The following is a 72089-nucleotide window of genomic DNA, read 5'->3' as shown; positions in this document are numbered from 1 at the left end:
AACACTGGCATCGTTACTGGCGGTGAATTTTAATGCCTGTTTCTGACATTAAAATATCGTGTCAGAATACAATGGCTTCCATAAGGAAAGTGATTGCAAGTAGCCTGCACAAGAAATGATCTCTTGAAGCTTCCAGGTGCCACTTCGAGATCTTCTTTCAAAAGAAGACTGAGGAAGTTTTGACAGATGTCCTTAGCAATATTCATGTTCATTTTCTGCACAGGCTGGAGTGCAGCACTGGGCTCATTCTGCTGACTTATCATCTCTTTTTGGCTGCGGAGTAAGACGTAATGGTTCTTTTACTTTCAGTCTTTCATGTCACTGACCACGAGTTGCTGCTGAAAAACCTGAGAATGAAACTGAGTGGCACAATGCATCATCTTTGGTAAATGCCCCGATCACTGTGTGATAACCATGGTTGCTCACTTTTCCCTTTGTTATGACCTTACACAAGCACAGGTAGCTGTTTCATCCCTGGCTGTTTACTGTGCAAGACACTGCCCAAAAGGCATTAGCTGAAAGCATTAATTCACAGTTAACAGGAAATGCACAGCTCTCTGCCCATATACTTACCAAAATTTGGGTGAATTCAGCAATAGGTGCTTGCCAAGCCTGAGCTTTGTAGATCCTCGATGCACGTGCATAAACGAATATAATTCCCTTTTTTTTTTTTTTTTTCCTTAGCAGATGGCCACTGTGTACAAGTCTCAGAGAAATGATTCACATCAAAAGCTTTCCCTGGAACCCGTGCTATGCAGCAGGCTGGTTTATGACAGCGAAGTACAGTGAAAGTTTACATAGAGAGACTTCATGTGTGTGATATGTGTCTTGTATTTCCATCCTGTTCCTAACAGGTCACCTTTTGATCTGCTCATTATTCTCCTTCATGCTGAAAGGTTTTAGCTTTCCTATACAGAAGCTGATAGAATGAGAGATTTTATTGTCTCAGCGTGTTTGATTTCCAGACTCTCACAAAGAGGATGGAGGAAGCGGACCAGATGCTCATTCAGATATGACAGCTTCGGCATCTCCGTGCTTCCAATATAGATCTCTTCTGGGGGTGAATATTCAAACTCCATGCACAGCTATCCACTTCATAGCTTTTCCCATCTTGCAGTCTGATTTTCTCTGTGATCATGCAGTGTTGCAAAATATATTTTCTCCAGGGCCAGCATGTCACATGATTGCCACAAGTCTAATGATAGTGCTAGAGTAGAAACTGGCTAGCAATTCACAGTGCCCAGACCTCAGCTTCTGTTGCTTGCTCTGTGGCAAAGAACTTTTTTCTATTACAGCTTATGTTTTTAAATAGGCTGAATATACTCTCTTGCCTCCAAATCATTACGCTTCTTCCCTATCTTGCAAGGAGTTCTTACTCTTACTGTGAAGATACTACAGTGGTTAGCTTGGTCAGAGGGTTATTCTTTCTCCTTTGGAAAATGGGAGAAGATAGAAAATTTCCTGTCAAAATCTGACAAAATATAATTTCTTTTTCTTTCTATAGTTCACATTGATCCTGCTATAAATATAATTGCTTGCTTCTTCATTCTCTCCCTGACTTCACATGTTTAAATAACAAGAATTTTTGACTAAAGCTTTGAAAACTGAACAATTTTAGAAAGAAGTTGATATATTTAATGGAAAATTTTCTGATGACTCTATTTATACAGCTATGCTTGGTATTTAAAGTTATAGTTAGCTAATATTTCATGTTTTTTAAAATAAGAATCCATTTTTTCTCCTTTCCCAAGAAGACAGGGCTTCATTTATGCAAGAATTGTCTAAAAATAATCACTTTTGCTTTGCAATCACATTGTCAAACCTTTCATCAAAAGCAGATACATTTTCTTACTTTGATAGAGTAAGACTGGAAGTTTATATCACATCTTCATTCCATCAACCTCCTGAACCGAGATTATCAACAAAGAGGTTTTGTGAATATTTCTTTTTTTGGCATTCACTAACCTAATATATAGAGCTGGAAATCAGTTAGGGCAAGACACTGATCTTATGAAGAATTGATCTGCCAAATCTCTGTAGAGCAGAAGAAATATCAGGAAAATTTAGACCGTTGAAAGCAATTTACTCGACTAAAAGGACTTTAAAACTGTGAATGAAAAGGATCAATAGTAATATGCAGGAAAACAAAACAAAAAAACTTTTGTTTATATGAGCACCCTCTATCCAATAGTAGATTTTCTTAAGTGAAATGAAATGGCATGAGTCCAAGCAAACTGTGAAAGGATTAAAGCGTTTCTCAATATGTGAGTGCACTACTTTTCAGGCAGACTGCTTTTTCCTGAACTGCTCAGGCTCTGATTTTTTTCTCTCACATGCAGGGACTGATTCAAACCACCTCCCTGCCAGTGGAAAAATCTTTATTAGCTTCAGACTTACAGGATCTGGTAAGGGAGAGAACACTATTGTTTGAAAAAGTCGCTCTATTTTGAGACTTGGTCCGTGCATTCACATTGGATAGACGGTATCTCTTGCTTAGCTTAAATCTCCTTAAAAGCACTTAAAAGCAACCTTATTTCAGGCTGTCTGCAAATTATACCCTTCTTTGGCATAACAGATCAGGAAATGCCCTGGGTTGTCTTTTCTACTTGATGCTGGCCAGGTGATGCTCCTGTCTCACAGTTGGTAGGGCCATGCCTCACCCTACACTTGATGTAGGCTTTGCTGATGTAAGGTTTCACCATGGCATCCTTCTCCTTGTGCTGGGTTGCTTAGCAGGATTAAAGCATCTATGCTGCTCCATTAACTATGCAGCTGGGCAAATAATTAATTTCTGGCTGGTAACAGAACGAGGGAAAATCTCAAGAACTGAGTTAAAACAAAATGAAAGGTTTCCTTCTTTTCAGTGAAAATTTTAAAAATTTTTATTTTGGGGCTACCCTCTTGAGTTGTTTCTTCTAACATTAAATAGTTTAACATGCAGTAAATCTCCTTAGCCATTTTTGAATTCACAGTAAAACAGACTCTAATTCAAGAATATCAGAACCAAATATGCTGGACTTTTGCAAAACAATAAATCTAGGCTGGGGAAATGCTAAAATGACTGTTTTTTTAAACTCTGATGTCTCATTTTTGACAGGGAATCCTGCATTTTTGGGCATTAAAAATTGTTATTATATGTTGATTATTATATTATTAATATTTTTTTTTCCTCGTCCCATTGCCATGGAAGGCAATGTTGGACTGGATCAAAGGAAAGAATTAACACAGAATTGTAATATGTTTACAAATCATATTTCCTCCCTCCCTTCCTGTAAATGGCTGAAACCCACAATTAAATGTAAAGCTTTTGTGAAGTAAAAGCTTATTTTAGTTGCTGATGAGGCAAAAAGTTCATCAGGATGGCAGGACGAACATGATATCAGCAGCAGTTCTTGACAGAGTTGCAGAACAGCATTGCTATTTCTGGGTTTTCATTCAGAAGTATGAATGATTGATTGCATTCTACATTGCTTTCCATTTTCATAAATTATTGTGAAATTATATATTAAAAGAGTGAGATCTTTAAATGCAGAGGAAAGGGGAAAATGCAGTCTGTTTGGAAATTTAGATTCAGAAAGTCTTTCACGATCTGAATTTCCACAGGCCGCTGCTGCCAGTGACTGTTTTTGTGGCTGACCCGTGTTCACCCCATTTGTTGCATCAGTCATCTCTGTGTAGATCAATGCAGCTGTTTGTCTCATTATTACCTTGATGAGATTAATTATCTTTGATTATGTTAGACTTCTAAAATATGAATTCTACCAGTATTGTATAACAGAGGAAGTTAGAATTGTTACCCTTTGAAAACAACCTTGCAGCCTGTTGACAGATACTAATTTTTTAAAGATAACATTCAAAGGATGAAAAATGGTATTTTTTCTATTTGAAGAACATTTTTTTCCCCTCAACTAAGTATTGTGATGGAAAATATGTTCAAAACATGATTAATCTTGAAAACCTCCTTATAAATAGCAAACAGGCGATAGGTGACATTTTGGATCGTTAGGAATCTGAACACCTAAGCTCTCCTCCCAGAAATCTATTTTTTGTACTGCAGCTGTGGCAGGGGTCATGAGCCAGAAGAGCTCTGTAGCTCGACCACCAAGGCAGCCTGAAGGCCCCCATTTTGCACTGTACATTAGGCCCATGTCAACCATGCTGTACCACATTAGCTAGCAAACAGTAAATCAAGTGAACCTACAATTGTGTCTAAAGGGTGTTTTGTAAAATTAACAGCAGTGATTCACATCTCTTACCTTACTCAGAGAGTCATTGCAGGACTGCATGTCAAAGATGTGTCCTGTCAGGGAGACTGCATCATCCTGATCTTTGACAGTTGAACAGTGTTGTTATGGAGATCCTAACCTGAGTTCATACAAATTGTGAAGAATGTGCCACTTGGTGAGGTGCCCTGTGCACTAAGATGGCACAAGGAACTTCTGCTCTTCTTGTCCTTCTCTTGCACTTTAAAAAAAAGTAGCAGTGCAGGTGCCCCAAACCTGGAGATCTCCACAAAGAAGGACCTCATTGCATCCATGACCCTCCACTCAAAATGGGGCCCAAAACCCAGCACTGGGCAGATGTACTTCACTGTTTTCATCCCGTGGGTTTAAACAGCTTCCTTTAGCTGGCTTTTTCTGTCTGCATGGGACTTTCTCCCCATCTTCTGTCAGCCTTCTTGATGTAGTTCTGCAGATGTTCACATTGTCCTACAATGGCACCAGGTTACCTTTGCTGAAGCTGCTAGGCTGTGGTCTTCTCCAGGCAAGCAAGAAGCCAGCTAGCAGCAGGAGAGCTTTTAAATAACCTTTCAAACACTTTCTTGCAGTTCTGGGCCTCTCTCTTTAGAAATGGCTCAAGCCACTCACTGCTTGGGTCCAACCCTAGATTTCACATCCCCTGTCACCACTGGATGACAGTGGCATTGCACCTTCACACTTACAGACATCAAAGAGCTGATTCAAAGGAAACAAGAGGAGGAAAAGAGGCAGAGAAAGAGTCAGAGAACAGGTCTTGTGTGTCCTGATCACCAGGGCCCTCCATGTGAGTGGACTTCAAGGTGCCTCAAATCTTCAAGAAATGGTGGAGCAATGTCTAAGACGAGGTAAAGTGTTTATCAGCAAGATGCAGTTTTCCCAAGGTAGCCCATCTTCTCCTGTTCTCTGTGAGCAGAGGCAGAGGACAAGGCCTCTGCTCATCAAGCTCATGGGTTATGGTGTTGTCTTCAGCATTGCCTTCAAAAATCTAAAGCACTGTTTTACACGGGTTACCTTATTGCAGAGTGAAATTGCCTTCTTTCTTATCTGGAGGGACACAGTGCCTGGAGAAACTGTGCTGGGAAATGTGTTGGAGCTGTAAGTTTCTCTGAAGGGATAGATCCTTGTGTCCAAAAGACCCCACTGTTTTTGTAGATTTCCCAACCAGGAAAGCTAGCCATTACTCCAGTTTTCCTTTGCTCATCTGAGGAAGGGCCAAGAAAGCAACTCTCTTCATCTTTTCTTTCACCGGAGAAACCATTCTGTTTATGTTTTCATCTTACATTCATGAGCGCAGTAGATGGTACAGTGAGCTAATGCTTTGGCATTCCAGTTTCAACAGCCTTCACTTCATGAAAAAGAATCTGCCAGCCACAGCCGGCAGATCCAGTCCTGCTCCTTTGGGTGTCAGGGTGTCAGTTTTGTGAGGAGCAGATATTTCACTGGGAAATCTCCCCCGTGCCCTTACATATATAATTCCCGATACCGAAAGAGACAAAGATGTTTTGTGAAGCTCATCCAAATCTTTTGACAAATGAGAGGCAGCCACCTCTGGGATGGGAGAAAAGCACAGGGAAAACTAGTCTGTGGATATATGAAAAAGAATACAATTACTCAAACTGGAATTCAAGTCAAAACACTGTGCCTGGGCATTAGCTGAGTACAACTCACTGGGAAAGGTGCCATCTGATGAATCACCAAAATGTCTTTGTGATGCTGTCCTCTGCGGTGGTTGGAAATCACATTCCCAGCTCCCACTTGCCAAAAACAAAGGCTCAGGTCTGGATCTGCATGCTTGTCAACAGGCAGCCTCACAGGTTCGCGCTTGGCGACATCGACACATCTGCCTTCGTACATTTTGACAACCAATGCGTAAAGTGCAAATCCCTCCACTTCTGAATCACAAAGGCAAGAAGCCAAATCAATTCTTGTCGTAACCCACCCTGAACCACACAAGTGTGGGTCCCGCTGGCTTGCTGGAGGTTACCACCTCCATCATGGGAGCAGCAGTTTGCCTCTTGTGCAAGCGCAGGATGCTGAAACATCTGGGGCGTACTTGGGTGTTGGCAAAATGCTTTCCTACCATGTACTTTACTGACTGCATTAACCAGAAGCTTCTTAAAGAGCTTTCCAGATGGATAACAAAGTTACTGGAGGCTGAACTATGAAGCCTTGAAAATCAAGGTCACGATTGCACAGAAGCATCAACTGAAGAGGAGTACATAAACTGCTCAACAAAGAACTTGAATCCTGCATATTTAAATATTCACAGCACCTACAAGTTTTGCTGCTACTCTGTGAAATACAGCTTCATTTGCCAGTGAATCAGGCTTATAAAAATGGTAATTGTGAAGTGCAGTTGCTAACTGTATCAAGAGAAAAGGGATTTTACGTGTAATGGAGATTCTTTTTAATGATAAATTACCTAGCTCCTGGCTACCATGTATGAGCTCTATTAACTGCCAATAAATTGTTCATCGTTAAATCTAGTTCACTCTTCTTAATTAGGCCAAGATTTTTTTTCCCTTTAAATCTTTTCCTTACTTTAATATGGAAAGATATTTGAAATCCCAATGATCCTAACAGCTGCACCAGACACTACTGTAGAGTCACTTAAGGACTGGTGTTACACAACTGAAATCTGGAAAGATCTGAAAACCTATGCATTATACAAATCAGAGTTTGAAACACAGAGTTAATAGAAGTGCCTGGTTTTAGCTGCAGCAAATTCTGAGCACACCCCTATTATTCAATTTAAGAAAACCAAAGAACACACGACGAGCTTGTTGGTTCTAGAAAAGATGCATACCGTTACCTGGTTACTTGAAAAGGATTAAAAGACATGCTGTACAAAAAAATAAGTAAGGGAAATACTAAGCCTATGAACTGCTGGTTAGGGAGCTCCTGGTGACTACTGTGTAGGAACCAAATGCAGACTCTTTTTGAGAAATAGAGAGAAATTCATAGAAAGGCAGATGTTACCTTTCTGAAACCTACTGCATGATCTGTTCCTAAAGGTGAAATAGATTTCACCCAAACTGCAACACCAACTTTTCATTCTCATTGTTAACTTCCATTTGTCAATGCATCACTACACAATGAGTGACTACATTTAGTCTTAGCTTAGTCCAGCAGATCTCCACAGTGTGTCACCAGCACAACTGTATTATTGGGTGTACTAAACAAGGATCTAAGTAGGATGTTGTCTAGAAAAGGTAATTAAGATTTGGAGGCACTGGCTCTCCATTGCTGGAAACCTGTGTTTCCATTTTACCTTTAGTTGTCCGTCTGAAATAATAGGGTAAATGAATGCACATGCATTTGATGTATGCGTTATCACTCACTTTGCATTGCTAACCGGCTCTCTGGATACCATTTAAAGTTTGGACTTAATCAGTCAGCAATTTTCATACTTCTCCTGCAAGATGTGAATCTTTTCTGCAGGGCAGACAGAGCACTGGACTTGAGCGACAGCAATTGTGACTGCAGGGAATCCCAGTTGTCAGAGCTGGAGTTGAGTCAAACTCATGTGACTTTTCCCATGGGATATAGTTAGCAAATCTCCCTGACAGAGGCTAGAGGCAAGAAGAGATCAGATGTGCTAGAGCTAAAATGTGTTTGTGTGCACTGGAAGATAGCTCCGCTCTATCTGCTGAGCAATTAGTAGCAGTTTAGACAATTGTACTCCTGTGTTATGCCTCTCCTGCGAGTGCTCTTTTCTGCAATGTAGCCTACTCCGGCATGCTTCACACCGGTGGGAATATCAGGGCATTAAACATGCACTGTCCAGAGTGAGCAGGGAAGAGACATTTAAAAAAAGAGAAAAGGAAAAAGAAAAAAAAAAAAAAGCTGTAGATTTTAATTATTATTAAACACATCAGCTCCATGGAAACAAAATTCTAGGGCAGAACAAATGCTTATTTTCATCTGAATGGGTTTTGAAAATTTCTAAAAGGTACATCAAAACACTCCATTTTAACTATTTGCTTCGGTATCAGCACTTTATGTCATTTTATATAAACATACCTCTTTCCAGAATAACATATATTGCATATAAAGAAAAAATAATTTCTACTTTTTCCCAACTTTAGGGGGCATGAGGAGGGATATATGAATTTGGGCTGATCAAAACAAGAAGTATTTTCTCCATCAAGCTTCTTATTAAGTGTTATTTGGAGTGTGATATTGTAGTGTAGTTTATCTGGTCCAGTAGATATTTATAGAAGCTCATCCTTCAGATATAATGAAATTCTTTCAAATTTTTTATATTTACTGTACCAGTTGCAACACATTCACTTTCTCTGAGCATTAGAGATGTTTATTCTTGCTTTCCACCTTCCCTACTCTCCCCAAAGCTCTTTCACACTTCCTTCCAAAAAAGCACATTCCAAACATTGCTTTTAAGTGGTCAATTTAAATCAGATAGCAGCAGAATGCCTGCTTTTCCTTCTTTCCCTGCACAAGCCAGGTGCCCTCCAGCTCTTATTGTTTCCCAGCAGTGTTTTGTCTCAGTGGGTTACAGCATTACAGCAGACTTAATAATCAATAGCTAGCCTTCTCACTTCAGAAATATTCTCAGCTTTATTAGATTGGATGTCTTTGATGGAATATTAGGCATATTGGAAAAGTGCCTACAAATCAGAGAGCAACCGGCTTGGAGGACAAACGCAGATTCATTCTTTTCTCTTACCCAATTTACATGATATTTATATTCCTAGTTTCTTACTACTCACAATGTATTTCGATTTAATAATCAAAATATCACTAGTGGCTTGTCAGTGATTGTTTAATTGACGTTTAAGTTCAGAATTAAATATCAGCACTTAAACCACATGCAAATCAATGCTAGTCAACTAAACAAGGCAAAGCTAGCTGTGAATCAGAAGGCATACAGGTGTCCTAAACCTTATCAATAGATTTACTACTTCTCTCACCTCCCTCCAAGGTTTCGATAGGGAATGATCACTTGCCTGTTGCAAATTATGATCACAATAAAGGGTCTGTTTTTTCCCCCCACATCTTTAATAGCTAAGAACACAGTAAAACATGGACTTAAAATCAGAATTTTGAGTCACCCTTGAACTCCTCTTTTCAGCAAATCATATATGCAGCCAAACAGCTGATTAAAGGGAAACAGTTGTGGGTTCAATGTAAAACTTTTGCCACCTCAGGTTGAAAAAAAATAATGATTTAGTATATTTTTGGAGTATGATCTTTCAGTGTGGTAAACAACTTCAAGTCCTGTCCAATCCAATAAATCCTTAGTACATTCTGTTTTACTCAGAATGCACTCAGCATCTTTCAGATTAGTTCCTTGAATTGTAACATAATTGTGTTTATTTTGCTTCTGTTTCCTTTCTTACTGCAGCAAAGGTTTGCTTTTCCCAAATATTTGTTATAGAGCTTATAAATAATTGAACCTCTACTTTTCAAGGATAAAATAATAAAAGAAGGATACAGTTTTAGATTTCCTGTTCATAAAATCAGCCTTTCATCTTTTAATTTAAAGGTATCTAAGTGATGTCTCAGGTCCTTTATGAATAATTAGTGCACAATATTAACTGACAAAGAAATCATACTGAAACTATGCCTTGCTGCAATTAAATACTGCTGCATTAAATAGGTTCCAACCGTTGTTTTTTTTCCCCCTCCACACAAAGCAATTTTAAACAGAAACAAAAATCAGAAAGGAGATTGAGCCTTTCTCTCATTCTGCTCTCTGGTCTGGAGAGGGGACCACATGCAGGATAACACCTCTAGCCCAACAAGTAACCTGCCATTCAATTTTGCTAATTCCCTGTCTCCGCCTAGCCTCTTCCTCTGAAAAGCAGAGCTGTCTCAGCTCACTGAAATGGGGGAAATAAAAAATAAATAAAAAAAAGAGGGCATTGCATCTAGAAACTGGTCTGCATCTAGCAGCGTCCGTGGGTTCATCCGTGAAAGCTGAGACCGAAATCTGAGACATCCTTACCTCCGTGTCTGCTCTGTGCAGGATGGCGGTGGTGCTTGGCTCTTGCCTTTCCAGCAAAGCCTGTAAGCCCACATTTTGCTGTCTTAACCAGAGCATTTCTCAGGAAGGTTTTTTTCCTTTGCTGACATTTCTTGTCTAATTGCAGTGACAGGATTCAGTGTTACTGAAACTCTGGGTTCACCCAGGATTGATGAGTATCAGCACTTGAACAGAGAGGGATGAACAAGCTGCTGAGTATTTACTTGGACATCTTACAAGTCTACTCCATCACCTCTGCCTGCGGGGTAGTGCTTAATATTAAAACAGAGACCTACAGAACAAAACCCGTTCTTGTGCATCAAAGCAGGAGAAACTGACTGTCATTTGGCAGAACCTGGGTCTGAAATTAAGGTGCTGCAGACATGCAGTTAGTCCTCTGTGGAGGCAGGTTGTTGGGAAGGCAGGCTTAAAAATATGTAAGAACAAAAAGTTTTCTTCTAGGTCTTATGAAAAAAATAAGGCACATAGTCATGGGTGTGTGTGTGGAAAAAAAGTCGTGTAAAAGTTATTTTTCACACTAGCTCTGTCTAGCCCTGTATAATGTCTTACCCATAAAATAATCTCAGTAAGTGTGGAAACTATTGACAGGTCTGCATTATAGAGCTGTGAATGCAGGAGAGCAGATGCCTATTAACTCCTGCCAGTCTGGAGGGAAAGAGAAGAAAGGAAATACAAAAGAAAAATAACAAGATGATTGGCCTGTAGACTACCCGGGACCACAGCCTCCCCTCACCCAACTCTTCCCCTGCTCTCCTGAATGAACTGTGAAAAGACCTGGAGCTATTATAGAGCTACAAAGAAATAAGGAACTGGTACCAGATGGGACCTCTTGTCTCCATCTCTCTCCAGCCCAAACAATCTGCTGCAGAATTTAGAAGAGAAGGGTGGAGAATCTAATAGTGTCTCAGAGTCGGAAAGATGCCTCTGGCTCGAGCACTGCCAGCCTGTTCTGGAGGAGGATTATTATTATTCTGTGTGCCAAAGGATATGGCTATTTTTCTCTCTCGCTCGCTCTTTGCAACAAACATTTGGCTACTATTAGCCAGCTGGCAAATATAAATGAAACATCACGTACCACTTAGTACAGAGAGTGCCATCCGCGTTTTGCCAGTCGTGCAGCGGTCTGACTGCCAGTGCACATCGCAGCATGTGCCACACGTCTACTCCTTTATCTGAAAGCACGTATGAGAGCGGCAGGGAAATCTGTTAGGGAGAGAGAAAGTCCGTGGCACAGTTACAAGACATCTTAGAGGAGAATCAGGCCAAGATCTGTCTAGTAAAAGATGGTGGACTGGCTATACGCTCCTAAAAATTCATTCCACATTGCTTGTTTGTAGCAGACTCACTCCTCCACAGTTACATAGAAGAAAATGCAGAAGTTGCATGTGGAGAGAATGATGTTTATACCTGATGTGAAAATAGATCTTTGGGAGTTGGTATAAACAAGCAGCAGACCGGGAAGCACATTCTGCTCTCAGTTACACCCATGCCGTTTCAGCTTGCAATGCTGCCTGCGTGTAACTGAGAGCAGGATCTGGCCCTGTGCCATTGTTCTCTTCCTCCGGCTCTCCAGCTTGCTATTCTCGCTGCCTGTCTTTTTGTCTCTCCTTTTTCCCCCTTTTTTTTCCTGATTTTTATAAATGTTTATTTTATCTTTCTTTTCCTGGTCACGTCAAAGATACATCAATTATTATTTTTCTTTTACAGCTGACCTTTCCCTCTTACTTCTCAAATAATTTTCAAGTATAGAGTATGAGACACATTTATTTCATTGGCAGGTAATATCCCAATGACCTATATTTAGTTGTACGGTAGCCTGGCAATCTGAGTATTTCGATACTTCTAATTGTCTTCTATCAGAGTTAACATTCAAGACTTGAATATTTGCTCTTGGAACAAACAATGCCGTGTGGTATCATAAAATTGTTCCCAAAGATTTTACAGCAAAACTAAGTAGCTATTTACTTTAAATATGCCAATTAAGCATTACTAATGTACAGTAGTACATTTCTAGGCTAAGGATGATTGATAGTAGCATGCAGTGAAATGTTCTAAAACTGCAGTTGGAAAATGTAAATGTACAAAATGAAAAAAAAAAAAAAATCCTCACCAACTGACAGCATTATTTACACATTTCAAAACAACACTTACAAATTGTCCTTGTGTTGTTTTATTGTTCTTTAAAATTTTTTCTGCTCTGTTCTTCAACAAGGTGGTAGCCAATGCAGTAGTATCAAAAGTTTTTTTAAGGCTAGAATATTGTTTACTATGTAGTTCTAAAATACCTTATTCTAGTTTCCTTTACTTAATGGCAATGTCATTGGTTTGGGTATAGAGTGATGGGGCTTAAGAGAGAAGAAGAAGAATTACATTGCACAAAAATGTCAAGGTTTCCAAGTGTGGTTTTTCTTTTATTTTATTTTGTATGAGAACAAAGCAAATAATTTCAATGAGAGAGAAAGACAATGACTGGAAACACTTCACAGCTCCAGAATGGCCCAGCAGACCTGAGAACCACTGTAAGGACATTTTTTCCAGAGTCAATATATTTTTTTAAGTTTCAAAATTGATGTATTTTGTGATGTTGTGATTTACTTCTCTGACTCTTGTGGGGAAAATGGTCTGCTTTGGTTGATCCTGAGCACAGTGACTACTGAAACAATAAAAACCACCAAAGACATACTCCGTGGCCTGGTTATGGTAGTATGGTACAGTTCCACATGGTTATGGTAGTATGGGACCATTCCAGGTGCAGAGGAAGCTTTTGGGCTGTCTCCTGCCATGAGATGTATCTTATATTTTTGAGCAAGGTCTTTGTCTCTAGTTTTGCTTCCTTTAATCTAGGAGGAATCCAACATGTACATTGTTTGCCAAGAAGCACAGTTATTCTCTCCCAAGCTAGAACAGTCTGCAAGTCCCTGAATTTTTGACTAACTGCAGTTATGAAAAAGTATAACTATTTATTTTTTTTCCTCAGAAAAGGATTAATCAAAAAGATGCTGACCATTTCCAGTGGAGGTTTGTCTTAAAAGCAAAAAATAATCAATCACCTGCCTCTTGCCGTATATTAGGTTGGTGATTGAAAAGATTAATTAGTATAATTTGCTTTACTGCTGTCGGGACCTGATCGTATATGCACTTGATGCCCTCCATTTTTATTGGCTCTTGGGGTTAGATGGAAATCGAGGGGTGCATTTCTGTTCTGCTGATTTTAATGAGCTTTGGATCATGTTGCAAAAAATAGAGAAATAACAGGCAGTGAAAGTCCTATCAGCAAAGAATTCACTTAGCTGGGTGCCCATTTTACCTGATGTATTTATACTGAGTAATTTGACAGCAGTGGAGTATGTGCAGTTGAACCATACACTGTCATTTCTTACTAACAACATTCACTGGCTTTGTGAGACAGTGTTAATAAGCACATTTCAGTTTCAAAGGCATCACATATATTATTCTTTTGGATTCCAACAGGTACAGCAAATAGACACTTGTTTGTGAAGGAAAGGTCTTGACTCAATAAATCATTAATGCAAAAGTAACTTATTTGTAGAAAGGCACTTTGAGACTTCTTTGGAGTATCAATGTCCCGTAACCAGATTTATAGAAAAAAGATAAGGTTTTGAACTCAGTGGAGAGCTTTCAAGACACATACTTGTAATTTTCACACTTAAGATTGTCTTTGTTATTTTTAAGTAATGCATTTCAACCTTTTCTTATGCTCTCTTGGACTAAACTCTGTAGTACTTGCCAACTTTCACGGCAGTTGACAAAGCAAAGTTGCTCAAATATGTCCTTTCTGGGTCTTGTCTTCCAATAGCATTTATTAATTTTTGGGCAGGGAAGTAAGATTTCCAGCTGAAAGCATCATGGTCAAGAAATCTGGTATTTATGCAAAGGGGACTTCCCACCAGCACAATCCATTAGCTGTCACCTGTACCAGCAGCTGAGAAAAATTGTCAAGCCATCTAGCAGCCAGGATTATTTCCATTGACAAAGAATAATCAGCAACACATAAATGTCAAAGAACATTGAGTCTTTTGTGTGTTAAACAGCTTTTAATTTCAGGAATAGCACTTTAGCTCTTGCAGCGAAGAGCACAAATGGTTATGCAGGACACCTGAATCTTCTGGTCTGAAATATTTGTGGTCCATAGCTGCTAGCAGCCTGGCACACCTGGAGTACACTGGTCCCTCTTTCTTTAATTTCCTACCTCCCTATCAGGTCAGTTTTTATGTTACTTTATTAAAAATGCATTGTCTTTATAAACTTCTGAGTTGAAAATTCTCCCTAACCTTAGAGCGCAAAAGTAGCAGCTTGGGTAGTAAGTTGATGCTGACGCCGATGTGTGCTAGAGGATGAGGAGTTTCTCATGGACCCTCCACCACCCATAAGAGCTCTCTACCCACCCCTTTGAGAAGAGTTTGTGCTTGATTTGGTTGTTCCAGTGCCTGTGCTCTGAATCAGGTCTGATCTGACTGAAAAAAAACCCCATTTTTTTTTTTTCTGGCCTCATAGAACCTCTTAGAACATGACACGACCAGTAATTGAATCTTTTTTACTGAGGTACACTAGAATCATATTTTACTAGAGCTTAACCCTAGCAGGAAAGAGGGATGGAGGAAATGCCCAGTTTCTGAGACTAGACTTACTGACAAAAGGGATCACACTGTAGAAAAAAAGCCTGTGTTTTTGTTTCCTCCCTCTTCCCCGAGCTGTTATACTATTTCGTGTCTTTTTGTAGTGAGTAGTTGGCTTAAGACAATTTTTGCTTTCTCTGCTATTTTTACACTTCCACAAAACATTTGTCATTCTTCTCTCTACATTGTACTACAGTTGTAATTGTTAAAGGACAGCTACAAAGACTGTTAAATGACAAACTAATGGATCAGCCCAAACATTACATTTTCTTTTGGTTTTAAATACAGGTGTAATTGCTGAAGTAATTTTTTATTTAAGTACCTACAATGAAAATTAAATATGTCTTGTATAGCCTCTTTTCCTTGGTGCTTCTGTGTAAGTTTTTGGGGAGTGGAAGATACTCCGGGCTCAGCAGGGGTGAGGAAGATGCAAAAGAGCTCTGCTAAAGATGCTCTTCAAGAGCGTCACCTCTCTTCATAACCTGGATAGAGAGGGAAGCTCGCTTGGCATCTCATGATAGATGGGGGATATACAGCTTGTGTAAATATGTCCTCAGCCTGTTAGAGAAACAGGGAGGCAGAGTAGTGACATGAAAGGAAATGGATCCATGCTTAACCTTTTGTTTCTTAAAAATGAGAGGTGTATTATTTCCCTCTTTGATACTGTAGTAGAGTCCGCAAAATTCAATGCCAGGTACAATCCAGGGCTCAGTAGCTGCAAGGAACTAAAATTACATTAGGAGTCTTACTTTTTGGGAGCTGAGCTCAAGACACTTGCTTTCTCAGACAAGGAGTTGCTCACCTTTGACTGCCTCAAGTTGGGCATCTGAAACCTGGAGCCCTTGAGACGATTAGTAAGTATAGAAAAGTTTGGCTCTGGTTCATACATATGCTTCCAGAGAGCAACCATCAGGCAGAGGTAGTGCACCAAAGAGCATGTGTTTTCAGACATTCACCCATATGGGATATCTTTCAGCCTATCTGAAAGGGTTTTAATTGTTCTCCCAATTACTTAGTTGAATACCGGAATTCAACTAAGTGTGTGGAGGGTAATTTAAAAGAGAATAGAAAGAGGTAGGGACTTGACATCACATGCCAAGATTGCATTCCTCATTAATGTTGCTACAGGGAGAGGAATTTGTCTTGCTGGCCAAAAGGTGCTAGACAAAATAATTCTATATTTGGAAATTTCTGGTGAACAGAATGATTGACAATTAGGAGAGAAGGAAAAAGAAATGTTGTCTTGGCTCTATGTTTTACATCTTTTGCTTGGGTCACACAGTTCAGAGTTCAAAAATTTGCCTTTTGGGAACTCTGTGTTCAATTTTGAGCCCTGGAAAATGAAAAAGAATATTTCAATGATACACGGTTAATCTTCAGCAGTAGTGGGAATCCTGGGGTAGTGCAAAGGCCTAAATCTTGGTCTACTTTTATTAGTGCTATGGGAAATCTCTGATTATCCAAATACAAAAATTCTTAAACAACTATTTTATTGTTATTCAAACATATTTATAAAAATACATCAATGTTGTAAGACCTATAAAAAAACAAGTCCATGCTTTTGCAGTGATACCCAATTTTGTAATGCTACTCTCACAGTTTCAGTAATGTAGTCACAGGTTCTGGTATGAAAGTACTGCAAATCTGATGCACTGAAGTATCTTCTCTTGGCAAACAGAAGCAGTTAAACAACAGTGTCCATGTTAACTTTAGCTCTGTTTGAAACTGAAGGAGAAATTGAAAAAAACCCCACCCAAATGTACACCCCCCCCCCCAACAAATCCCCAAAACCCCAAACCCATACCAGCATTCTTCAGATTGAAATGTGGCAAAAGTCATGGGCTTGAAATCCTAAATGATCCTATGAGCAAAAGATGACTGGGAATGCATTGTCTGTGGGACCACCTTTACTCTAGACAGGAATAAGTTCAATGAAAAGGCAAGAGTTACCTCCAAAAACATTGCCCATGTGGTTTTGCTGTTTACCTCCAGCCTTCTTAGAGAGACAGTGGCTATTCTGAACTGTGGCACTCAAAACATTTGCTGACAAAATCCTGGCAGCCAAGCTGCATCAGCTCTCTGCAAAATTTGGAAGAACTAAATTGTCACCAGATTTCTTAGTGTGATTACTACAAATGCAGGAAAAGTATTATCATTGCAAAGTTTCAGTTATCACCTAGTAGCTGTCTGTCATCTCCATGTCACTCTCAAGTATTCACTCCATTTTCCAGAGCCCTATTCCTCATCTGTGCTCCTCGATCCTAAGGTGGACAGACTGAGCTCTTCTATGAAATGCAACCAGCTGTCCCGAGATAGGCTGACAACCCCTCTTCCTCCGTCATTTCAGAGAGGCCAGCTTGGCCTCTTGTAACTGCAGAACTGTCCCTCCTAATGTGTTCTGTGATTAGTGTGTCCGGATGTATGTACCTACCAAGTTATGGTGGGGAAGAAGCTTTTTGCTTTGGGATTGTTTAAATTTTAAATTCTCCTGGGCTGAGACATGATGAGGATGACTGGAAAGACCCATAAGGTCTGGGTGCAGGCCCCACCATCTCAGCAAGTGCTGAGCACATAGAAGTGTACATCTTTTATTTGAAACACCATAATTTCTTTCATGGAAGTTCAGGCAAGGAGAATGAAATTCAGCCTCTTCTTTGCACTGGAGAGGTTAAATTCATGAATGAAATGCTGCAGGTATGGATCTGAAAAAAGAACAGTCTTGAAACAAGAGGAGTAAATTCAGAGATGCCAGGGATGATTTAACGCAAAAGCAGCTGCTTGTCATACAGCAGAGCTTCATCTTGCTATAGGTGAATGACATCATCATTTGTTTTAACAAAACAAATGTGCAAACATATGTGCAAAATGTGAGCAAACCTTTTCCGTGTGATGAAGCAGTTTAGTGTAATACACGTTTTCTGGAGTGAACTTTGTGAACTCTTGCTTAGAAACAAAGTTTTTCTTTATCCCCCCTAAATATCAATTATTGCAGACATTATAGTCATAATATTTGTTACCTTCACCGTCAGCCCAATGGTGGTTTACATATGTGTGGTTATGGTTTAGACTCAAAGATGAGTTCAGATGGTCACAGTGGATGATTTTTACTTCAAAAAAACGTATGATCGTGGCCCCAGTTACCAGGCTTAAGATGTCTCGGTACTTTAATAGGGGAAAATAGTCACTCCACTGCTGCTTTTTGTGCAAAAAATTAGATTTCCTAACCACCATATTTCCTTATTCCTATATATCTGTGAAAGAAGAGTAAGCATATTACTACCACTACTTAGTGTGTCTGTTGGAGTGCTCAAAATCAGAAGAGTTATTCATAACTCATTCTTTCAAATACTATTACTTTGAATAAAATACTGTTTTAAAAAAATCAGAATACCTTATAACTAGTATACCAGCAGTCATATAAAAATATACACCAGTTAATGAAAAGCAATCATAAGGTTTACATGATGGAGCTGGGCATGCTGCAAACTGAACGGACATCAGCAAGCGCTCATGGTGAAGGCATATGATGGCTGTTTCCAGCAATGAGGTCTCAAGATCAGATGCTCTGGCAAAACCGTGACCTCTCACATCCAACAGGCAGTGCTGATGGTGGCAGGTAATGTTCTGAGGATTGGATCTGTCTGGTTAGGACTGAGCGATAAGACACCTAGTAAATACTTGCAACAATAATACTACTGAGCACCGGTTCCCATGTTCAGTCATTTCTTAAAATGATTTTTATTCTTCAGTGTTTGCAAAGATAGCAAGCCACAGGTAAAAAGAATTATCTGATATTGTTCAAGGAGAGAGAGTGTGGAGTTTAAGCCAAAAGATTCAAAAGGCAAAAGTGTTTCTCTGAATTTTGAATTCTTTTTTCCTTTGAATACAATGTGTGTTGACCATATGTGCTTTAGGTCCTACCTGAATCTCCTCTCATCCATACATCATCAGTTTTAACACAGGATATAGCATGACTGGCAGACAATCTGGAATCAATCTGTTTATCTTTAAAATGCTGCTGAAAAGTTTTAGAAGTTGCAAGGTCCTGAACTGGAAAGAAAATCTTGGAAGTAACAACAAAGAAGCATTGGAAAGACAGACAATAACTTCAGAGTCTTCTATCTGGATCCTGTTGTGCAAGAACATATATGCCATCTCACAGAAAACCATTGCAGTGGAATAAAGTCTTCCTCATTTATTAATACAACCAGGAATCAACCAGGCAGTTTTTAATTAGCATTGTAATTTTCAAGAAGTGAAAGATGGTTGCTTTATAGACTTCATATGCAGCTCAGAAGGGGCTCCAAACACAGCTGCATTTGTTTATAATATACTGCTATTTTTTAAGAGGATGCATCTGAGATACTGTATGTACTTGAAGACCTTGTGCTGCATAGCTAGAAAAATTTTATCAAAAGCCATGAATTCAATGTATTGCAATTTTGCTCTCTGGTGCTTTTCTAAGCATTACAAATCATAGGCTGTAGATGGTTTGCAAATAACCACTCTAGAAGAAAGCTTCCACATGTCTATTAATAAGAATAATATAAATATTCCACAAATAGATGACTGCTTATTGAGGGGCAAGTATAGGGCAAATCTTTTGTCTTTTGTTTGTTCTGCATTTCAGCCATATCTGACATCTAACTGCAATATTTTGCATTCCTTTAACTCTGATACTCAAGGATCACACAAATGCTTTACAAACATCAGTGGGCTAAGTCTCAAAACATTTCTGAAAACAGGACTCGTATATGGCTGACATTTATTTCTGCAGTTCATAACTTTCTTACCATTCACATTATCCTTCTGTTTTCTGGATTGGATATAATCATCTTACTAGGGTTCCTAGTGGACCTTTCTGCTCTCAGGTAGTAGGTTCTTCTTGGAACTACAATATTTTAATATTTCATGGTTGACTAAAAGAAAAGATCTTGTCTTTCCTCAACAACAGCAAATTATGGATTAACTTCACAATCATAATAGTAATAACAACATTAATAACAACATTAAACAATAGTTATAGTTTTCAATATTACTATTATGTTATGTTATTAATATTACATAACTGAAGGACAAGCTTGACCATAGATTCTTGAATTCATGAACTGCTCCTTTACTACTTACAGATACTGCACATTGTACATGCTGAATACGAAAAAGGAATCCAGTTTTTCAAGCCTACTTCAAAGCCTCCACAAATAATGTCTTGAAAAATTTGGTTTTCTCCCATAAGGTCACTTTCAGGGATATTTAACCCTTTTCTGCTGCAACTTGCAAAGGCTGATAGGCTCAAGCTTATTAAAAAATCCATTGCCAAGGGGTACTAATAAACAAGGCTGTCGTAAGAAGCAGATTCCCCCCTGTTGTTTTCCATCTGAGCCATGTTGAGTATTTTATTGATGAAAGGAATAAACAAAGGTTTCAGATTTGGTTCATATCCCTTAATTGTCCATAATTATTCAAAGTATCTAAAAGGACTTGCATAATCTAACTTGGTAGGGCTTGAAGGTGAATGCAGGGAAGGTTTCCAGGCTGATTTCCATAAATACTGTAACTTCTCCAGGCTCACAATAGGCTCAGCACTTAAGGTCTAATATGCAAGCTCTTGCTGCGGCTAACAAGATGCAGCCAGCATTTCTGGCTGGAGCTCCTGGCTGGCTCTCGCATATGCACTCTGAACATGTGGCTCAGTGCTGTGAAGTACTGACTGTTTTCTTCACCCCTAGAAGTCAATGGAAATTGTTTAAAGTGCCCAGCAGTTCTGAGGATCAAGCCCACAAAAAATGCTATTGTTTGGAAACTGAATTGCGGTAAGCTCCGCTTTTGTACCGTGAGTTCATTACTATATATGTTCACATTTCCCCACAATTCCTGTTGAAACATATTTTGAACAGCAAGTCCCCATGTTTTATTTGTACAATCTGGTGCTAGTTTAGAGACATTTTGTTTTGTTTAGGTTTTGTTCTCCCCCATGGGGTACGGCCTTACTTTCACTACATAGGAAAGTCAGGAAGGCTCCAGGATGCCGTGCATCAAAAAGCAACCTAATCAGCCAAGGCTCTGTGTCTAAAGCATCTACTGCTAAACAAGAGGACTAAAATCTTAAAGGCATCCTTTTCACATTTTCCAGCGACATTCCTAATTTTGCATTATCTTTCATTGCTGTTAATACAGTGCTCTTAAATTATTTGCTGTCCACTAACAAAAGATGTGTGGACACCTTCAGCAAGGACCTTAACTACAAGCCTTCTAGACATGTGGTAATTCCCCATGCAGTCAGTAGGGCCATTTTTTTAGAAGTTTAAATCCCTTGATGAATCCTGGTCCTAAAGCATCCAGACACTGGGAATAGTTTTAAAATTTATTTATCCAGTTTCCCTTGAAGGACAAGGAGGATAATTTTATATATGAAAAAAATGAAAGGAAATTAACAGAGTAAGAAGCCAAAGTGATCTTTTTCTTCAAAAAGCAAATTTACAAAGACTTCCATGGAAGGTTATAAAACCTGCCCTGTTTGCCTGAGAGACTTTTCTAATCACTTAGGTAAACATGGGAGGTAGACTGGGTAAATACATATCCAGGATAGGCTAAATATTGAGGTGTTTTAGAGGAGTATTTATTGAGTTAAATATATTTATGTATACACACACATACATATTGGTACCTGAAGAATATATATTTTGGTATACTACCTCAGAGCCATAACAACTCTTAGGTGTACAAATTTGGCAGTTGGAGGAATCCAATTTAAAAATCAATATTGAGTAAATCATAACAAAAAATTCTATAAAATTATAGTGTTTCAGTACATGAACTTTTCTCAGTTCAGTGATACAAGACCTCATAAGTCTGACGGAACCTCAAAATAACATTAGCAACTGGTGTTGCTAATTTATTTGGATGATGCCTATTGAAATAAATTTATTTGGATGATGCCTATTGAAATAAATTGGTGTTATTGAAATAGTTGAAATTGAATAGAAAATGTTTCCTTCGTAATGAGCATAGTATATAGTCATTGCCTTAAAATCCAGAGGACAGAGGAATGGCTGGCAAAATTTTGCTTGACATACACTTTCTTGGATGATTTCTTTAAGAAAGGAAACTTGAAAAATCACTTGTATGTGACACTTTTCCATTTAGAAGAAAACTGAAGTAGCTTGAAACAGTGAAACTAATCCTGCAGATGATCTTTAAAGTTCTCTATTATGGATGCTAGAAACTTACTATATGGCATTATTTATCCTATTTAAAATACCCCTGTTGGCGGACAAACCTCAGGGAACTTTGCGGGAAAGCATTTTAATTGATGAACTATAGAACAGAGTGATTAAAGAAATGAACACTAAGTAAATGTTCTGGCAAGTGCCATTGATGGGAAAGCTTCTAGAGGAGTGGTAAAAATAAGATCCAAATAAAGGTGTAAAAAGATGGAAAATATAGGACAGGAAGACAGATATTAATCCATCACTAGTCACAGGCAAAGGGCCTTTAAGTTTTGAGTTTCCACACTCTCTGGTCAGTTGTCCTTTAAAATGAAGTTGTTGCCGAGAGCAGTTTTTACTTAAAACGAGTGAACTAAAACGTAGAGAAGATTATCCAGTTGCTATGTGAGAGCTGTATATACCATGAGTGCAACTGGTGAGAGAAATGAGAAAGCAGGTATCAAACCTTCTTTGCTCTTTAGAAGTGGACAACCTCTAATACTTTTTAATTACGATTTGTTGTCGCTTTTATCCTGGCCATATTTTACTTTGTGTCTAGGCTCCCTGTTTCCCGTAAGCTTCCTCTGGGACCACAAACTGCTAACTCGACATCTACGGACAGAAATGCCACAACATAAATTAAGTTGTTTTTTTTTTTTTTAAAAAAAAATAATTTTTGCATTTTGGTTGGGGGGTGCCACAACAGATAAAAAGCCACTGTGCAGCTGCCTCGTGGAAAAACCTTCAGCTGAGCACTGATAAAATTTATCACAAGAGCACACATAGGAATAAGCAGCTTACCAAAGCAGGCTGCGGTAAAACGTGCAACAGCTAAAATATCTAACGGGATGCTGTAGCTTGACAATGAAACGGTGGCAAAAAGAGCTAATAACACGGGGCTTGTACAGTACATAACTTTGTCTTTTGGGCTGCTGCATTTATTTACTGAGCTCTGCACCACTGTATTGTCCCCGGACCTGGAGCAGAGGTGTACTTGGACTCTCCCAAACATGTCATCGTCCTGCTGGGTCTGTGGCACACCGTGAGCAGAAGTGGGCAATGCAAGAGCGGGGCTGGTACCGGCACTCGAGGCAAACTGGTGCTGAGCTTTCGCCACTTAACTGTTCACCTTATGCTTCCTGCATTTATTGATTTTCTTTTAAAAGTGATTTCTGAACTTATCCTAGAAAAAGATGGAGACTTCTGAGAATACATCTGGCCCCAAAATAGTCAGAATTTCACCAAAACCCCTCCTCACCTTGTGAGGTCATCAGGTGTTTCAATGAATTCAGAAAAGCTCTAGAATAAGCAAAATGCTGTGTAGCTTCTTTCATTAGCTGGAAATACATGTGTAAGGTTTCTCTTTCCATCTCCAGTTGCTCTTGCATGGCTTGCTGTTCGAGAGGGTAAACACGACACGTGGATACCTGGCTCCATGCGTGTATTTTTAGCTCAGTTCTCCCGGAGTCTGGAAGCTGTAAAAAAAAAAAAAAATTAAAAAAATCCCCCAAATCAAAGTAAAACATCCTCTCATTTAAAGAAGAACCTGGATTAAAGGAGCCCTTGGGAAAAGTGGAGAGCTGGAGGGTTAAGCAATAGCATGAGACAGTTTGTGAGAGATCAGGCATGGATTAGGAGTGATTGGTGACTCACACAGATTTTGCTCATATGTATCTGACACTCCTGAAAGTCTGCTGATTCACCCTGGGAAGGACAGGTTCTTCTTTCTCTTCTGCTGACATTTACAAGCAGCATAAATGAAAATGGTAGTATTTTACACCTGTGTCGCACATGTGTAAACGACTGTAGGAAGAACACAGCAGCTGCAAATCAGGTCCAGAGAGTTGAAACAAGAAGAAGCAGAAGGTTGATAAAAGAGCATAAGCTAAAGACTATTGCCAACGTGGACAAAGAAGAGAGAGAGAGTGAAACAGAAAGGAAAAGGTCAAAGGAAGTGAGAGAGAGAGATAGACAAAAAAACTGGAACCAGGTTCACAACAAAGAAAAGGACAGGAAAAAAAAATTAAAATGAAACCATCCACAAGCAAAAAGTAGGGACTATTAGTGTTGAAAAGGAACAACAGCATGGAGAAGGGAATATTCTCATTCCATTCCCAGACAAGCAAAAGCTATTTTTTTTTCCTCTAAAATGGACTTTTCAGGTATATGATCACAGAGAAACTGTATAAAGGTATTAGACAACTTGACCCCCAGAAAGAAAATGAGACTGGGACCCATTTTCTGGTTTTGCTCAGTGGGCATGCTGCTAGCACCAAAGGTGTTTTTGGGGTGGTTGTCCCTTTGGTGCCTTTTTTTGCTGGTGCAGCCTCCCTTGCACTATGTGGGGTGTTCGTTTATGTCCCCCATGCTGCTGACAGGGAGCCAGCCTCTGTCCCAAACACTAAGGGAGGCATGAGAGTGGAAGGGGTGACTAACGTCGCAGGATTCGTGTGTTGCAATTAGCAGCATGGGGACACCTGCCTGTGTGCCAGTTCCGCATGGCACACCGTCCTTTCTCTCCAGCGCTGTTCCCAGATCACTTTTAACGTGCGAAAGGAGAGATTATTTACCAGGGTGGTAGACACATTTCTGTTCTCAAGAACACTGCGATATCATTAATCTTCTGGCAAGTCGGCAAGGGCGGGTTATGTGGATGCAAGTATTTTGCAAGGCTATAAATAAAATTTAAAGAGAGAAATGGACAGAAAAAGAAGATGCTTACCTGGAGTTTCCATTGCCACAATACAGATGATGTTAACACTGCAATAGCTTACTGCTAATAACACTTTAAGAAATCTCCCTTTTATGGTTTTCAGCATCTATCCAGAAAAGTGGAACATAAAATGGGATCCTAAGGCTGCAATATAAATTTTCTAATCCTGTCTATAAAACAGGTAGTTGATCAAAGAAAGTGCAAAACATAACTCATGTATCTGTAATTGTTGTACTGGGCTGTTCACCTGGCTGCCTCTACAGGCATAAATATCTGAAAGGAAGGGAAAGAAAATGAAAGCAGGTGCAATATGAAGTTTTGTCAGAAAGAAGGTATGATAGATAGCCACATTAGTCACATGTAGCAAAGATATAATTGACTTATGCAGGTTATCTTTACACATCCATACTATGTATTCTGCACAGACCTCATACGTTTCATGTCCTGCCTTCCTTCAAGAATCTGGGACAGAGAAGAAAACAGGAATTCTCCTCTTTGACAGAGATTTCTGCCTTTGCTCCCCTAAGAAACTCCAACAAAATAGATAAAATAGGACAGCATCTATAATTTTAAGGTCTTGTGCCGTGGGTCCCTCAAAAGGTATGAGTCAAGACCGATTTACATGAGGACACCATGTTTTCCTTCCCCAGTGGTGTAAAATACCTTTTTCAAATATGCAAAGTTGAGATAAATTGGATTTTAAACCAGGTAGTTCAGTAGGAGTTAATGATTATTGCTCCCTTTGGAGAAGAAAAACTAACATTTGAAAAGGCGGAAAAAGCTGTTTATGGCTTCTGCAAACAATCAAAAAGTGCTGTCTTTCTGAAGTTCCTCTGTGATCAGGAATAGTAGAAGTAATTCCAACATAGTCAGATGGTCAAACCGGCATGATAAACCCCAACATTATGTGATGCATTTTAAAATCACATGGTCCTGCCATTTATCAGAAATACATCATTAGAGCTCACATGATGTATTGATGTTGATTTTAAGTTAGAGCATAGCTACTGCTTTATTTCATTTGTCCCAGTAGGGTCTGGTTGCTTTTACATAATCTGCTTTTATTGTCACGTCACCCAGACAAGGTAGCATTCTATTCTGCACTGTGCTGTAAGGGCACAGAGGAACGTGATGATTTTATTTCAGTGCTGTACATTTTTATTAAATTAATTCAACACGATACTTTTTCCTCTCCAGTTTTGTCAGGGTCACATTTTTGTCCTGCCTTGAGTAGATGTAGGGAAGAAGGGAAATGGCTTGACTCTTACTGTCACTTTTTAGTGCAATCACCAAGGAAATCTTAAATAAAGCACCCTTAAGTGAATGAGGCAGTAACATGTTAAGTGGGACTTGGGAAAAGAAAAAAAAAAAGTATCCTCTCCTGGGAATTTTTTTGACTTCATTAAAACTGAATTGATCTTAGACCTTAGCTGTAATTCCAGACTATCAGGAAGATCAATGCACAGGAATAGAGGGATTACAGCTGGAAAATGGGAAATGATTTGTTGGAGAAAGAAAACCAAAACGTTGTCTTTGCTTCCCTTTCCAGCTCAACTTCTAAGCTACCTGGAGGGCAGCTTCAGCCTTGGCTGCCCAGTGAAATGTAGCTGGATGCAACTTGATTTGTATCTGTACATTCCCAGTATACGACTTGGCAAAGGTGTGAACCCCAGGTTTGTGATGGCAGGAGAGGTGAGGGCTCAGTCTCTCATTCACTGGGTTACTGGATTTATCCCTAGAAAAGTACTTCCCAGACCACCAGGTCTAGGACCTGCTGTCCTAGACCTAATTATATGTTTAGGTCGTGCAGTCACTTTAGGAAACAGGTAAAAATGTCTGTCTGGAAAGCAGTTCAGTTTGCAGACTTCTCTACTCCTACTGAAAGAGTTTGCAGAATCCTCTGGTGGTTGGGAATAGTCCTCCTGATTACAGGCATACACTTACTCATTGCAGTTTATACACATTTGTTCTTGTGCCAACACTGCCCTTCACTAGCAGTTGTTCTTTACTACTAATGTATTTATAGACTGCAGTCATATTCCTCCTCAGTCCCAATTTTGCAAACTGAAAGAAGCCAGACCCTTTTCATTCCTGCTTACGAGCCAGGCTCTTGTTTTCCCTGCTTGGCTTAGCAGGCTGTCCCTGTTCACGTGCCAATCCCGGTGAACCCTTTACCTGGCTGATCAGAGCTGTGCACAACAGTCCAAATGTAATTTCGTGGGTGCTTTGCACGACAGAGCAAATACTTCTGCATTTCTACAGGAATACCTCACCCCAGCATTTTTTATGGCCACAGTATTACTAACTCCTAATCATACAGTGTGTAATTAGTATACCAAAGTCTCTCTCCTGCTGTATTATTTCCAACTGATGAACTCCAGCTGATAGCAGGAATTCCTGCTATTAGCCTCCAGGTTCATGCTGTTGCACTTTTTACTATTAAATTACATCATATTTCTCTATCTTCACTCTTCAAGGTCATCCAGTTCTTTCTCTGCAATGTTGCATCGCAAAAGTGTTGGCTTACTGCACTGCTTACTATTAAAATAGGCAGGCCTGTGTTTTTTTTCTCACAACAGGTTACAAGCTGAGCCTCCTGCCCAAATCATCTGCTTATCTCATAGCTCTCTACAGCCTGGTAATATTCTGCCTCAGCCCATGCCTCATGAGCACAATACTTCTGGGAACTGTACTACATTGTTTTCCCTGAGGAAACCCTTTTCATTTGCAGTTTTTGGTAGCTTGAGAACAAAAGATACCAGAGTGAGAGAGTGACTAGTAAATAGAGGACAATCATTTTCAGGTGTGAAGCCATCCTGGGGATTTTTTTTTAAAGCCTCCTACCTTCCTACATGGATGTCAGTATCATTCAATCCAGATGTTGTTGGCTTCTGTTCAACACACCCCTCGTTTGAAATGGAAGGTGTTAAATTGAAGTCAGCCTGAAAAGAGAGGTGAACAGGGCTCTGGCAACCATGAACAGGAGGATCAGAGGCAGATCTAGCAGAAGCACCAAGATCGCAGCTAACAGGAGTCATAGTGTCTTCCTCAAAGTTAATCCCTTCCCAGTTCCCTTAAGGAGGTGCTAAGGGGCACATCCTTGCTTCAGCAAAGGTGTATATGGGCTGCTGTTCATGGAGCCAAAGCAACTCACTTCAGCTCAGGACCTGAAAAGCAGGACAATTGCTCCAGCTCCTTCTGCAGATTCTGGAGTGAGCTTGAAGACAAGAAGTCACGTGTGAGGGTAGACTGGGTTTTAGGGTTTTCCTCATAGGCTTACTATAGCAGCAAGTTAGGGCCATTTGACTACCTATATTTATCATATCTTAATGTACTAGGCTTTCTTTTCAAAATAACCACAGGACTGATTTTACTGCATCTGTAATTTCTGGCTTGTGGATAACTATCGCAACAGCTGTTTTCCTTTTAAATCACTGATATGTGCTTTACGTCTCAATCGACTTTAATGCTGTTCCTTGGGCCTGTCTGACTGAAAAATTCATACTGACTCCCCATTATGAATACAGATTTATACACATAGATTTTTAGCAGAGGGAGTTTGGGAAAGAGGAGAGGTTGAACAAATTTCAAGAAGTTATTGTTGTGAAAATGCATGTTCTAACCTTAAATAAAACGAGCTTTGTTGAATCAGAGCTGAATTGGTTCCCAGTTCCTAGCTTTGTTGTTTGTACATTTGATTTCATATTTTCATGTTATAAACTCAACATTTCTAAATGTCGTGCCATGGAATCCATTTGGAAAACGTCATGTGATGCCAGATAGGCATTTTGTAGTCTTGTATACTATACTCTCAGTCTTACTGCGTCTCCTTCCACTGTAATATTATTTGCTGTGCAGGAGCTGTGTCTTGGCTTCTGCAATAGTTTGCCATTAACAGGGCAGAGCATGTCATAAATAACCCTCCAATATGTGCAATAATTAACTTTTAAGACTACCATTAAATCCTTTTAAAGCGGATTGATTAGGTTTCAATTTTGTACGTTGCTTCAGATTTTCATCTAAACTGAAGTGTTTCTTTAGGCTATTCTGCAGCTGTGCTTGCTTTCTAGCACTGACAGTCATTCAAATCCATCTCGTGCTATTGTAACCTGCTGTTAGCCCATTAGTTGCAATCTGTGGGAGGAGAAGGAGACAAATTGTGTCACTATTCCTTATCAAGGGACCACACAGTTGTTTGCCACTTTGACTCCGTGATGGATAGTTATCTTGAGATGTGACAGGTGTGAGACTGGAAATTTAGAAGGAAACAATGCGGGAGCCCAGTAGCATTTTGTTATTGACACTTGCTAGATAACAACACAGGGTTAATCAATCTCTTGTGTTGTTCTTAACCCCCTATTCTTTTTGTCTTCAAGACGCAGTTTTTCTCATCAGACTGACACGGCAGGAAAAAGGTTCAAGTAGATAGCAGACATTTTTCCTTTACCACGTACTGGACATACAATGTCAAATTCCATGAAAAACACATCTGTGTTTCCTTTGACAATTTTTAAAAACTCTTTGAAAGTGGGTCAGGGGCTGGAGAAAGTACAGTCTAAATATCTTAAAGTATCTGCAAGTAGACATCCTTTCTTTGAAAGAGAAACAGTCTTTTTCCAACTTGATTTTTATTTTCAACAGGTTTTTTATCATTGTATTTCTGCAAATTAACTTGCTGTAGCCCATCTCTTAGTATTTCCTTTCCAGATACAAGCTAAAGTGACTGAGATGAAAGAAACAAATACCCTGAATGTTAAATGACCGCATTTACTTAGCTCTGCTCAAAACACACAATTCAAGGAAATGCAGATCCAGGACCATTTATTTTAGATATTTTAGACTAGGTTTGGTTCTTTTATGACCTTCAGAAAATTGAATACTAATACAAAATTCACAGTCTTAAAAAATATTGAATGTGGTGTTCAATATGTTTAGGGAGCACTGAAAGAATGACAGGAGTTTATGTATGAGCTAAGGTTCACATTGAATAAGGATCTATGGTAAAAGCTAGAAAATGATAAAGCTATAGAAGTTCAAAGAAATACCAATGAACATTGGAGTCCTACTGTACTGACATGATATAAGAGGCACTGGGTGCCAAAGAGATCACAGTTGAAGTAGCCAAGACAAAAGATGAGGAGGACATTACTGCCATTTCACTAAAAGGGATAGAATTATACAAACAATGGAGACTTCGTTGAGGTCTCCAGGAGGCTTGCAGCAGCTGAAGACCAACACACAAGACCATAGGCTCACGCCTAATCTACAAGGCATTGGTAACTATCTTAGTTTTGGATATATCTGTTTGCTCTATTTCTTTGTCCTGTGTTATTCTCTTGTATAAACAAAGCTTTTAGGCAAAGGTTCCTGCTGATGGTAAGGGGAAAATTTCAAGCGCGCTAGCAACGCTCTTGGGTGTTGATACATTAAAGAGCCAGCTTGCTCATACTCTCCATATTATATTGACAATGTTAAAATGTTGTATGTTTTGTTAGGCAATTAAACTGTGTGTTTTGTGCCACAAAACAAAACAGAAAAGAGGCAATTGTTGGCTTTATTAAATCTGAGGGATGAGTGCCCTGCTCACAGGTCATTTGTAAACCTTTAGTAGCATCCAGCAGAGCCTGCACACACGGGTGCTGCAGCAGCCGTCCAGAAACGTTTTTGGGTAGGGTCAAGGGAGCTGTATGGTAGCCAGGATGCTCTACGCTCTTTGGCTCCTCTTGCACTGTGACAAAAAAGCTTGGTGAGCTGGTGTAAAGGCTCATTCGTTCCCTGATTCACATTTCCAAGGTCTAACTGGAAAGAAAGGACTTTGGACACATTTCACTCCTGCCTCTTCATTCCTCTTCAGAAATTTGCATCTGTTTGGTCATGTACCTTCTGCATGGCCATGCTTTGCAGGGCAGAGTTATGATATACACCATATCAACTTCTTCTGTCTGACAGACGTTCGCACAAGCGCCTTTCATCTCCATCGTGGGAAATGTTAAGGATGGAGAGTGATACGCCACTACGATTCTGAAATGTCTCTATCAGGTTTCCACATTAGCCTGCTTTCACCACTTCTTTTCTCTTGCCTTCTGAGTTTAAGTAGCTGCCAATGAAATCTCAGAAAGGTCTCATTAGATTTGAAGCTCCTGTCAGACAGAGCTGGAGGAAAATTTATCATGTGGGCTTCATATATGAGATTTGAGAAACTTGTTTCTGTCCATCCGATTCACATTCAGGTTCTGTGAAGTGAACAGTAATTAATCAAAGGCAGTGCTATAGGAAATAAAAAACCCTGATGCACAAGCATAACCAGCAACTCCTCACGCAACACTTGCTCTTTAGCAATAGCAGTTGACCACCCAGTTCAGCACAATATGTATAAGCGACATCTGTTCCTGTGTCACTGTGGCTTTCCTGAGCAGAAAGGTACTTTGTGTGCTTTATAGCTGCCACATGGCTGACATTGTTATTCCATAACCTTACGCCCCTGTTCTTGCACCCCATGCCCCTAAACCTTGTCTCTTGCATGCTTCTCTGTCTTCCACTCTAACTCTGTAACAGCTGAACAGCACAAATGCCCAACAGCAACTGGGATTCCTAAGCAAAAGCAGTAATAAAATAACATACCTCCAAGATGAAGGAGACATGCATGTTTCTGAACGTTTGAGTGACGGTTTTTAGTTATCCATCATAAGCAGAATTTGTTCTTTTAGAAAGAATTACCTTGAGTCATTTAAATAGAAAAGGTTTATCAGGAAAATATTTAAGAAGATGCTCTCCTGTCACCGTGACTGGTGATCTGAGTTCACGTCCAGTCTAGCTGCAGACTTTCTGTGAAATGCTGAAACATTGCAGCCTTGAAGAGTACTTGAACATTTGAAAACTACTGAAATCCAGTTACTTTTGAACAGGAAACAAGCTTTTCACTGAGTGTGTCATTGTTCAACACAGAGCAAAGGATTGCATCGATGCAGAAATTACCAGGCTGCAGCATACATATTAATCACTGTATCTGAAATACTTCCAAGTAGTACCCAACAACTACTCTGAGTTGTCTCTGTGCCATGTATTCACCACCTGTGGCACACAAATGAAAACCTGTGGCCCCCAGCATTAAATACAGCTTCCCTGTGCAAAGAGAATTAAATACCTAAGTATCATTAAAGACCTACACCTTACTATCCTACTTTTAAAATAGGGCTTATTTGATGACATTTTTGGTAGTGACTGTAATATAAACTTCTAGAAAAAAAAAAAGTGTTTGGTATTGTGCTGTGTTCAGCACATATTATGGTCGGTCTTGATTTTAATTGGGACTTGACAGCTGCTGTAATACAAACAAATAATAATAATAGCTTAAGGATATCAAACAGAGAAGGAGGACAGAATGCCTTTTATACTTACAAAAAGATTATGTCAATTGATCTAGATTTCAGAAAGCAGTAGAAAAGAAGCTAAGTGTAACTTGTTATCATTAAAAGGTAGAAATCTGTTAGCCTTTGATTTATTTGTAACTGTTTAGCACACTGTTAAGTATAAAAAGAGTCAGAAGAACATAATATACCAATGTAGTTGCTAATATTCTTTAGAAAGAGCTAGAGAGGAACAAAAAAAAAAAAAAAAAAAAAAGAGGCATGAGAGGGTTGTATTTAATACAATTCTTTGCTCAGTCTCAAGCAATGTTCTATCTAATGCAATGCTTTTCTCCCTGATTAATCAGAACAGGGTTCAGATGAAATCAAATAATTTGCAGATGAATTGCTAATATGTCCTGTCATGCATGCCCTTCTAACAGCATGTCTTTCTATCCTGTTGAAGTACTTACATCATATGGAGAGACCTGGAAAGTTTGAACATTTTGGTTCACTGCCAAGAAAAATTATTTATCAATGGCACATACTGTGCTGATATATACCACAAGAACAGATTTTTAACTAAGAGTGAACATTAGGACGAGACCCTTTTCCTTCCTTTAGTGCATTAAGACAGACTGGGATGCCGTGTTCTCTTCTCCAGAACCTCCAGGAAGAAGCCTCAAATCCATTTTAGCTACTAAAGTGGCTCTATTAAACACAGCATCAGGGTACTTCTAAGATTCAAAGTCATTAATCTCACAAGCCTCCTGAGAAGTAGTGCCATTCTGTTCTCATATTTTATGGATGGAGAATCGAGGGGCAGGAAGCTTATGTGGGTGGTGTGTAGGTGGCTGTAGATGTGCTTGCATGCCTGGAAGGGCAGGTGTCAAGTGAGTGGCCACAGCATATCATAGCCTTTCTCCATAAAATGTAGTCCCTATTATTTAACAAAAAGTACCACTTTTGCTGCAGGACAGCTGCTGACTCGGAACCAGCTCTTAACTGTCTCAGCAAATTCACAGTAGTCATCTATTTCTCAAAGTAATTTCTGGAGTAAATACTTGCTTATCAAATTAGGCTTCAGTTTCAAGAATGATCTTTTTCTCCATTGCTCCTGCAGGGAATAGTGTATCATGAAAAAGGCTTTGTTCCCTTTGGCAGTCAAGCTAACGCCATCAAAGAAGCTCAGGGAGAGGGAGCTCAAAGTTGTCATTAGAGTTTCAGGCAGATCTTGCTTGGGCTGTGGAGGGTTGCTATCACTACATGGTACATTCCAAAGGTCAGCCAGATCAAAAGCTCTGCTCAGCAGCCAATTAAGACATTGTTCAATATCAGGGAAAATAGGAAAAAGGAAAAGAAATACAATTAAAATTTCAATAAAGAAAAATCAAGTAACTGCAATATAGCCTACAAGTGCCACCCAGGAGGGCTAGGATAATTTGCCATGATAGGATTAATTTACAGTTCTCTTGCTTTTGGGAGGTTTAAGTCTTCAACTTTAATATTTCTTTGGTGCATTATCTGCATTTGCATTTATCATTGGCTTGTACAATGGAATTTTCACAGGACTTGACATTTTGAAGTCCTAACTTAGGGCTTGGTCCAACTGCCTTTGAAGTCAACAAGGAGATTGCCACTAAGTTCAATGAGAAGTTGGATCAGGCTCTATAATCACTATGGACTCATTATAATCTCACAGCTGGTAACAATCGTTTAGAAGTGTAGTATAAAAACTGTGGTACTGGCAGGATGAGTTCAGTGCAAAGCTGAATCCCTTCATATTTAACATAAGTTTAACAATTTAAACAGATTTTAGAATTAGCTGCTCTCTTTGCACACTAACATCTGATGACTTTTTCTGAAACTTGCTGAAAAGGAAAGAGTCTCTGCATTTGCACGATGAGCTGCCTGAATCCTTTAATATGCTTTTGTTTCTTTAACTCCAAATCAAAGCAAGAACGACATTTTCCTCTCTCACTCTGTTGCCACAGAAAATAGTTTTCTGCAAAATGGTTGCTTTTCCAAGCGCTTTGTTAAAATGGCTGCTGCCAGGACTAGGTCTAGGAGCATGGCAATTGCAAAAGCTAACCCTTTTCCCATTACATTTCACAGTTTGTATACAAGCAGCAACACCGTGTTCTCACTGTGCGAATGCTCATATTGCTGTGATGAACAAATTGAGGGCAGATCCCTTCGAAACGAATCGAGGCTTTGCAATAGTTTTGCAAGAGAGACTGTCTGACTCACGGTGTGATTATAAATGAGAGAGTGACTGTTTCTGCTCAGATTGAGGGGTCCCCAGGATTCAGGTGAGGCTGCTGTTCTGGCAGGCCTGCCAACATGGATTTAGATTAACCTAAATGGTATGTACGTTGTTCTCATGCAATCACTTTCCTTTGTGTCCTTCAAGTATACTTGCAAGTATCAGTGCAAAGAGGTCTTAAAGCTGAATGAGGAGAGAAGCTTAAGGTGGAAGAAGGTGGGCTCAGAAGTGTCTGGGTGTCTCACAGACTGTACATTTACCCACTGAATTTGCACGTGCTTGAAACTGTGTTCTTTTTTGTGCATGTTGTTCTGGATTTGCCTTTTCAAAGAGTTTTCCAAAGTCCTTACAAAAACCCAAACTGCTCCCAGAACTGCTGTTTCTTTGTAATGCCAGAGATTTCCCAGAAGAACATCACTCCCTCTTTGGACCAGATGCAAGTGAAACTACTTTGAATATCAGTGTGACTACTTCTCATGGGTGAGGAAAAAGGTTGCAACTTTCCTTACAGAAAAAGCACCATTCAGAAGTGTGCGTTAGACACTGGGCATCCAGAGAAGACCCACAGGTAGCAGGTGCTGCAATGGCAAAACACTTTGCAATACTGTTGTCATTTGCCATTTCTGCTTCTAATGAAGTCAACAATTGTTGGTCTCAGAGCCGCAAGAAAAACTTCAAAGGAAGGTTTTCAATGATCTTTGGAGCTTCTTCATAGGAGAGCAGGGGTTCAGGGCACAACTCAGAGTATCCATCTAGTACTCTCATGGTATTGTAATAATCCTTACCCTATTATTTTTTGTCTTTTATCTTCTTCTTTTTTCCTTTTTTTTTTCTTTTTTTTTTTCTTCTGCTGGTCTGTATACCAGGTAACCTCCCATACTGGTGATAAATAATGCCTGTTCAGGGTAGATCTACGTTTCCTATATTGGCTTCTCTTCAGGACTGAAATATGTAAAGCTTCAGAACCCATACATACTCACACACAAATCCACATAGAGAAAGACAGAATAATCCTCCGTATCATGCTACAGTAGTAATCTAGCTTAATGCAGTCTTGGAGGGTAGGCTAAGCCAGTGAACCATTTCTGCTTTACTGATGTGGTTAATGTGAGGCACAGAGGCCCGGGAGAGAATGATTTCCTTGTAATGTAGCAGTCCATCCATTACTCTGTATATTGAACCAATCAATTGACTTGTTTATGACATGCTTAATGTTTGGGGAATCCGAACTTCTGATTTACTTCAAGTCCTTTTAATTACAGTATATTCCTTGAAAACAGATGCTTTTAATATTCAACTTGAGTGTTTTATAAGCTATGCAAATATTTTATTTGTGGTATTTTTCTGGTGCTCACAGCCAAAACAGGCTAGTCAATTTTCCAGAAGACTATGTTATCTCACTGAAATGTCAGGAAATTCATCTTCCCAAAAGTTCTTCTTCCTTCGCAGGCTACACATTGTACTTTACCTTAAATTTTATGCTGTATCATCTTGACTTTTCTCTGCTAGAGAAATGAGGGTATAATATCAGCCTGTGATGTTTAAAAATACATACATGAAGTTTTGGTCCTTTTGACTAAATGAAGGAATGAAGTCATTTGGCAGTATTTTATGTTGGAACTAATAATTTTTTTTCATTGTACAGCTAGGTTAGCTGTTGAAAGGCTGGAAATCCTAGCACAAAGCTTTTCTACTCATGCTATACTTGAAGAAATAAATCCATTGCAGTTTGCATGGAGCTGCCAGCTTAAGGAAGCCAGCTAAAGAAACCAAACTGAGCACAGCTGAATTGCAAATATGGGTGCACTGCTTAGGTATCTGAATTTTGACCATGAATCATTTTTCTTCATCACGTTCCCCTAGATATACTCTAAAAATCCAACCAAACATAATAATAATCATGCCAGAGTAACAGGGATTGGCAAGAAAGGGTCACTCGGAGGTTGGTAGAGGCAAAGGTATTTCTAAGCATCATCCCAATGAAAGAAATGCATCCACAGCCAACAACACCCAAACTCTCAGACCCATAGACATTAGAGACACTAATACTTATCAATATGTCCAGTTCCCCTTGTTGTGGTCCCAGCCCTGCCCTGTACGATTACCGTTGCTCCTAGCCTCTTACATTTCAGAGTGGATGCATATTTCTACCAAAACAGAAAACAAACCTGAAAAAATCTGCTTTGAAGCAACTACTTGTGCTGAAAAGAGTGCTAAATGCAGTAATAATGCAATGTGTGTGTGTGTGTGTGTGTGTGTGTGGTGGTGAAGAAAAAATGATCATTAACGTTTTCCATTTACAGAAGTAATAGGGTGAGAATACTCTCAAGTCTAAGTTTTTTAATGGGTACATCCTGAAAAGCTTGGAGCCCTTTTGTTGGAGCACTGTTTCTCTGAGCCCTGAATATGTCTTCCTGATTCTCAGGGCCAGGCTGACAGTAGTTCTGCTTATCTATGCAAAAATACCTTGGATATAAGCCCTCTGTAGTTCATGGTAGCCCTTATCTTCTTGCTCACCCCATATCATCCCCTTCCTTTCCTCTTCCTCCTGCCTCCCCCAGTCATGCAACAGGTCTCTTAACACATTTTTTTTCTGTTTCTTAGTTTGCATGCTAACTGGGAGCTTTTCTTTATACACATCTAATCACCCAGTTATTTTTCTTACCTTGTAGACGTCTGTGTCCCCCGGGGCTGTGCATGGCCATCACGCTGTGTGCTGAACCTGCGTGGGGCTGCAGCTGACGCTTGCACAGGTGCCAGCTGCAGTGGGGGGAATTGTGCTAAACCTCACTGCCCTGCTGGGATAGACACAAGTAGATCACAAAGCTTTTTATCCCCCTCTCTTCAGTAAACAATTGTACCTCCAAAGCCATGAGCAATTTTTCTGATTCACAAACACTACTGAATTCACCAATGTTTTCTAGTGGTGGGTTTCACAGCACTGAACGCTGTTCCTCTTTCACAGAGGTGTCTTACTGGGTTGAATGCAGAGCAGAATTACTTTCTTTTTATTTAGCATTTCACAGTCAGCCAAAAATTAGGCTTCCTTTTCCGATTAAAACTATGTTGTGAAAATGATGCCTAATTTGGTGTTTTCTTCATCTCTTGGTCTTTTTAGCGATCACTGATTTCCGCATTTTGCTTTTTTGGTGAATATATACACACACATGCACATACACGCACATGTACAGACACTAACTGGTGTTTGCAAGTTGTATCTTCTTTTCCTGGATGGTCTAATTCTTCCAGTTCAGGCATTAGCACTTAGGTTCGTGCTGAAATGCTTTCCTGAATCAGCGCCCGAGTGTTTAACAACGTGAAGTAAAATGGATGGACATTTTAATGTTTCCTCTTGTATGTGAAATACTCTTTCATCTCTGTATATTAGGAACATATTTTTGGGATCGTTCTGAAATAATGCTCTCTTGTTTAAGCCCAAAGCAGAAACACACGTCTTGAATCAGCCAGTGTGCTTTTCATTTGGAGATGGAGGAGCAGGCACTGACTACGCTTTTGAAGTGGTTTTGTATGGTTGTGGGTGCTTGATATGCATGATTGCACCCACAGTTCGGCATGCACACAGTCAGTGGCAAGGACACGTTTCAGAAGAGCATGAGTGAGGTTTCGCTCCCTCCTCCCAAGTGCCTTTGTTCCTGCTCGATAGAGAAGAATGTCATTTCTCAGAAGAAGCTCCGAAGAAGGTCGTTGAGCTCAGATTTGTCTGAGTGATGATTTTCCTTCTCCTTCTTCTTTATAACTCTACAGGAACAACCTCACACACTGTTGCTGGAGAGTTGCCAGTGGATTTAGTTTTTTTAAAGTTTGTTTTTATGATTTGGCTAAAAAAAAAAAAAAAAAAAAGCAACCTGCTAAGTCATTGCTCGGCACTCTATGAGTCTACAACAAAACTGTATGCTATAAAAATAGATTGCACCCATTCCTACTGTTAAATACCACGAAAGAAATAAGAGTGTTTACAGTATGCTGAAAGGAAAATGCCTTCTCCCACCCATAATAAAATGTGTGAGTTCAGGGTCACTTCCTAATAGGTGTTATTTCCTCTATTTTAATAAAGGTATTTTAACACCTGTATTCCATGCCAGACAGTATTGTCATTTTTTCCACTGATTGGCTTAACCAAATGCTGGAGGGGGGGGCACAAGCACTTTCAAACATCGCTGCTTCACGCCAAACACAACTAATGTGCAGAAGGAGGAAGCCAGAGAAAGCAGCAACCGCCCCTAATTACAGCCAGACGACTTCCAGTCCAGTGAGGGACGGGGAGGCTTTCAGGATGGAAAAAGGTCAGGAAGCCCATCTAGGTCAGCCAGTCTCTGGCTTTGAATTGGCACTTGTACTACCCTCACCCACCCCCACAACCTCACACACAGACTATTTTTGTTCTCCAAATAGTTGCCCAATGTGTGCTGAAGACTATTTATACTCATTGGGACCGCCTCTGTCCTTAGTGCTTTTCTCCATACAGAGTGGTGACCTTTGCTAAGTTGAAGACCAAACCTCCTGTGTATGGGGAGCTTGGTGATTCCAACAGAAGTCAGCAAGAGGATTTGAAAAAACCTGACCCTCTTATTGCAGGAGAATTTTATGCTCCCATGGATCAATTCTTCTGTTTGCTGGAGTATTTTCTTCACAAAGCATCCTTGCCCCCTCCTTGCACTGGATGAGGAGCATAATGGGAAAGTTGATGTAAAGCAGAGATACTACACCCCCCTCACCCAGTTTCTGGGGCAGATCTCACAAGCTGCAGTGCCCTGGGTTGTGTGTGAATGGTTTCCTCAATGCCAGCCCATTTTGCATCTGTACTGATATCCACACTGAATCTTGGATCCAGCTGGGCTGGAAACACTAAGCCAACCAAATACAGGCATGAATTTCTTACAGATTTGTCAAAAGACAACCAGCAGACCTGTGGTCACATGAAGCAGAGCACAGGCTTGCTTGAATAGTTTATGAAGCCTTAGTGGGTCTCACAGCTTCACTCTTTGTTGCTGTAACAGAAGATGAAACTACATATGTTTCCTGTGATTTGGGGTTTGGCAGCAAATGCATTACACAGGACGATGAATGTATGTAGCCTTTGTACATATTTCTAAGCATTTGCTTGGAACTGGAAGGTCATTTTACTCAGGCAAATTACAAATCCTTTGGAAGAAAAAGAGTATGACTACTTGTGAGCCCTGTCAGATACCTTAGAAAACCGCACTGTAAATGCACTTTGTTTTATTTTGGCATATTTCCTGTGTTTGACAACCAGAATGCAAAACTCCACTGTCAGTATTACCGAAGGCCAGAAGATCAAGCGACAATTATCCGTAACACTGAAAAGGCATAAAAAATACTCTCTGACCTTTACAATAGGCCACACTGCACAAATTTCCTAAACTTACTTAAGCACTCAACTCTTCTGTGCAGATGTAATTTGCACGAGCCTTTGTTCCGCATGACCATGGGTTAGAGGATGGTGGCCAAAAAGTGTCATTAGTGCAACCACAGTTTATTAGTCATATATGACTGCGCTTGTTGCAGGAATTACTGGGGAGAACTCCGCAACCTGCATCATGCCAAAGGTCAGACCAGTTGACCATAATGTTCTGTCCTGGTTTTAAAATATATTAATCGATGTTCTCACAGTACTTAGGCAATAAGGATAACAGTAGCCAAACTGCTGAAGGCTAGCATTACATTCACAGCAGCACTAGAACTAGTTTTACCACAAAACAGTACACAGGTCAATTATATATAATAAATAAATACATTTCGGGAGCTAGAGGGGCCAAAAGGCTTGTGGTGAGTTTGATACTAGCACTTCTCTCTCTCCCTTTATAAAAAGCTCTGGAAGGAAGGCAAAAATATTTTAAGCATCAAAAAGACTGATGAATAGGGATGCCAGGATATTCACTTAGAGACAGTATTGTCAGGAGTTGTTTTCCGAGCTATGATACTAAAGATAGTATGAACCAGCAAAGAAAAGAACACTGTAAAAATGCAAATCTGCTAAATGTTGAATCTATTAATCCATAGCACACTTTCTTCTGAATCATACTTACTCAGATGTACAGGCAACAAAAGTATTTATAATATTTGCATAATTTCAAACACCCAGTTCATAAATTATGTATTGGTTGTGGTCAAATGAATGTTAGCGCTTTCATAATTATCTTTTGTGTGAAAGGTTGCGCGGTTTACAGAGACATTTCAATGGCAACTGAAGATCTGTGAGTTCCTTTAATACTGTAGAGAAGAAATGGGAGCTAATTGTAGAGTTGCTACACATTTGCTCTTGAAAAGTGGCAAAGCTAAAAGGATTACATTTAATTTGAATTTACTTTTTAAAGAATACTTGCTTTTGTGTAGAGTGCTAGCAACTCACGTAGGGCCCCAATGCTGGGCATTCAGGAGCTGTCAGAAAAGGAGAATAACCTTGCAAGAGTAATTTTTTTAACAATATAGACTGCCGGAAGTTTCTCAGTGAAAAGAGGCCATATGTTTGTCATGTCCTGCTCTGTTATCAATTATTTAAGCTGAATTCTAAATAAGTAAAATATTTTCTACAGGAGGACTACGAGTGCGTAGCCTTTTAGCATCCTCAAGAATAATGGGGCCCCTTTTCCTTGCAAGGTGGATAGAGCTGGCGTAAGAGAAGGGACGGAGAAGCACATCCAGCAGTCAGAGCATATTTGAGCAGAGGGACAGGTAACTGCGAACAGGCATCGAGCAGAGCTGGTGGGCACCTCCAAAGCTGCTGTGGGGATCTACTGTCTCACGGGCACACATGGATTGGTCACGCTTCTCTGCTATGGCTAATTGTCAATTCAGGCGAATGTGCCTATATGAAACCAGCAGATGTTTTTAAACATTTATTTCTAATTTTGAATACATAATAGAGGTGTACATTTTAGAGGCCTACTTTTTTGTTTTCCTTCAAGTGAATGCTGAGATTTTGATTTAATCCAGTGTCTAAATGTTGAAATCTTTGGTGTATACCTTAATCCTCCTATTATTCTGAAAGAAGGAAAGATTTCTTAAGAAAGAGTTTCCTGGGGTTTGCTAACTACATGGAATTAAAATGGTTAATATATAGTACTCTAAAGAATAGGAATCGTATTAAGAAAGACCATTTCTTTTATATAATGGGAGAAGACCTCATATCATGCGAAGAAATCATAACTGAGGAGGAGGTAGAAATAAGCCTTACTTTCACAGTACAGTGAATGGAAATTTAAAGCTAAAATCACCATACATAGCTAATGAACAAGCGACAGTAAGTTCCAGGTACAACGCTTTCATTAAAAACTCAAATCCTCCACAACCCATCGCACTGCTGCAAGCCAAAGAGGAAGGACAGAACCTGACGACCACTTCGGGAACCTTCCAGCCTGAAACTCAGCCCAGCTCTGATTTTGGCTAGTTCACGGAAGTCAATGGGAATAAGGCTCTTGTCCTGCTGCCTTTTTGGAATAATACATCCAGATGCCAGTGAGCCTTCACAGAAAATGGCCTGGGAGCCAATACGCAAGCATAAAATATAAAGTACAACAGAAATCTGAATTAGACATATGGATTCCTATATGTAGACAGGGAATATGCTTTTCCACTTCAGTTTTTATGAAGAATTTCCTAACTACATCAGATTTGTAGAGCTGACTCATAACATTGTGTGCCATGGTAAATTAGACACAGTTAACTCATGCATTAAGAGAGCTCACTTACTGCCAGCATATAATATGCTGAGTTTTTTTCGAAGAGGTAAACTCTGCTTGTAGTTAGATGGTATAATTTTTTAAAATTTTGTTTAACAAGATCATATAAAGTTCTTGGTTAAAGATCCTGGCTTCTTTGAAAAAGTTCAAAATCCGCATATAATTTCTTGGAAACAATTCAAAATACTTTGAAAATACATTTAGTGTCAGAATACACATGCCATGTGTCTTTTTATATGCAATAGATTTTATGTACTTTACACCAAATTGTACAATTAATTTGGACACATTTGGTGGGAAATAAGTTTTTGTATGTATGGGAATTGATTAAGTAATGCAATGAATGTGGCAGTTGAGTCAGACCTTTGTAAATGAATTAGGAAGGTTCCCTTTACTCTCCTGCAGGAGAAAGCAAAGTTGTTTAATATTTTATGAGTGTGAATGTTTTAAACAGTTTGGAATGGTAAAACCACTCATCAGAGGCTGTGTGAACATTGTGGTGCATCACAGCAATGGATTTGCTGTCAAAAGGGAATCGAACAGAAGTTTTTCTTTGCTACCAGTTGCTCTTAAGAGCGTAATGACTCATGCAACTGGCTTAACCAGATTTGTAAATCTTCATGGATGGAGAGATTCTGGAACATTTATTTCAGCTCGTAACATCAATATGTGCATCTCTTATGTTTGGGAAGACTTGTTAACTGGGAGATCCAAAAAGATTTGGAAAAGGTCTTTGTCTTCTCTTTTCCCCAGCTGAATATGTCAGGGATGGAGTGAACAGAAGTCAACGGTTTTCCATTCCTGAAAGCCTCTAAAGGGAAATCCACTGGCGTCTGGGAGAAAAGCATCTTGGTGAGGACATGGAGAGACTACAGCTGGAAAAATGCTATGGTGTCAGCTGAATTCTGGTCAAGATTTCATTTTTACCAGTGATTGAACAGGATGTTCTGATTAATAGAGCTAAATAAAATGAATCACCTAGGTCCAAGAGATGGAAAATAATATCCTATGGAAAAAAAAAGATTGTATTATTCAAAATTTCCTTTTATTAGGTCATTTTACTCAATGGGTGGAAATAAAACTCCTTAACGAGGAGGGACAATGGCAGATATAATGTACGATAGAATCAGTGTGGAAGGGATTTGGATATGGAGAAGCCAAGGAAGAAAATGCTGCAGTCCTCAATAGCCACCAAATACTCTGTTCTATGGATCGTTTGAGAAAACAATTGGAGTGACCATCTGCATATTTCCATGTTGTCATTCATCTGAAGCCAGTAGAATTAAAAAAAAATAATTTAAAAAAGAAGTTATTTTATAGTTTTCCATATTTTTCTTCTGTGAAGAAAGAGGTGGCCTGCCATTTAGAACGGAATCAAAATTTCCTAGGAGTGAGCAAAACTTTAACATGGGGAAAAAAAAGAAATCTCTGCCCGTAAGTACTTTCAAAATGTTTTTTGTGTTTGTCCAAATATCTTGGAATGAAACCTAGAAATGTTGCTCAGCTTCATTCTCCACTGCCGTGCAAATGCTACCACCCGTTTTTACTTGGCATTTTCCCAACAAAAGACACATACTCCTCTGAACACATTTGACTGAAAATGAAGAGGAAGCTGTAGTTCAAAGCTAATTACATCTCGCTAGATCTTCTTTTCTCAGTCATTCATTTCTGCTCACACATGCTACTGCTTAGCAGTCCGTACTGTTCTCGGCCTTCAGCAGAACCATCCTCATCTCTTCCTGCCGTTAGCTCACACCATAAAAATACACACAAGCAGAAAACAGCAGTTAACAACTTTAAGCTTTCTTTACTGCACAAATCAATCAATAATGGCTGGCATGACTGGCAGCATAAAGTATGCTTTTCATTCCATCCTTTGAAATGAGAACTATTTTCTTCAGAAACTTCCAGCTTTAGTGGAGTAGATTAGAGGGGCCAGGCAGATTAAAGAGTCCAAAAGCCTAGTTCAGATGCAATGTATGACAACATATTATGCTTCCTCCAGACTGGTCCAGATTGGTTTAAGTGGTTGATCTGGCAGTCAGAAAGACTGCTGCCCTGGAAGAAAACCATGTGTTTGTGGGTGATTGCATTTTACTGTAGTACTTTGAAAGCTGTATTGACTTACGTTTCCAGCAGACCACACCATCTTCTGAATATTAAATAACATGGTACTATTATACACCATTTCGTGACTACCCACATCGCAATCTCTATGTGGAGGAATTATCCTTGGCTGGTAACCCCTCTGGTTCCCACCAGTGGTTTGAAGTTAAGACATCAGTTGTATTCCAAAGCTATCCACAATGGGGTGTGCAATATAGTCATAGGTGTACTTTCCACGTGTGTTCATTCCATACATGCACATTTCCCGTGTGTTCAACTTCCTTTGGTACACCTGACTGCTGGCTACTGAGCAGGCATCATACTTCACATGTCAGATTAATCACTTGATCTGAATATTTGAATATTTCTGAGGTATTCCCTTCCTCCATAACTAAATAAGGTGCAGACTCTAAGTTACTGTAGAGCAGATCTCCAAAATCTTCTGGAACACTGCTTGTTGCATTGCCATGGCTTTGAACCTCATGTAATCAGGGCTAAAAATGCCATGCTAGTGAGGATGTTGTGCTTGTAAATTCACAGGGTTTTTTTGCAGTTTTTAGTTTCTCCCCTTGTTTGTTAGACCTAAATACTGGTGGAGTCCCAGGTTAAATATCATACTCCTGAAACACAGTGTTGTAATACAAGTGGGACAAGAATACCTAATATTTGAACAGCACTTCAAATTGCACACTTTTGGGCATTACTGTTACTCACCATAAGAAGTACTTAATGAAGATGGGAAAATGAGGAAAGCTGAATGTGGAATTAGAAGGCTGTGAATTATTATGAGTATACCTACACTTGTCTTTCCCCTGTTTTAATGGGTTTGAGGTCAAGTCCTCGGTTAAGTAAGAGAAGAGAGAGATGAATTGGAGTGAAGGTGCACTCATCTGCATATCAGATCAATTGCAGGAAAATTGTTTTCATTCTTACAATGAATTTTTTTCCATAAATCTCCATTTTCTTCTAATTCCTTAAGTCCACTGAGATACTGCTTTAATTATTCTGCCCTTGGCCATTACTGATCCATTAAACAGTGCCTAACCAGTTTTAAAGATGATGCAAGCTTGGGGCTTCTTAAGTAGAATATACTACAGCCTGATCCAAAAGTTAACAAAGCTGAAGAGAAAGACTCCCATTACCTTCAGCAGAGATTGAATGGGGCACTTGACAGGAAATAAAAGCTGAAGAGGAAATCCTATGTGTGATCCTTACACTGCGCTATGGTTTCTGGGCTCTAAGTAAGTAACCAAATTGTAGATTGTAAGATCCCTGTGGATCAGGGAACTCTTTACAGGAGGTAGCCTTTAACCTTCTCCTTCTGTTTTGGTAGAAAAAGGTGCTTTATTAGATGCTCTGAGGCCACTGCAGGCAGATGTGAGCAGCAAAATGGGCTTGGAGAAACAATGCGTTGCAGCCAACTCCCTTACAACATTCCCAATCATGCCAGATCTTTGCCACATTCTTCACTGAAGCTGTTTTAGAAAGGACTTCTGTTTCTACAGCAAAATATTTTGAGCCAACTGTTTCATGCATTGAACAGCAATCCACCTGTTGGCCATAAACATTTATTCTTGGTGTACCAAACCTGTCTTCCCATCCCATCCCTGTTTTATCACCTCTTCTGTGTATATCAAACTGAAGATAGTGTGGCCTAAAATACTGATAGTCCAGCAGCCTCAGAAGACTGTTTAGTGTTAAACAGCTTATTTTCTTAAGCAATACAAAATAAGCATTTGCTCATATTTGCTTACTTGCCATTTTAATTTTTACTCTGACTTTGAATGGATCTTTCTTGTTCTCCTGGCCTCTTTGCTGATACTTGTATGCTGATGCCTGTGTTTCAGGCAAAATCCCTGGTATCTAAAATAAGAGAATAGATTTTTATGTGTTACCTCTAATTTTTGTATAGGTTATATTTCTTGCTCATTTTCAGAGTCCCATTGATGGCTTTTGAGGTGTTGGTCTGGCAAAAACATACAGAGAATGCCGAGTATCCAAGGTGCCATTACTTTAAATGAATATATATATAACTGTTACTAGTTTAGAGGATCCTTTTTTCTTACTGTGTCCTAAAGACATTTGGACTGTCAGTTTGCCTTGTGTTAGGTAGGAACTGCAGTTTTGACTGTAGAGAAATAAGAAGAGAGAGAAATCTGTAAGCAGTGAATGCAGGGAAATGAACATGCTGTTTCTTTTTGTGAATGTATGTAGCTGCAGTCTTCTAACTGAACTGACCGCCCCAGAAAGAAAAGGATGAAAAATTGCTTTTATCAAAGCTGAATAGCTCACCCCTTCAAAAGCTAATGTCCACACTGTCCCCAGTAAAATTTATGGCACTGCTATGTTAATATATGGGTGCAGGTACTGAGCGTGCATTAGGGTGCCTGCATAGGCTCCTGCTATTCACTTCACCAGCATCTACTGAGCTCCAGTCAGAGTCTTCTCTTCTGACTGGAGATTTCTTTGATGCCCTTTGGCATGGGGATAGATGCAAAAGTATGTCCACAAGCAGAAAGAATACCACCATAGATAGTGCCGACATCCCCAAGCTTGCCTGTTTCACAGCAGTGTAGTCATGGCAACATGGATCTCTCTTTAAATTTGCCATCTGAGGATTTACCCAGCATCTCAGGCAAGCTTTAAAGCTGTTCTGTATGTTGACATCCAGGACACCATGGTCAGTACCTGAGAAGATACCTGAGAGGCACTTAGACATATCTGCGCAACCTGCTGTTGCGGTTGGGGGTACCATGTTAAGATATTCCCCTTAGAACACAGAAAGAGATAAGGCAGAATGGGATTCCTTCCCAAGTGAAGCATACACATGTATCTTGTTGCTGGTTTTATCCTGTGAGAATTGTAAATCTGGAAACCATTTAGTATAGCATAGAAATCTTTTCAATGATGAGTTGAAAGCACAGTGTTGCCATAGCCCACTATCCGTGCTTTCCCTGTAAACAATTGAAGCTCGTAGTTGGAAAATGCTGGGATTGATATTTCTCATCAAAGAGAGCAGAGCCTTGTGAGTGCTGAAAACATAACCTGGATCTCTGGTCTGCAAACTGTCAACTCCAACTCAAGGAAGAAGTTCCCAGGCCCTATCAGTGTATGGAAGAAGACATCTCTGTGTCAGGAAGACCTCAAACTACGATAGCAAATGGCATTCCTTTGCTATGCTGGCTGCTCTCCATGTCATGTGTGTGAGATTTGAAGTCCCTCTTGAAGTGACACCCCTTGGAAGAGGTCGGGATGCTAGATTATCACTTAAGCAACAATAATCTCGAACTGTTCTGTAACTAGTTTGGGATGCTATTTTACTAGGCTGAATTACATTGCCATCTAACCTAGGGACACCTGGGTTTTCAGACCATGTTCTGGTTTCAGGACATTTCCAACAGGTAGATAATTCCTCGGGTTTTTTTGCACAGATTAGACAGTGGCAAGCTCTGTGAGAACAGAAACAAAAGATTTCTTGGCACTGAAAATCCTGCTGCATGGAAATAAAAATCCTAGTGCCAGAGGTTTACTTTACTGTAAATAGCTGATGAATAAGCCTAAAATATAGAGAGATTTCAATTAAGTATTTGAGATTTATGCAGGAATTACTGGACAAGGTTTTCTCATGTGTGTTACAGTTAAACAAAATAATCGTAACAGTCCATTTCTAGCTTTAAAATTACAGACCTTGAAGATATCCATGGGTCAGTATCAGGCAGATAGGCAAGTATAAATTAAAAGTACATGTCTGTTACTGTCCAGCTTGAAGCTCTATTGCTCTGTGGGGTTATAGTTCTCCAGACCCACTCTTGCTCACCCTGTAGCTGTTGGTGAAGACAGTCACAAGAGACGCAATGTCAAAGAAAGGGATCACCATCCAAGTGGGTGATGTTTTTCAATTGCATGTAAAATACATGCAGTTAGAATAGTGTGGAAAATATATTGCTTCTGTTTTAGTAGATTTACTAAGCCCCGCCCCCCCCCCCCCCCGGTGTTCAGATGACATATTTCAGACTTCACAGTTCTGAAACTGATGTGCTACTTCTGAACTGCAGCTAAGAGATCTGCAGTCTAACAGTTACATTACCCATATTGCCTGATTGTTTTGCTACAAGCACAGAATTCAGGCCCTTATTTCTTATACACTTTTGTATTCAGACACAAGAGTAGGCTGAGCATTGTTTCTAAGAGTTATGAAAAAAAATTGGATTTTTTTTTTCCACCTTTAAAATGAACTTATGGAAAATATGACACTCATCAATGTACATGTTTTAGGTTTTGATTAAACTGCACCAAGGATAAATCATTTTCCTACAGCTGATTTGATCCACCCATCCTTACCTATGCAAACTGACAGAGGAAACCAAACTACAGTTTTCATCAATCTAGCATCTTTTATGAAGCTGCTTTTTGTTTCCAACAGTCCCATTCCACCCTGCAAAGTTAGAGGCATTACCTCCTAAGTGACATACCATGCCTGAAAAAAAAACCACAACAAAGAACTGCATGGAATAAGTGATAAGGAGGTGTCAGGGGCAAAGATGGATTTCAAGGACTTGGGTTTGGTGTTCAGCTTTGGTGTCATCTCTAGTCAGAAACAAATAAATCAATATCAGAAATGCCTGTAGACTCTGAAAACATTCTGAGATGTAATTCATTGCTTAATGATTTCAACAGAAATTGCCTGAGGATTTTTTTTTCGTGTAGTGTATTATTACAAGTAGTAGTAGCAGCTTTAATAGTGGAGCAATGTATGATGTTCTGCATACGAAATGCTAAAATTGTTCTCAGACACCAACCAGGCAGGTCTCAGCCAAACAGTGCAGACAACTGTGGGTCTCAAAGTTCATTTCTTTGATTGTCTTCTGCACATCAGATAATATGAATTATGGTACCTGTACAGAGGGCTGAGTGCAAAATATATTCTTAAATGGCATGAATGTGGCTAAACTGTTTGACATTCACAGCTTACTAGTGACATCAAGAAGTTAAATGCATTTTCATTTTTTTTTTTTCACCCACGTAGTCAGTTCTGGAGAAGATGGGAACAGCACCAAGTAGGAAGCTATGTGAAGGTTCTTATGATAATTTATCTATAATTACCTTGAAATATAAAGACCTAGACAAGAAACAAATAATTTTAAACCAATGATGACTTCTTTTACTGAAGCAAAAAGCAATGTATTTCCCTCCCAGATGTGTTGGAATGGCATTTTGTGCATCAGCAGCAGAAAAAGAACGGGCAGCAGAGCAGAAGAAAAAGTGGAAGTCCTAGAATAAGAAGAAATCTCAGAATAAATTTCTAGAAAAAAAATTTGGACTCATGTCATCTGGGTTGGTTCCCCTGACTTGAGATGCTGAAGCACAATACTGCTTTCCTGGTTACACATTTGTGGATACTCGTCGCTTGGACAGGGGTGCCCTGCGCTGGGTGAGGGGCTGGGGGCGGCCGGGCGCAGGGGGCGGCGGTGGCTGGAGCCCCCTCCCGCTGGCGCCGGGCACAGGGGGTGTCCCCAGGGCTCCGTGCTGGGGCCGGCCCTGGGTAATGTCTGTGCCGACGGGCTGGGCGAGGGGACCGAGCGCCCCCCGGTCCGTGTGCGGGTGGCACCGGGCTGGGGGCAGTGCTGCCCTGCGGGGGGCAGGGGGCTCTGCAGGGGGGGCTGGGCAGGCCGGGCCCAGGGGCCGAGGCCCCCGGTAGGAGGCCCGAGGAGGCCGAGTGCCGGGCCCTGCCCCTGGGTCACAGCAGCCCCAGGCAGCGCTGCAGGCCTGGGCCAGGGGGCTGGGAAGGGCCGGGGGAAAAGGGCCTGGGGGGGCTGGGCAGCAGCCGGCTGGGCGTGAGCCCCCGGCGTGCCCAGGTGGCCAAGGCGGCCAGCAGCGCCCCGGCCGGTGTCAGCAGCAGCGTGGCCAGCAGGGCCAGGCAGTGCCCGTCCCCCTGCGCGGGGCACTGGTGCGGCCGCCCCTCGGGCCCTGGGCTCAGGGCTGGGCCCCTCGCTGCAGGAGGGACGCGGAGGGGCTGGAGCGTGTCCAGGGACGGGCAGGGGGCTGGGGCAGGGGCTGGGGCACCAGGCCTGGGGGGGCGGCTGGGGGGCTGGGGGGGGGCAGCCTGGGCAGGAGGGGGCTCAGGGGGGGCCTGGTCGCTCCCTACAGCTGCCTGGCAGGGGCTGCGGGCAGCGGGGGTCGGGCGCTGCTCCCGGAGAACAAGCGACAGGGCGAGAGGAAACATTAAGCAGGGGAAGTTTAGACTGGGTGTTGGGAAAAACCTCTTAACAGAAAGGGTGTTGCAGCCCTGGAACAGGCTGCCCGGGGAGGAGCTGGAGTCACAGTCCCTGGGGGTCTTAAAAACACTGTGTAGACACAGTGCTTATGGACATGGTTTAGTGGTGGACTTGGCAGTGCTGGGTTAATGGTTGGACTCGGTGATCTTAAGGGTCTTTTCCAACCTCAATGATTCCATGATTCTTTCTGTCCCAACCCATCCTGAACAAGCCTGTGGTCAATGGGAGCCCCAGGTTGTATTGCTGCAGGCCCCAAATTAGCATCGTTTCTTCAATCCTAGATTTCACATGGTGATTACTCTTGATAACAAAATGGGTATAATGGATTGACACCCTCATTTTTGCTCTCATACATCTCTCTATTAACTGTGATAAACAGCAGGGAGATTTTAAAAATTAAGCACTCTTTAGTTACTAGAATATTAAATGATTCTAATCATACTCTTTACATGTGATTATTTTCCCTAATTCCTCTTTTTTTCCCTAAGACTACTAATTTCCAGAATTAAAACGGTTCTAGACCAAGCCTAAATTTTTTAAAGTATTTGCTATAATGTTCATGGTTTTGGATTTTGTTTTTCTTTTTCTCTTAAAAGTCACAGTTGGTGTTATTTTAATGTACTGTTATTTTTTAAAAATGTTACCTTTTCAATGTCTTGTGTCTCTTTAGCTACATTTTAAGGCTGGCTAATGGTAACTCAATTACTGTCTCAAACAGAGAGGTCAACTTCAGATCAACAGAAATGGAGTGGTTTAAACTGGCCTCAGATAAACTGCTTCTGCTCCTACCTCTATTCTAGGAAAAGTATAAGATTAAGAAATTTTCTGTCTTCATTTATTCCTTGAGTCCTTTGTCTAGGCTGACAAAAATGCGACTAACCCTGTAGCATTGTGAAGTAACATATTGTTTTAAAGCAATAACCTTCCTGTAAAATAAAAATATTTTTACTCGTTATTTAATCTTTTGTTTTCAATGACGTGTCTTGTCCATATGGGCTTTCACTGAATTCCTTTGCATGCCCCAAACCTTCCATTGCCTGAAGCAGGAAGGCTGGGTGTTATTTTGAAGTGGTAAGGAATGGTACCCGACTTGTTGATGCGGGATTTGTGTTGATGCAGATGTACTCCAGTGCTGCTTGGAGTGTAGAGGCAGTTTTTTAGGACACCAGAAACACTTCAGCTCCTCAGTCAGTACCTCCTAGGACCTGGCATAGGAAGTTTTCAAGGTCTTCGTAACTGCTAAAGCAACCACCTAACCAACCAACCAACCAACCAACCTAACACTGTGCAAGCACATAAACAGCAAATCTTAATGGCAAGTGACAAGACTGAAAATGCCTCTCTCTCTCTTCAGTGGTTAACACTTGCAAGAGCCTGAGTAAGGGGTTTCATTGCTTCTTGCTGCCTGCATAGTTGTGGCATTTGGGAGAACTGTAATAAGCTTAGTCTGTCTCTTTTCTATCTTTATCAATTATCATTGTCATAATTCCGCAAGAATTTCCATTTGTATGTGGTATTCAGTGTCCAGTAAGCACCAGAATTTCATGTGTAAATGCTGGGGTTCATTAAAGAATTCACAATACAAATACTGTTTCGCAAAACTCTCTTTCTGCTAATGGTTTAATGTGACATCCTTCACTAATTATCTCTTTAATGTGACAGATGAATGGCAAATGATTCTTTATGCATATTCAGAGCTCCGTGAATTATATTGGTTAGTTGTAATCAGCAGATAAGTCTCATGGCATGGTTTCTGTCCCTTATTGCCTAAAGACATTTGCTATTAAGTATTTTTACAAACACCTTTGATACTCAGATTCAAGAGTCATATTCACTTGACTTTAAATACCTTTTTTCTGGAATAAAACTCACTGTACATCCAAAGAAGAAAAACCCTCCATGTTAAAAGGGAATTATTTGCTATCGTTTACTTGTGCTTCTGTAATGCAAAGCACACTTTTGAATGGGCTTATCCGAAGACCATCAAAATCATTAGAATTCATCTAGTTAACTGCACATTCGCTATTCAGAACATTATTCCTCCATGCTAGCTGCAAGATCAAGATGCAGTTGTACTCATTTTGGTAAGACTTTAGTATCACTCCTGCCACACCATTGGCGAGTTTATTTAGGTTCTCTCAAGAGAATGAGGGTGAAGTTATGCTATAGGACAGATATTATATTTTAGCTGAGGACAACATGATGATTCCACCCCAATCTTGTAAGACCATGTACAGCTGTTTGCTTTATTAATGTAATTTATGGTTCATTCATAAACATTCAAGTTGCCTATTGCACAGATAACAATGTTTACCAAAGTCTCCTTCATCACTTTCCAGTTGAATTAAAACTCTTATTTTAAAGTTTCATGCTACTTGATCTATAATAACTGATTTAGAGTAAGGTTTCTATTAGAGGAAAATTTAAACATGATGTTTAGTTTAATGTAAAGTTAAATTATGTTTTTACTGCATTACTATATATGGAAAAAGCATACATTACATCTGGCTATAACAACTTCTGCCAGTTCTTTTTTTTTCCTTTACATTTCCTGTCAGTACTGTGCCTAATATAAGTATGAAATAGATAGACACACAGAAGGATGGATAGGTAGACAGAAGGATTTTGGTGAATAATATTTGGACTCATATTGTCTGGAGGAAAAGAGGATTTCTGCAAATTTAAAATTAGTTCCCTCCATTTATCAACGACTACAGTTTTTGGTGGGATTGTTTGGGGAGAGGGTGTTGTACATATTCTCATGTAAGAGAAAGAAAAGACAGATGCAGAAAGGGCAAAAGGCCATGAAATATCAATGTGCTAGAGAACAAAAACAGGAAGAAAAAAGAAAAAAAAAAGGAATTTTGCAGGACTTAGAAAATTCCCAAGGAATTTCATTAACTGTTCAGAGTTTTAGCAAGTAGATGTTGCAGAGGTGTGGCCAACTGTGAGCAGGGCAGGCTGAGGTTACTCTTGACCATGGTAAACTAGGAGTGAGATGACTGCAGTAGGAATTACACAAAGACAGCTAGCTACCTAGTTATTAAAAGGAATGATTATTTATTCTTGTTCAGACAATCCTTTAAAAAGTATGTGTGAAACCAAAATACTGATGAAGAGCTATTTTCCATATTTGATTTACATTTTTGATGCAAAAAGAGTCATAGTTAAAAATTAAAAATCCCTTTAGGAACAATTGCAAGCAGCCCCATTTACAAGTTTGGTTTATTTTCTTTTAAATTTTGTTTTTAAACCAGATCATGCACTAGTCTTTGCTAAGAATTAAAGGTGTATCCAAATTCCCCAAAGTAAAATGTTGATTAAATCTTCCTAATGATTAGTGGCTTTGTTGTCCCCCATCATCTGTGCTGTAGATTCAGCAGGCCTTTGGGATAGCAAATAATAGGTTTTCTTTAGTACCCCCTGCAAAACAACAGGACAAAAAGGCAATTAAATCCCTAGTTCCAGATTCTGCTTAGGCTACTAGATCAAATCGGAACTTCTTAGCTTGTGATAAAAAGAATTAGGCTTTCTTGGGTGTACAGTCAAAGAGCTAGAAAGAACCCCAGAAATATATACTGTTCCTAAATTCTCACATGTCATTTGACCACAAAACAACATGACCTAAAATGAAAACCATGGTACAGCTACTAAAACACATTAAGAAAAAAAAAAAAAAGGAAAAAAAGCAAAAAAAAGCATAAGTTCTACAGTACCTTAGCTTACATACTAATCAAAACATAGCAATATATTGGGGAAGAGAAGATTTCTTTTTCTTCTGTCATTAAAGTAGAAGGCTAAATTAAAAAGAACAGTTTGCTTTTAAGGGAAAAAAAAAAATCAAGGCTTTTCCTTTAAAAAGCCACTGAACTCAGCAGCTCAGTGTGTCCTTTGGAAGGCAGAGGAGAAAGTCTTCTTGTAGCTGTTTAAACTCAAGGGTCAGATGACTGATAGAGTGCATTGTCTGGAGACTTTCACAGTTCAGGTTAATGCTATCAAACCCTTTAATTACACCAATATACAGCTGATAAGAGGCCCTAATGGCCCTTTCATATCTGTATGGTAACTAGGACGTACACCATATATGGGTGTAAGATTGATACCTATACCGCTTTGTTCTGATAACTTGACTTCCTGTCAAATGATGCATTGCAGAAGCTTCTTCCAGCTTCTCATCTCTTTTCCTTCAGTGTTTCACGCTGCTGAGAAAAGTTCCAGATCGTTAGGGTTGTCTGTAAGCATGAAAACATAACAAAGATCTGCAGGGAATTTAGGGGAAAATGTGGCTTACTGAGGCATTCTTCTCAGCAACATATTAATCCTTAATCCTTTGTCAACATAGCTACAAGACTGCCTAGTCTTTTGTTTCACTTTTTGCAATTAGTTGCAAATTACAGTGCAGAAATTAATATTTCTAAGGATTTTAGCAGAAACAAGTGGTGGCTGTGATGCTGTACTGTCAACTGCACTGTTTACTGCGGTCATGCAATTCCTTAGTGCAGAAGACTGGCCCTATATATACATACTTAATGCCAGTTATCTTGTAGTTCCAGAGAAACTTGCAAAAGCAGATTCAGTATGTTAATTAGATTGTTTCCCACCTTGGAAAAGCAGCGGAAACAAGTGCTGGACTGAAATTTGCCCTATGAATATAAAGACAACAGGATCATCTCCTACTCAGCATTTATGGGATGTGTGGCTGGGTAGGTAGGAGTGCCGCACCCTGCTGGGTATATTGACATTGGGCCAGAGAAATTGTGTCTTTCACCCAAGCAGGGATTTTCACTCACAGACAGAAAAAAAAAAAAAAAAAGTGTGCTTTGAAAAATGGAGATGTTTCTCTGCATATCACAGATGCCACTTGTAGGAATACGTTGTGGGGTATGAATGCTTTTGGAAGAGAAGAAAATCAGTTCTGTAGGAAATGCTATTAACACTTCCCATTGCACCTCACTTGCAAACCAGTGTGAAATGGCATGTCCTGCACCTTCAGACTTTGGTCCATCAAAACGCATTCAGCCTCTGGCTTCAATGGAGCTGTTTGCATTACTTCAACGAGCAATGCTAGTGTCCTTAAAGTTAAATGTGTGCTGAAGTGCTCCCCTGGTTGGGGTCTTACAGAAGTATAAAAGCAGACCTGGCACACTGAGTTGTTGCCATCGTGCACATGCAACAATTCAGAGGAAATATCCCTGTAAAGATATGCGAAATGGAAGATCTCATCCCCTGCTGAATGATTGTAAGGCTTCTTGCTGGTTGGGGAAGTAGCATGCAAAGCTGCTGGCATGCACATGTAAAGTGAATTATTATTGTATTAAAAACTACTTTCCCCCAAACATTTGTTTCTCATCTGGCATCAAATAGAGTTTAATTGCAAGTTGTTTTATGTCATTTTCAAAAAGATGCACAGGAGGTTCCTAAACTTCCCATGTATACACATCTCATTATATCTCAGTAGGGTTCGTGTTTGTACCACCTGCTCACAATTGGGAACACTTACCCTAATGTCTCTGTAACAAATTTTAGCACTGGGCTCCTTTTGACAATGCAGTTGTAATCTTCACTACATGGTTGTGTAAGGCATTTCCAGAAGGTTATGTTAAGAGGAGAAATATGTGAATTTCAATATTTTCTTTGATTTAAGAAAAAACAGCCCAACAATTTTGCTATTTTTATCTAATGAGCAAGAAAAGTAAAGTTATCAGGTTCAAATTTGAATTGCAGTTGGTGACCAGCTGTTTACAAAACTGAAAAGCAGAAGCATAAACCCCAGATTATATATGGGTAAAATATCAACTTTCATGGGCTGGCTGCCTCTTTCACGAATATTTTCTAGTGCTAATATGAGAGGGGTATATGTTTTGTATTTTTAGGACAGTTTTGGATACTATGCATGTTAATAATTCCAGGATTTATGTCTGTTTAGCCCATTTACACTGTATTGCCAGGATTACTTGTTTGCCTGTGGGCCAGAATAGTGAGTTAAATCCCACATCAGGATTTGGGCTCAGATCCAATGCTAATATTGCAGTGTAATACTAGGAGAGCTGTGCTGTTAGAAGAGCTGTGCCTTGGCTAAGTCGTTGAATGAATGTATCTCCTGCTTGTCTCTGTTGACCAACCAAATGGCAGTTGAGGCCTTCCAAGCCCTTTGCAGGAGGACAGTGAGATGACTCTCCGGGTCTGTGGACACCCAGATTGAGAGGACCCCTGCAACATTAATTCTGTTTCATACACTGAACACAGAAGCTGTCTGGTGGAAAAAATATATCATTATAGTGCAACCAAAGGCTGTATTATAGTGCACATGCGTATGTTGATGAAGAACATGACACTTCTTTCTCCTTCTTCCAGTTTCTTACCATAGGGAACCTGCCTGTGGGTGTTTCCTCCTTTCTCTTTGCCAAAGCCAGAGCAGCAGCATTGGAGAGGTGAGCGCTGAATCCAGACCAGTTTCTGGAATGTGTCTATACAGAGCACACAAGCTCTGCCTACTCTCCAAGCAAGTGTTCCAGTGTGGCATCCTCTAAAAGATAGTAATCTGTCCAGAGTGTGGTTTGAGCAGCTCTGGACCTGTTTGCTTTTGTCATCCCACCCCAGCTACAGCATCCAGGCCATATCTATGCTTTTCCGTTGCAGTGTGTAGTGCTGCTGCTACTGCTCTGGCGCTGTTAGAGGTCTGGACTTTGATGAGCATATTCATATGCAGTTTTTCTTTTGACAGGCTGCCCATATTTTCTTGAGGGAGACAAACCACAGCAGATATTTATATCTCAGATATTTATATCTGGGACAAAGGCTCTTCTCCAGCCCAGAGGCTTTCTCCTTGCCAAACTCCAAATGTTTGTTTCCAAAAGAGGTGTTAAAACTTTTCAAACGTCTCAGGAAAGCTCACAAGTATCTTTCATAATGGGAAACACTAAACAACCAAAGTGCAGGAACTGGGACTGGCTGCCCCAATAGCAAGCCCATTAGTCACCAGCTTGTCACAGACAGAGCACTCCTCAGTCTCCAAACAAAAGACTTCTATGGAAAGTCTTGAAAAATCTTGTGGAAGACAAATGCATTACCCATGTTCATACAGCCTGGAGAGACCGAAATAAAAATAAAGCGTAACCCTACGTTTTATTTATTTTGCAGGTGTTTAAATTCTTTTAGTTGCTTTGTAGATGCCTTGAATATGTTTTTGATAAGAAGCATGTTTTTGAAAGGGATTGCATCCTGGAGCAGCTCACTTGCAGACCACTCTTACAGCTGTTGTGGTCCACTGAGATTGCCATGGCAGCTATGGAGCTGTTTGCACTGAATCAGGAATATTTGTGCAGTTTTGAAGGGTTTTCGGCATTGTAGCAACTCAAAATGAGAGTTTCCTATCCAGCTTTCCCCATACAGCCATCAGCTGCTTCCTGAGCTGATTTACAGCCCAGTGCTGTGCTGTATCCAGAAAACAGCACAAAATCCTCTCTAACAAGGGCTTGTGCTAATCTAGGCTTTTCTTCAGCTTTGCTGAATGACCCTTTCTTTAACATAAAGATGTGTAGTCCCACTAAGGTAGAATATATTGGATCATCACTATCAGAGAAAAAAAAAATTGCTAAGGTTCCCTGAAATTAGTTTATTCTTCTCGGTGTCATGTTATCAACTCTCCTTATTACTGTCACCAGAGTTATCTCATGGCCCATGCATTTGTTTTTTTCTCTCCCTTCCACCCACTTGATACTGGAGCTGTTACCTATCACCCTTCCTCAAGTGAGGAGTAAGTGGCTGCTGCTTCATGACCAGCTGGCAGGGATCAGAAGAGAAATGCAGTAGTCCTCTGCATGGAAACTGTTCAGGTCATCCCACCTCAGAGGTGCTGTTTGAATTAAGTTCTACGTTCACTGTCATGTGTAAAAAATCTTGGTGACATAAGAGAAACATATTGTTAATTAATTGCAGTCTGAAACACATGTCAATCAAATGCATTTGTGGCTAGTAGTCTTCGTGCTAATCACTTTCTCAAACACCCTGGTCCATCTGAATTATGTCTAAATTAATCTAAGCAAATCTGTACATCTTCTTCTTTTAACCTAAAGTAGTAGTAGCCTGTGTTCGACCGTACACAGACAAACTGTCTTAGACAATTAAAGAATCGTTTGAGATTTTTCACTAAATCAAAAGTTTTTGGCTTTGGACAAGTGTGAAAAATTTCTTTACCAACATTGGTTTTTAAAATGTCATGCATCTTTGTATATATCTGGATGATAAAAAATACAAAATTAGCATTACATGGGGTGATCCTTATAGTAACCCTAAAGGAAGTTTTTAAAATTACAAGAAAAATCTTCTGTTGATGATTACAGAAATGGGTGCCGGAGAACTTTCAGAACCATGAGATTTATTGTTTTGTGAGCTCTGATATATGTCAGCGTAGAAATTCTGGATTTCCAAAATCCATCTTCTAGCTATTAATGATTCTCCCGCTACTAACTATATGGGCCCAAAATGAACTGTGAACCACCCATTGTCCAATGTACAAGTTTTAAGTCGTTACTAATGCCAAGAAACCTGTTGAATGCAGGGCTTAGCCCTGACATAATTAAGAAGTAATTATTATAAAGCATCAACTTGATGATATGGTGAAGAAACACATAGAAATAAATATCTGGACATCGGTTCCACCATTAATTTGAGTAAATAAATGTTGTGCTTCATTGCAGTAGAGCTGCAGATTTTTCTGCATAGGTGATCCGTATGCCACGATGCTTCCTGATAAATCCTCCCTTTCACTGAAAGTGTCACGTATACAATACAGTTCCTACAGAACGACTGAAAAGAGACCTCTGCATTTATGAGAAGTAAAAGTAAGCAAATCAGATCTCTTTAAAAATAAGAAATGCATGCAAAGAGAATACTGGGTAGAGATTTCTTTAGCTTTTCCATTATTACTATGGATCAGGCCCAGTCAGCCTAGGATGTGCTTGCTCTTTCTCATGGTCTAGACGGGCTCGTGGGTTTGCAAATCGGTCTCTGAAGACACCAGGCTCGGCATTCATCTCAAGTTAAATATTCTTCACTTGAGGATCTAGTTTATCTGAACTAGAAAAACAAATTGTATTTGACTTCAGGACCAATATGGCAGAAATCCCAGAGCTCTCCACCCATATGGTAGGAACATATGTGTTCACTCCAGCTACACTCCCTTATTCTGACTCCACTCGGAAACACCTCCCTTTTCCCCATTCACTCTCTCCAGGACTGAGCCAAAGCCTATTAAAGTCTTTAGAAATGTTTTCAGTGATTTCAACAAGCTCTGGATGGTGCCTTCCAGCTTCCAGTCATTTCTGTTGTTGTTGCTATAATGACCAACAGCAGCTTGATATTCCTCCCATTGACATCTTCAGGAGATGGCTATTCCAGTTTGTCCAGACTCCAAAAATGGATTTCTACAGGACTTTTCAACTTACAAACCTTCTTACTCATGATATCAGATACTGGCAGTGGGTTCATTTGCTTGAAGATCTGCATGTAATTTTGGCTTAGCTCCTTTCCTGCATGCGTGGAGTGATGCAAACAGGGATCGACTCTCCACTGGTATAGACGAATGACATGTGTTGGCTGTGATACCAGTGGCTTTGTACTGTAATGCAACACACTGCGCAGCAGTGGTCCCCTAATTGCTGGCTCCCTCCATGCCTAAATGCAGTAGAACCATTGCTGGACATGCCTAGTCCTGCAAAGTAATAACTCAAAAAACCCTCCGTCTGTCTGTCCATCTGTCCCTCCCTCCTTCCCTCCCTCAGATTTGTTAATAGTGAGTGAAGATAGCTAAACTGCAGACATTGTACACCATGTAGAGGAAAGAGTTTCTGCATCTGAAGGAGGACTATTAAGAAACACCCACTCCTAGAAACCTCGCTTACAGGGTCAGCATCAAGAGCTTCTGCAAGACCTCAGCAACCTTGCTGGGCTGTACAGGACTATGCTGCCCTCAGTGAGTAGTATTCCTTTACCTGCACAGAGAAGAGGATTTCACCTGTACTTTGTATCTAGCCTCTGGAGCTTCATGTCAATATGCTCTGCCAAATTAGTAAGTGAAACATTTCACTAAGCAGCACACTCAAAATTAATGAACTCTCTTTTTTTCTGTTTAAACAGGAGATCCCAGAGAGTCTTCCTCCACAGTCCTTTCCAACAATGCAGTACTTAGTCCTCATACAAAAACAAAATGAGAAATTTCATCCTTCTCTGTAAGTGCCTTCCTGGTTTTCCAACATAGCAATGACTTTTGCAAAAGCAATTGCCTCTTTTCCCGGCATGAAATGTCCAAACTGTCCAGCTCACCTTTGCAGAGACTTCTCTCTAGCAGGGACCTGAGTGGCAGCTGCATGGTGAGGGATGGTTAGCAGTGTTGTGTTACTGAGGCTGCTCAAAAACCCACACTGCAACAAGAGGAAACTTCCCTACAGCATTTATAGCAATGCTGTTAGAGTGGTTTCTGTTTCCAGAGGAAAAGGGACAAAATCTGCGAATGAGATTAATTTTTTTTTTCCATGCCATGTATTTCAAATATTTGGTACCTGGGCTTTGGATTTCTCTTTTTTAATAAAAAGCATAATATTTCCATAACTTGTATTTGGAATCATTCCTGGGCTTTGGAAGCAAATTATTAAAATCGAGCATATGGAGGTCTTAAAGTAGAACCTTATGGGAGGGGGAAAAAAACGGTTGATCAAGACTATTTTGTAACATCTTAAACTAAAATAAAATGCGGCAAAATCCTGATGAAATAAGATTTGTTCTCTGTGGAGCTCTTTTCCATCCTCCATTTTCAAGTTTATTTCACAAAGTAAGCTGAAGATTATATTGGAACTAAATTCTCCCACCTTCAAACAAGCACTTTCATGCCATTTGCATCTTTTTTTCCCCCACTATATTACTTTAGAATATGGAAGATGTAGCTATTTATGATATTCAGAAAAGCCTACAATGATAGTGATATATAAAAATTATTTTTATATCTTTTACCTTCCCATAGGACTGAGGATACGGTGTTGAACATTAATAGCAGACCAACCGGCTGTGTGGACCTTATCTCAGCCCATAAGCAACAGCTATTAATTTTAAGTGCTGCGAGCTTGGACCACTATAAAGGATTATGTGCTAGGCATCATGTCCAGTTCCTCAGGCTATTTAGGCATGCTCAGGTCCCAGTGTGCTCTTGAGGATAGCTGCATTACAAATGCTCCCTCTAAGCATATGTTCTAGTTTTTTTGTTTTTTTTTTTTTTGCAAGCTGTGAACATGCACTGATCAAATGCTGTGTGATAGTATCAATATTGCTAAGCACAGGCAAAGAAACAATAGCTTCCGTGGTCTGAATAAACACTCTCCTCTCCCCCAAGCCTGGTTTAAGTTCAGTCTGAGGCTCCCATTTAAATGTCAATTGCCTTTGTGGCAGATTTGTCTGCTCCAAGACAGCAACCTCGAACCCACCACGATGTTCTCAATGTAGCTTGTTCTATCTGTGCTTCAGTAGGATCACATACGATTTACTGAACATGAACGGAGTTTGCAATGAATAAAATTTCTCAGGAAAAAAAGGAAAGGCTATGTATATTGACAGTAGCTTTACAAACTTTGGCCTTTAAAGACCCATTTTCCATCTACGTGCAGATTCTTAGGTGATGTAACATGTATCACACTGAAACCCTTTGAGTTAACACCCACTCTATCAGTGATCCTGATGGATGATGAAAAACTTTGTGCTGCACTGCTATTATCACAGTAATGTGGCAAAATGTTTCTATGACAGAAGGAAACACTGCGGTCTGCAGTGCAGGCTGCTCGTAATCCATGTCACTCCTTAGACTTCATTGGATCTAGAGAAGCTTGGATGAACAGAAAACCTAGAGGATGTCTGGAAAAAAACTCCATATTCTGTTAGGGAGGGAAGAGTCCTGAATTCTTTGTCCACCCTAATTTCCGTGTGAAATCCATCTCTGTTTAAAAAGTGTAGGGAGAGGTCTTTAACATGTGCCTTAAGTGAGCATTTATTTTATTTTTTGTTATTGGTGACAATTGGAACGTATATTTTAGTCATGCATTTCCCATTTCTTTAGCAAAAATGTTCATATAACAGAAAAAAAAATGGCAGATCAGTATGTAAGTGTTTGATTATTCACCTATGCTCATTTATGTAACTGAGTCAAACCTTCGCAGCATTTTGAAGGGTTCAGTTGTCAGTTACATGACTGTCAGTATGCAAGCCTTGGTTAAATTTACGTTATGAATTTGTGATCCTGTGAATAATCAGATGTGCACATACATTCGTGTTGTAGGACATAAATGCAATTCCCTCCCCTCCCCAACAGTTCTTTGTGACATCTTTCCAATTTTAATTGATATCACAGCAATCAAAGAAAGACCACAGTGAATCAGCAGTGTTGACAATGTGCCAGGGTGTTTAGAAAATAGGCATAGCTAGGGAAGAAGAACATGTCAAAATACATTTTGAACATATTGGAATATGTTATGAAATAAAATGTGTTTACCTTTTTGAATGACGGTGTTGGGTAGTGCTGGCGACGCTGAGGAGGAGGAGGGGGTGGGTGATGGAGCCCTAGAACTGGACCACGTTCCCGTTTTGTTATGCAAGGTACAAATACACGGAGAAGGAATATGACACTATATGACAAATTGCTTCTCTAATTCATTGGACTTGTCAAACAAATTAACTTCAGCAAATCTACTCTGGTGGTAGTGGTGGTGGGAACATTAGTACGATCAAAATGCTGGTGGCTGCTTAAGTTCTGCCATGACATAGTTTATCCAGGCTTAGACAAGTTTAGACATCCGAGTGCTAAAAATACAGGAAGTTAGTAACATCTGCTGTAAAGCAAAACACGTGATGCTGTTACCACTGGTAGCAATGAACTAAGACATTTGGCATGGTGCGAGAAAAGGCATCCCAGGCCCACATTTAAACATCTGAATGCAGAAGCAAAGGAAGCCCACCACAAAACAAAAACAAAACCCCAAAAAAACCAACAAAAAAACCAACAAAACCAGAAACTGATGAAAGGAATAATGTCCTGAGATACTTCCCAAAGAAATGCAGTTATAATGTCATTTCTCCACCCGTAAAGTGTTTTAACAGTGCCTGAGCCACCACGGCAATTAAGAATGCTGCCTTCAGGAATTCTTTGACATGAAACACTTGTCATATTTTCTACCCATCTACATCAAGGCTTGATCTTTATCATCAGAGGTAGAACAGAAGGAAGAAGTTTGTAAAATTCTTATGTTTTTGGCTCCCCTTAAATAACCAGCAATGCCAGCCATTTTATAGCCCAGATAGTCTTTTCCTACATGGAGTAAGCATTAAAACCATCTCTTTAAACTTCCTGGTATTTTCGGCAGTTTTCCTGCAGCTTCCTCATGCATTCATCGACATAATTTGTCTAGACTGAGTCTGGTTTTAAGACCTCTTAACCTTTTAATAAACTATTGTCTTGTTATTGTCCCATCTCCCTAATTCATCATCTGTCATATTCTGTAATCTGATCCCCGATTTGGAGACACGAACACATTGGAATACATGCACCGTCTAACTGGTTGAAAATAGATATGCTAAATAAAACCCATTATTTCTGTAAACAGTGATACATGCTATTACTTCTCACTGTCTCTTTGTCACAGCTATGTTACAGCCATTGTAATTTTTTTCTTGCTGTTCTATTTATAAAGCTCATGGAAATAATTATATTTTAAAATATTTTGACATTTACATCAGTTTCAGGTATTTTTCACATGATTCTTTCCTGCATCTTGATCCATAGTTTCCTGATGTTTGGCAAGACATGCAGATCATTCATATCCATATGCCCATTTCTGCACGTCAAAAGCGTTCAGAGCTGCTTGGCGAGACGGGCAGCATCTGCTGGAGAGAGGACGAGGTCTGGAGCAACAAGGGCAGTGTGGAGGGCAGGCTGTCGCTTTGCTGGCTGAGCGCTGGCTGAGATCTGCTGCGACACCCCTTTGGGTCTGGCTCAGAAAATCGCCTCTCGCTTTCATGTGAATTAAAATAGCTGTTTGCCTGCCTTGTGAATGCTCCCAAGCAATGCATAAATGGGTGAGTGTGGTGTACAAGCGTGGCCAATAATGCTTAATACTGGTTTACTGCACACCTCTGGGACCCCAGAAGTCATATGTGGATCCCACCAGCTTCATTCATCCCAGCTGGGACCACAAAAGGTGAATCTTGCTCTTGCAGTATCAGACATACCGATTACCAACTGTTGTTTTCCTGGGAACAAAAACTCGAGTGTGCACCTTCTCACAGACTTAAATACAAATCTTTTCCTGAACAATGAAGGGAAAAAAAACCAAACACTTTGCTCTGGAGAAACAGAGCAAGGCAGGGATGAAAAGGTGGCACTGAGGCAGGGAATGGAGATAGGGAAGTGAGCCCATTTTCAGCATCAGAATATGTTGCTGGGGGAAGAGGAGATGCCACAAAATTTGCTACTACACTTGTGAAAATCCCGAGTATTCACTTTATTTCAGTGAGTTTAAATTTGGGCACAAACAACTGATATCTGGGACTAAGCGGGGCGGGGGGTGTGTGTGGAATTACCGGTACTGGTATCCACATCCAACCCTCTCTGCCTCTGACAAACCACTCAGGGCATTTAAATACTGGAGTACAAATAACCAAAATAAGTAATGGTATAATTATTTTAGACAAATTAAAAACGTTGCTTTCCCCCTCAGAGCAGCCTGAAAATAGGACGATTCATTGGTTAAATTTTAATGGAACAATCAAAGAGCAGTTAATTCCCCAGCATGGGGTACCCTCAGTGGGCAATTATAGGGTTAGGAATGCTCTGTCTCTGCATTGACCTGATTGGTGTAAAGTCCCTCGATGGTTCTCAATGTTTGTTAAATTGGCGATAGTCTGTACTCGGATAGATCATATTAGCCAAAAATAATAGACAGTTTGGTTGCCAGTTTTAAGTTCATATGTTGCAATCAGCAGGGTTTTTTTTTCCTTTTTATATCAGTGTTTCGGAGGTTAATCTCTGTTATCATCGCTTTAAACTCACTCTTATTCTTATCAGTTATATTTAGTGGCAGATTGCAAGCTTTCCTTATTATCTTGTTAAATCAGTAGGTGAAAGCCTTTCAAGGCATTTCTTTTTAAACATCTTTTATTAATGTTAATATGCCAGATGGGACAAATTAAAATGGTTCTGTTCTTCATGCTGCCACTACCCACAATTTTACCACATCATTTGCTGGTTAAGGAAGCATATGAAAACGATAGGTACAGAACTCCTGTAATAAAAGTTCAGAAATTGATAGTATAGCCTCTCTGGATTTTTTTTTTTTCCCTTCAGTTAGGTTCATACATTAAAGAGATATGATTTCTATGCATGCAGCAGCTTTGATTTTATCATAGCTGAGAAATTCAAGACTCTTGATCAGAGCAGTGTGGCAATACACCTTTTCTGCACTCGTGTAGGGGTCAACAAAAAACTTCAATACCTTTATCACTACAATAGCACTTGTTATTGGTGCTATTGCCCTGGCGATCTCTGTGAGGGCTGTGGTGTCATGTGCTGGATGTTGGCATTACCATGGACCACAATGAAAATGAACCTGGCCATGGTCTCCTAGGCTGTGTCCCTAAGAAGGACAAAAGTAAAAATGTTTTTAGAAGCTGTCAGTGCACGACTGAACGTTTGTCACAGGGCAGCCTCATTTGGTTTTCTCGGTTGGTAAGGTACTTTGTGGACAAAACTCTTTGCGATGTGTGTTTTTAGTACCCAGCCAGCGATGAAAGCCCAAGGTCTCCCCAGAAATAACATTAGCACTTTTAGTAGCGGTGGCAGTAAAACTATTCATACAAACAAAAGCAACTCGTTGATAGGCAGATGCTGCCTCTTTTTTTATCTCCTGATGTAATGTCCTTATGGGGTATATGGTTCCCTTCTCTGATTTCAGTGAAATGAGCCTTTTAGCACTAGGGATCCTGTATCCCAACAGCGGAACAGCAGAGCCCTTATATTTGTGCTTTTCACTGTCATGATTTCATCCAACTCTTTTATGACGCAATATCCAGAACAGTTGGGCTTCCTTAGTTTGCATGGAGAGCTCAAGAATTGCTTTGCATACTCCAATGGTAACATCTGCTATAAAACCACAGACCTGGGCCTGGATATAGCAAAATTTGTGTCATAAAGATGTCTGGGTATTCCCTGTCATTAGTAAATTCATGATATTTCCTGCACTTGATCAAATTTTGCTTAGACGGATAAGCTGAGGAGACAACACTTTAAATGAACATATGCAAAGACTAGAGAAAAGAGCTCTTTCTATGAAGGGAATGTGGATAGTGTCTAGGGATTAGCCCGTCATCTAATTTTACCATAAATCTACTTCTAATATTAAAACAACTCAGTTTCTTTATCTCTCAGTACCAGCTAGAAGGATTTTAGTTTTCTCTATCCACTGCTACTTCAGGCTGCATACTGAATCTGATGTGCATGAAAATCACTTAGCATGAATATAATAGAAAATTAAAGTAGTGCTGAATTACACTTTGCTGCTAGAATTCAAGTAGGCAATGTTAGGATTTGCCCACTTAAAACATATCTGCATATTATAATCTGCTGTAAACAATTCATATTTTTGTAACAAAACATTGTGTTGTTTAACTTTTGTTCTGGCAATTTCTGGGCTGTTTTCCCCTGTAGTCTCCTTTGTGAGCAACAGCAGGAAAAAATAAAAGCTGCTATACTTGGTATCACTGGTGATAAATGTTATATCCATATATAAAAATAGAAATAAAAATGTATATATATGTGTTTGTGTGTGTGCATGTGTGCCCACATAATTACATATATATTGTATCTAGCTATGTGCATGATCTTTGTTTTGGATGATAAGGACTGTGACTTAACACGGGGTGAGAACTGAGGCTGAAGGAAGCCACAGATATAACAGGGTGGCTGCAGTTTTAAATACGGGAGATGACGATTGTGCGAGATTCTGTGCAGGCTTCCTGTTTGCCGCACGCTTCAGGACTGCAGGTGGAAGCATGCAGGGCGGACTAGAAGAGCAAAAGGTCCAGTCCTGGAAATGCCTCCAGCACTTTCTAAGATGTCTTTAGTCACAGGACATCGTGGCCTTCTCTGTCTTGCATGATGGAAGGACAGCTGAAGGGGAAATAGGCATTTATAAGATTTATCTGAATTAATTCTTCAGAGCAGACTCTGTACCATTAATGAATAAGACAACCGAGAAAGATAAACGTTTCCAAATGAAATATTTTTTTTTCTTTAGTACTTCCCAATAAATAATTTTTCCCACAGTGTGCCTCTTGATACTTACGAAAAGCTTTCTTTCTTCATTTACTTCTACTGTTTTCTTTCCCTATATATTTGTCTCCATAAGAAACAGGAGAACTAGTAAAGTATCCTAAATGGATTTTTTTTATATTGGTGTGATCTGTAGAACTTCAGACATATTCACAATTACATGGGAATTCCTGTCAAACTCCACCAGTTCTAACTAATCCTGAAGCATTTATCTGAGGAAATGGGATTTCTAAAACTTGTGAAATTTGCTAGCCAGAGCCAAACAGTTTTAGAGTTAGTACTAGTTTGTGCTCTGCTGCAAAAGTCTATGGAGATATTACCATAAACTTCAAAAATAAGATAAAACGTATAACTTTGGTTAGGCAGGTGGTTTTTTGTTACCATGAACAGGTAATATATGGATATGCATAATTTAGCTTGCCTGTTTCATCATTAGAGACCCAAAAATGATTTTGAAAGATGAGCTATCAAATTTGTTTCTGCATATTATATTATCGAGATTATAGTTAAAATATGGAAATGTTTCAGACAGAGCACAGACCACTTCTTTAGGTATCAGAGTATTTGTATATTACATAGAACACCTAACACTGCAAATAAACTGTATATAGATTTCAGCTAGAGACGACCACTATGGCCATCTAATCTGCCTGGAGGTTATGAACTTTCACCACAAAACCCATTCCAAAAGCATACAAAAGACTTGGCAAATATCTTTCAAAATATATCCATTTTGACTCAGAAACATCATATGACAGTGAATATTTAATTTGCTGTACCTATGGTTAAATAAATGGAAAACGACAACAAAAAAAGCAGCGTCTTCTACCCTCAGCAGGTTTTAGTGACAGGGGTCTTCTCATGTCTTTGCTGGATTAAAAAAACCTTCCTGACTTTTTTTTTAATGGACTTTGCTCCTTAACCTTTTTTTTTTTTTTTTAAGCCGGATAGACTAAGATTCTTCAGCCTTTCATTGCGAGGCAGGTTTGCGTATGTTCGTTTCTAAATGACAGCGGTGCAGAAATGAATGTTTCTTCTAGGAATCCTCCCACTGAGGCAGACACATCTCAAAATTCAGCGCCTCGGCGGCTTGACTGCTATGACAGTACAGATGACTTAGCTTGTTGCTGGCTGAGAAGATCTATCTTAATTAAGATAAAAATAGTAAATTGCCTAAATATTGAGCACATGTAGAAGAATATATAAGTCAATGACTAATACGTGCTTTTGAAAGCCTGGATAAATGTTTAAAATGTTTCTTCAATTAAAATCGGCACAAAGTCTTGAACCTATAAATAACATGATCAGGATGGGCCTTTGTTTTCTTTTCCCTTCCCCCCCCCCCCCTTCTTTTTTCCAACAGTGGATCTGTTCTGTTTGGGTCTGTTCTGGCAAATACAATCACCTGATGCCCAGCATCATGCTCAAGAGAAGAAGAGCCTTTGGGAGGGCAGAGAGAGATGATGCGCAGGGCTGGCTTACTGGAGGCATCTGGGCTCTGCAAAGGCCTGGGGAGGCAGTCTGTTTCCAGGACGTCTCACTCCTATAGGTTTATACAGGACATGCATACTACTGCAGGCCATAACATGAGGAACTCTGTTACCCTCTGGTTTTAACAGCCTTCCAGTGCCTTTCCCCTCTGTTCAGCCCACCCCTCACCTTATGCTTCGCCAATGTTAACGGCAGACAGGTTTTCAATTGATGTGTGATTTAGCCAAATGCAAACCCTTATGAGCTTCTTAGGGCTGTTGTAGTATGAATCATAATAAATCAGGAAATCAGTGGGAGGAGCAAGAATAGCTAGTGCCTTAACCAGTGAGAGAAATTAGGGAGGTATATGGAGGTGGATGGAGTGGTGAGAGGAATTATTATTATTATTACAAACATTCACCCTCTCTTGTCATTTTCACATATCCACTGAAAGTGTATCAGACAAATTGCCTCTAAATGTACTTGGAAGTGTGTGTGAGGAAAACAGGCTTGCACTTTTAAGTAGCACATCACTTCCAAGCTTGTGAAACTGCTAGCTTCGCAGCATGGCAGAGTCGTTTCCCTCATGGATAAATCCCATGGAGGTGTTTACGAGGTGTCCAGAGCTCACACCTAGGAGGTGAATGGAATCCTACCTAATTTTTTGCACAAGTGGTCACCAAAACGATAAGGGGATCAGAGTAGTTTCCCCTCTCCCTTGCTGTATGCACACAGGTAAAAGCGAAGCATTACCCTTCATGTTTGTGATGACACAGCCGTTCTGCAAGTGACATGCTGTCTAAAGCTGTGTGCATTTTTTTCCAGTTTCGGTTCACACAATCGTGAGTTTCATTTTGAGTTTCATATGAAGTAAGAAACTCAAAGCAAAACTCAGCTGGAACACTCTTTTCTTGGTTTATGGTGGAAGGTATGCAAAAACAGAGACAGACATCATTTCTGCTCTAACGTTCCAGGTTTGAAATAAATTTAGCTTGGATCAAAATTTAGCACTCAGGTTCAATATAGCTTTTCAGTGAATCTAATTTGATTTTCCTGTGGTTTTTTTTTTTTTTTAATTTATTTTATTTTTTAAGCTGAGGGCACTCAATTAATGACCTGTTAACATCCATATAAGGCTAAAATTCACTTGGATAGCTTCTCAGTGTTTCTCTAATATGGCTGTTAAGCAGAACAATAGATACGTGAGAGAATTTTCTTGTACATAGAGAAGAAACCACATCTATTGTAAATGCGTTGACTCTAACTTGTTTCGTTCACTTTGAGGAACTGGGATTTTTCCTTTGTTCTGACCTCTTCTTCACAATGTACTTGTTCTCCGTATGCAGAAAATTCAGAAGGAACACCAAATTTCAGCAGCTCATTGTGCAACAAGGATTTTTAAGCCATGTTTGTGACATGAATCATGGTTGTGCTGCCAGCCTTCATGATCCACACAGTAAAAATGGAACAAAAGGTATGTCTCTACTGATACCTTGATAAATTTGAAAAGCTGCCTAATTGGTTTATAGCTTACTGGAATATAAGAATATAAGAGAAAGTAATTACATTGGATGGACATAATACCTCCTAAACACAAGTGTACTCCAACTTGCATTGCTACAAACTCTAATTAAGGGACTTGTAGCATTCGTGTATTAAAATTCCATTTGCAGGAGCATATAATGCAACATTCAAACTTTGCTCTTTGAAGAAACCGGTATTCAAAGTGTTGGCTAGGAAACAATTCTCTTAAGTTTTTTTCAGCAATAGTTTTCCTTTACCACTACTTTATAGAAATTGTAAAGCTTCTTTAATATATAGAATTACTACTCTGATCTAAATCTCAGTGCTTTTAGTGGAATTACTCTCATCTTACACCAATGCAATATTCAGTGAGAGTCAAAATCCAGGCCATCTTGTGTATGCATAGAGGCCAAACAGAGATGTTAACTGGGGAATAAAACCAGCACAGAGTATAGCTTTAATTAGGGTATAAACACAGGAAAACGCCCTAAACCCAGAGAGTGATGCATGTGTGGCTTCCTGGTTGCCATTGCTTTTTCTGGCTCTTCTTACTCCTTCGATCAGTTAGATCCTTATATAAAAAAGCCTTTAAGAAGCACTTTTTGAATTTGTATCTCAGCTTTTTTAAGTAGAAAAATAAGTAAAAAGTCAGGTTCAAAGGACAAACCCCCCCCCCCCCCGCCCAAATAGTTTCTTCCTTTACTGTGTTCTTGGGAAATTATCAAAGTTGATGTGTTTCTATGTACATTTTCCAGTTTCAATTAATGTTTCCTCTCCCCCCTAAATGATTTCAGCAGCTCTAAAATATCTGGGCAATATTGGGCACAAATGGCAACCCATGGAACAATTCTGGATTTCCAGAAAAAAGAGGATTTTACCCGGGTCAGATGAAGAATCACATACTAAAGACTCATCCTGAGGAGCTTTGGTCCTGATGTTACAACACTGAAACAAAATTGTAACTGTCTGGAAACAAAGAGTATCTAGTCATCATACCTTATAAAAAACCCTTAGAGCTCTGGTGGTAACATCAGGACATGTTAGAGTCTGCTAATGGCCTGAAACTATAGCCTCTGGGAGAAGTTTATTGCCCAGTGTCTTCTCCAACATTCACAGCCTCAACATCTAGTATCTCAGCAATGACTAAGAACACTCAGCCTTCCAGAATGGTAACAACATTTTGATTTTATATTGT

At 39.8% G+C, this 72089-nt stretch overlaps 1 long non-coding RNA gene across 2 annotated transcripts; it reads right to left on the bottom strand.

Moving 5' to 3' along the window:
• Window positions 1-17300: 17300 nt before the first annotated feature.
• LOC129734765 (uncharacterized) lies at window positions 17301-38516 on the bottom strand. Of its 2 annotated transcripts, XR_008730370.1 has the most exons (4): window positions 37102-38516; window positions 27669-27766; window positions 23370-23586; window positions 17301-20628 (listed from the first exon to the last, which is right to left on the bottom strand). It is a non-coding gene; the product is annotated as an uncharacterized LOC129734765 (long non-coding RNA). The 2 variants fall into 2 exon arrangements; XR_008730371.1 differs by lacking the exon at window positions 27669-27766.
• Window positions 38517-72089: the final 33573 nt, after the last annotated feature.

Source organism: Falco cherrug, chromosome Z (genome assembly GCF_023634085.1).
Source record: "Falco cherrug isolate bFalChe1 chromosome Z, bFalChe1.pri, whole genome shotgun sequence".
In the NCBI taxonomy this organism is placed as follows: domain Eukaryota; kingdom Metazoa; phylum Chordata; class Aves; order Falconiformes; family Falconidae; genus Falco; species Falco cherrug.
Note: the sequence above shows the minus strand (reverse complement) of the source record. Positions and strands in the feature narration are given on the sequence as shown.